General features: G+C 35.0%; 2 non-coding genes across 2 annotated transcripts; one reads left to right on the top strand and one right to left on the bottom strand.

The window, feature by feature from the left end:
• Positions 1-33,374: 33,374 nt before the first annotated feature.
• LOC121210615 (small nucleolar RNA R71) lies at positions 33,375-33,481 on the bottom strand. Its single transcript, XR_005905729.1, has one exon. It is a non-coding gene; the product is annotated as a small nucleolar RNA R71 (small nucleolar RNA).
• Positions 33,482-71,015: 37,534 nt separating this feature from the next.
• Positions 71,016-71,122, top strand: LOC121210224 (small nucleolar RNA R71). Its single transcript, XR_005905347.1, has one exon. It is a non-coding gene; the product is annotated as a small nucleolar RNA R71 (small nucleolar RNA).
• The last annotated feature ends 967 nt before the right edge of the window (positions 71,123-72,089 follow it).

Raw genomic sequence — 72,089 nt, 5'->3', positions numbered from 1 at the left:
ACTGGATTTTGTTCAGCTAACTCAGGGCATTCATGAACAAAATGATCCATCGATCTACATTTAAAACAGGCCCGATCATGCAACCTACAACTGCTGAGATATCGTTTACCATAATGTTTACACTCAGGTTGATTCGATCTAACATTACCAACACTAGCTACTAAGGTAGCTCTCGAACTCATAGGTGGTCTATCCTGATCCTATCTAGGATAACTCAAAGTAGCCTTAGTCATCTCTGAACTTCTTCGATGCTGACTAAAATGACTTGTAACACCCCAAAAAGATAGGTATTTATTTTTGTATGTTATGTTGTGTAAATGTATGCTTGTTTCAGTGGTTGAGTGTCATGAGGAGTGTTGAAGAGGTCTTGAGTTCAAGCCTTGGCTTATGCAAAAATATTAATTTTGGCTTGAATAAACCCTGCCTCCTGATAGTAAGATACTTAAATAAATATAGGAAGGATGTGTCATAAAAAAATTGGTTGGTTCAGGGGATAGAGGCGTGTTACTGCTGCTAGTAGGTCTTGGGTTCGAGCTCTGTGGCACACAAGGGTGTTCTTTTTGTTGCTATGTCGTGTAAGAGGTTGAGTGATAGTGGGATACTAATGCTTATGGGTGGTTGAGAGTGTTAAGGAAAGTCGGAAGTATGTAGCCGTATTCAAGGAGGGTTTTGGGGAAATTTTAAGAGAGAATAAGGGGGATGAGGTGTGAGGTAGTTGTCTGCTAAAAGTTGAACTCTCCTTGTGCCAAAATTGGTCATAGGCAATTAGTGTCACAACTTGTTTATTATTGTTCTCTTTTTTGGTTTCTGCCTATGAGTTTCTTTTGCTTCCTTAGACCTCCTGGTAGAGGCTGAATATTGCTTGTTCATTCGGGTATTTTTGCTTTGCTCTACAATTGTTGGTGCTCTCTTTTTTGACCATTTGTTTCTTCTTGCAACTGACTTATTCTTCTTTCTTTTGGGTTTTCCTTTCTTGACTGATTTCTCCTAACAGCTCTTTTCCCCCTCAACACTTTTCTTAGGCTGAATATCTTCTCTCTTCTCCCCTTCTGTTTCTTTTCCCTCTCTACCTTCCTATTTCACTTGGTGCATTGGCGAATAGTGCTTGGTAAGTCTCTGTTATGTTTCTTCGCCCTCGGGTTTTCTCTTCTGGCCCCTCATTCGTGGTACTCTTTTAGTTTTTTTTTGGAATTACTTGAAGAGTGAAGGGGTTTTCAAAGGATTGTTGAAGCATCCAAAACCTTCCGCTTATCACTCGATTAATGGTAACTTGACCCTTAGATATCACGTAGTGAACTTGGTGCATGATTGGTGTTATAAGGTGTTGGACGATTGTCTTATTTTCCTATATCTGATATTGTATTTTCTATAATCCTGTTTTTGATTCAAGCCGTGTGTGAGTAAGTAAACATCATTAATGGACTCCCATGGTATTGCAACTTCTCGACAAGGAGGGTGTGATCAACCTTTATGAACGGATTTAGGGGGCTAAATCACGCTCCTCAATCAAGGCAGGTATCGACTGTTGTTTTCGGGTTAAGAGTTAAAAAGAGGGAGATTAACTCTGTTGACTAATGGAAAGCCTTGTATGAATGTAGGTTTGGTGCTCGTGGTCTATTGGCACTTTCCGCAAGCAAGGTATGTAATCACACTATTATTTGCATATAATGGCAAAAGTAGGAAATGTATGATTGTTGACACTACACGAGCATACGCTCGTTCACGTAATGAGCTGAGTGCACAAAACATGGGCATTCGATCATTGAGGCCACCATGAACGATTTCATGACCTTAGGCCGATTTTGGCCATGATGGACCGAAATGGGTCATGTGGGCCCCACAAGCTCTTGGGCCCCGCACGGGTGCACTGCACAGATGTGTGAAGACTTCGGGATAGGCTGTGTAGTTCACACAGCAAGGCCACTATTTCGACTTATTGGGCACCCGAGCGTGTAGGCCCTCATGGGCCATGTTATGGGCTTTGGCCCATTTCCACTGTTTAATGATTAGGGTTGCACGAGTTGTCTGAGACGACTGTGGACCTACTATAGGGTCGATAATGACATTTAGACCTCGTGCTGATGAAATGACTATTATTCCACTAAGAGGTAAAATGAATGATATACTCTTCTGATATTTTTGGTTGTATTCGAGCATGACATTTTGCATACGCATATTATATGATGACATGACATGATACGTGAGGGGATGGAATTGATATATTTGGAGGAAGTGTACTGTACTGGCAGCTCTGTTGCAAATATTGTTTAGTGCCACACCGGTGCTATATTCTAGAGTGTAGGGATGGGTAGGTTGATTTTATCCCCACATGGAGTGTAGGGCTGGACGGAGTGGAGTATAGAGGATGAATGGGTAGGATCTCTTTTTGCATATCTGATACTGTACTGAATTGGGCTAAGGCCCATACTGATACTGTTACTGTAATGGGCTAAGGCTCACATTGATATTGCCTCTGATAAGGGCTTACGCCCAGACTGTTTTACGCTGCATGATTTACTGTTTGAAACATAGGGATTACGAACTGGGTTTTGGTAACTCACCCGTTTGCTTATTTGCACAGGTAATCCTTAGGTGGGTCGATGCTGCGAGGGACTCGGAGATGGCCACACCACTATTTACACTTCTGCATTTGACTTTTAAGTAAAAGTAGTTTATTTGGGTAATTTTATGTAATAAAGCCGCTTTAAGTTTTATTTTTATTTGGGGATTTATTAATGTTGGTTTATTTTCGTTAGCAGTAGGACTCAGGTTTTCAAAAGATAAATGTTTTCAACTACCATGCTACACAATTTGTTCTAAAAGCTTCAAAGGCAAAGACTATTTTTAAAGTATAATAACAATTTAATATGAAAGATGGTTTGCTAAACCAACTTACGATTTAATGATAAACAAGATAGGGTAACTACTCCTAAAGATTGCAACGGAGTTTTAATACAAAACGGACTTTACCATGAAACTATGCTTTTTCAGAACACTCTAATGTGTCATTGCAGATTCGATCATAACGTCTAGATCGGGTTTGGAGTGTTACGTTTAGTGGTATCAGAGTCAAGTTGCAAAACTCGGCTGTGGATTTGGGTTTTTCTAAAAACGTAAATTCTAAAAGAATTGTTTTAAATGGTGGAAAAAATATTTTGAAGTGTTGTTTCTAAATGTGTGGTCTACCGAGTCCCCGGTACCGATCTTGTAAGTTCTCTAAAACTACTATTTGATTTAATTGAAATGCTGGGATTACTGTAGATAATAGACTATACTGAGACTTTTGCTAGGGTAACCTAAAACTGTAGTAAGACTACGAACTGCGAAAACGAACAAACTTTGAATTATTGATGCTATTTCTCATAAATCATTCATTAATAGACAGTGGAACTGTAAAATTGATGCATAAAAATGTTAATACAGATAATATGTAAATCGATAATGAGCACTAGAGGTACTCGTGGAAGGGGTACTAGAGGCCGCGTTGGGGTCCGTGGAGGTGCTCGGGCTAGGTCGTCAGCATCGGGCCATATGCCTAAGAATAAAACTAAAGAGGCATGGGCTTCACATGTAACTGAAATTAGGTCTCATGATCTTGTAGCTGGGGATGATGCACTGTCGTAAGCTATGTTGCGAATTTTGGAAAGGGTCACTGGGCCTAATACTGGTACTGTGGGCTGTAGGTTAATGACGAAATGACTCAGGTCTAATGGGGCTGAGATTTTTAGGGTTATTGCTGGAGTTGCCCCTAATATGGCTGAATATTGGATTGAGGCTACTGAGAGGATCATGGACGACCTCGACTGCACCCCTGAGCAGAAACTAGAAGGTGCAGTGTCTTTGCTGCGAGATGAAGCCTATCAATGGTGGCTTATGGTGAAAGAGGGTACTTAGCCTGACGGGTTGACTTAGGAGTTTTTCAAGAATGCATTCCAAGGGAAATATGTGGACGCTAGTTATGTAGATGCCCGAAGGAGGGAGTTTTCGAATCTGACCCAGTGGGATAAGTCAGTAGTTGAATATGAGTCCGAGTTTTTACGACTTAGGCACTATGCATGTGGGATGGTGGCAACGGAATATGAGTGTTGTGTTCGTTTCGAGGATGGCCTCAGAGATAATCTGTGAGTTTTGATTGCTCCACAGAGGGAGCGAGATTTTGCTGTTTTGGTGGAAAAGGCAAAAATCACTGAAGATGTAAAGCGTGCTGAGTGCCAGAATCGTGAGTTAGACACCAGTAAGAACAAGAGGGTTTGGGAGCCTTCAGGTTCAGCTATGAGGCCTAAGAAAAAGGCAAGAGTTGATGGGATATACAGAGTTAGGCCCCCTATTCCTACTTTTGGGTCGCAGTCTTCTGCTAATTGTGGGAAATACCATCAATGAGCGTGCTGGGTGGAGATGGGGGAATGTTTGAGGTGCGGGTCTTTGGATCATCACATTAGAGATTGCCACGTAGGCCTGATCAGATGCAAGCTACTGGTATGGGTACTATTTAGCCACCGAGAGGGATTCAACAACCATTGAGGACTGTAGTCAGGCCAGAGGTGAAAATGGTATGGGCCGTGGTCATGGAGAACCAAGTAGAGGTGCTGGTCATGTTGAGGTGAGGCAGCTGGTACTGGTTTATGCTGTACATCACCGAGAGGACAGAAACGCCCTAGATGCTATTACGGGTACGTACTTTATTCATAATGTACCTTATATTGCATTGATTGATGTTGGGTCTGTGCACTCGTATGTAGCATGTACTATATCTGAGACTTTGGGTGTGATGGTTGAAAATGCTATGAGTGAGGTTACTGTGTTGAGTCCATTAGGACAGTCAGTGAGAGTGAATAAACTGGTTAAGGATGTACCTTTGGATGTTCAATGAATGATATTTTTAGCGGATTTAATGGAAGTTCCTTTTGGAGAATTCGACTTGATATTGGGCATGGACTAGTTGGTTAAGCATTAGGTGAATTTGGACTTCTTTTTCTTTCTTTTAGGATCTTCCTTTCTTGACTAATTTTTCCTAACACCTCTTTTGCCCCTCAATAGTTTTCTTAGGCCAAATATCTTGTCTTTTCTCCCTAATGTTTCTTTTCCCTCTATACTATCCTATTTCAGTTGGTGCATTGGTCGAATAGTGCCTAGTAAGTCTCTGTTATGTTTCTTCACCCTCGGCTTTTCTCTTTTGACCCTTCATTCGTGGTACTCTTTCGGTTTTTTTTTTAGAATTACTCAAGGAGTGAAGGGGATTTCAAAGGATTGCTGAAGTATTCAAAACCTTGAACTTATCGCTCGAATAAAGGTAACTTGACCCTTAGATATCACGTAGTGAACTTGGTGCATGATTGGTGTTATAAGGTGTTGGTCGATTGTCTCATTTTCCTATATCCGATATTGTATTTTCAATAATCCTATTTTTGATTCAAGCCGGGTGTGAGTATGCAAACATCATTAATGGACTCCTTTGGTATTGCAGCTTCTCGACAAGGAGGGTGTGGTCAACCTTTGTCAACAGATTTAGTGGGCTAAATCACGCTCGTCAATCAAGGCAAGTATCGACTGTTGTTTTTGGATTAAGAGTTAAAAAGACGGAGATTAACTCTATTGACTAATGGAAACCCTTATATGAATGTAGGTTTGGTGCTCGTGGTCTATTGGCACTTTTCGCAAGCAAGGTGTGTAATCACACTATTATTCGCATATATAGGCAAAAACCGGAAATGTACGACTGTTGACACTACACGAGCGTACGCTCGTTCCTGAGTGAGCCGAGTGCACAAAACATGGGCATTCTATTGTTAAGGCCACCTTGAACGATTACATGGGCTTAGGCCGATTTTGGCCATGATGGGCAGAAATGGATCGTGTGGGCCCCACAGGCTCGTAGGCCCCACACGAGTGAACTGTACTGATGTGTGAAGACATCCAGCCAAGTTGTGTAGTTTGCATGGCCAAGGGCACTATTTGGACTTATTGGGCCACACGAGCGTGCAGGCCTTATGGGCCGTGTTATGGGCTTTGGGCCCATTTCCACTTTTTAACCGTTAGGGTTGCACAATTCGTCCGAGAAAACTATGGACCTACTGTAGGGTCGATAAGGACATTTAGACCCCGTACTGATGAAATGACTAGTATACCCTTAAGAGTTAAAATAACCAATAAACCCCTATGATATTTTTTGTTGTATTCGAGCATGACATTTTGCATACACATATTAAATGATCACATGACATGATGCATGGGGGTGGAATTGATATATTTGGCGGAAGTGTACTGTACTGGCAGCTCTGCTGCAAATACTGTTTAGTGCCACAACCGGTGCTATATTCTAGAGTGTAGGGATGGATGGGTCGATTTTATCCCCACAGGGAGTGTAGGGCTAGACGGAGTGGAGTATAGAGGATGGATGGGTAGGATCTCTGTTTGCATCTCTGATACTATACTAAATTGGGCTAAGGCCCACACTGATACTGTTACTGTAATGTGCTAAGGCCTACATTGATATTGCTTCTAATAAGGGCTTAGGCCTAGACTGTTTTACGCTGCAAGATTTACTGTTTGAAACATAGTGATTACACACTGAGTTTTGGTAACTCACCCTTTTGCTTATCTGCACAGGTAATCCTTAGGCTGGTCGATACTGCGAGGGACTTAGAGATGGCCACACCACTGTTTATGCTTCTGTATTTGACTTTTAAGTAAAAGTGGTTTATTTCGGTAATTTTATGTAATAAGGCCGCTTTAAGTTTTATTTTTATCTGGGAATTTATTAATGTTGGTTTATTTCTGTTCGCAGTAGGACTCATGTTTTCAAAAGATAAATGTTTTCAACTACCATGCTGTACAATTTGTTTTAAAAGCTTCCACGTTAAACACTATTTTTAAAGTATAATAACAATTTAATATGACACATGTTTTGCTAAACTAAGCTACGATTTAACGATAAACAAGATAGTATAACTACTCTTAAAGATCGCAATGGAGTTTTAATACAAAATGGGCTTTACCATGAAACTACGCTTTTTCAAAACACTCTAATGTGACATCGCAGATTCGACCATAACGTCTAGCCCGGGTTTGGGGTGTTACATGACTTTTTCGACGATCTCTTACGTGAATCTCCAGCTTCAAAGTCAGCTTTTCTTTTTTCTTTCCCGAGCTTTCAGCTTTACAGGCTCACTCAACCAAGATTACAAACTCTTCTATTGCGAGTATGCCAACCAGTAGTTTAATGTCTTCATTCAAACGGTCTTCAAATGTTTTACACATTATGACTTCGGTCGAAACACACTCTCAGGCATACCGACTGAGTCTCACAAAATTTCGTCCATATTCTGTCACGGCCATCCGACCCTATTTTAACTCCAGAAATTATTTGCTCTTTTGATCAATAAATCCCTGGCTGATTTATTTCTTATGGAACTCAATCTGAAAGAAGTCCCAAGCCACCCGTTCCTTCGGAACCACTAATACTAGTGTATTCCACTAGTGATATGCGGTGTCTCATAACAAAGATATTGCACATTTTAAACACTCTTCAAGGGTACAAGATAGCTCTTCAAACATGCGGATAGTATTATCAAGCCAGAATTTAGCTCCCTTAGTATCATCATCATCAGTAGCTCTGAATTCTTCAGCCCCGTGTTTTCTTATTTTATCAACAAGAGTCTTATGTAATCTCAACGGATCATTCACCTATGGTATAGCAGGTTTCGAAAAAGGATTAATCGGGGGTGGAGGTTGTTGACAACCGGATTCGTCCGAATATACTGAGTAAACCAGTCATTCATCATTTGATAAAAGGCTTGCTTAGCCTTTCCCTCTTGATTACTCGAGATCGGTCGAGAATAACCGGCACTTTCCCTTGGGCGGGAGCAGGCGCTATACTGTCGACATCATCAACTACAGCTCTATCGGGATTCATTTACTATACAAAAACACATTTTCAAGTGTTAGAAGTCATCACACTATCACAGTATATAATATGGCATGTATAGCTAGACTCACACGCGCTACGTTTGTCCTAGAATCGACTAAATCGTAGCTCTGATACCAATCAAATGTAACACCCCCTAACCAGTATTCGTTACCCGAGTGGCGTTATGAGGCATTACCAAATCGTACACAACTTAAGTAAGTACTTGTACTATCTCATATCATAATCACTTACTTTCTCATCTCTGATATACTCAATGGATTACACTTTGAACTTCTTTTTGGACTACCCATTAAACACTCGGAATACTATCAGATACATCAAAACTTTGCACCTAAGTGCCTCATGTGTAGCCAATGCTACTTCATATCTTAGATCACATGTTGCTCATTTACGAGCTACTCACGGGTCTACTCATGCAGGCTGTCAGGTATCTGCAACACATGTCAGTCTACCTCGCCATTAATAGCATATATGAGACTAGTACCTAAATGGCAAAACATGAGACACATATATCACGAACTTAGACCACAACTCAATGAGTTTAGATGTCAAGTATATCATGAACTCAGACCACACTTCAATGAGTTCAGATCACATTGTTCCTAGTCACATGTCAGTTGTATCCTAAACTATTCCTAAGGTTCAAATGAGATTTCCTTAATTACACGTCTTTATTGAGCTTGTCTAGAAGACCAATCACAAAATTTATGATAATGATTAATCACATAATTCTTCATAATGATAATAATAGAGATAATCACATTTAAACATGAAATTATAGCTCATCACAATGTCATCAAATATCATAGACATATTTTAGATCATATCATTGCATTGCGTATCATAAAGTCTTATGGTTGTTTCCGTAATATCGTACTCCATAGCATTCGCATTTCATTTTAATAATAATGAATTTATCTCAATTATATCAATTAAACATTTATACATGTACAATTAAATGTTTTTTAAACAGATGAACTTACCTCGATACCAAAAATGGTGAAAAAGACCTAACCGTCAAATACACGTTTTTCCCCCGTTCTAGGTCCAAACGTCATTTTCCTTGATCTAAAATATCACATTTAGCTTATTTATTAGTCAAATTATTCATTGTGACCCAAAAATCTTACTATGAAAAAATTACATTTTTGGCCCTAAACTTGTCAAATTTACATTTTTGCCCCTAGGCTCGTAAAATGAAATTTATTAAATTTATTTAACATACAAGCCTATCCAAATCATTTTCATAACTATAGCAGCCCACAATTTCCACTAAATCACACTTTTATGACAAATTTTATAACTTTTACAAATTAGTCCTTTTAGGCATTTTTACCGAAAACTACTTAGTAAAGTCGTTTAACACACAAAAAACATTCATATTCCTCCCTTAAACATCAAAATACACACATGGGTAAATTTTTAAACATGAACCCTACTTCAAATCAAGGGTAGAAATAGGTAAATCTTGTTGGAGGATTTCAAAAACGTGAAAATCATTAAAAACGGGGCAAGAACGGACTTACTATGGAGCTTGGAAAGCTTGAACAAAACCCTAGCCATGGTGGTCTTCAAAATTTCGGCCAAGGGGTTGAAGAAGACAAAATTTTGGCTTTTATTTTGTTTATTTAATCATTTAATTACTAAATGATCAAAATGCCCCTAACTTAAAAATATTCCATTTCACCTATTTCATGTCCTTTTTTGCCCAAAAAATTAACCAATGGTCTAATTACCATTTAAGGACCTCCAATTTAAAATTTCATAACAAATGGACACCTCTAACATGTAAAAATCAACTTTTGCAATTTTTACAATTTAGTCCTTTTGACTAAATTGTATGCCCAAAAGTAAAAATTTTCAAACAAAATTTTCACGAAATCATTCCGTGAAATTTTAGAGCATAAAAATATAATAAAAATAAAATTTTCATCGTCAGATTTGTGGTCCCAAAACCATTTTTCCGACTAGGCAATTGGGCTGTTACAACTCTCCCTCCTTTAGGGATTTTCGTCTCTGAAAATCTTACTAGAAGAAATTGTTTTCAACAATCATGAATTACTTCCACTAATTTCTCAGAATCACAAATAAAATCAACCTCGTATATCTCTTTCTAATTACCTTTGAACTTTAACACATAGTGTCGGAGCATATCGTCAAAGTTTTGAATTACTCTCTCAGACTTACCAACAATTTACAGATGTATTACAGTGCCAAGATACAACTGTGTACTCATAGTTTCCTGTAGCTTTTTCTATAATTGGGATATAGCCCTCGAATCTCAGTTCGAAATAATGGAGACTGATACTTTGCATAATCAAATAATCCTAGAAACATCTTACTTGGATGGTTTGTTAAACAAGAAATCTATACACAAACGATCAATCACAATCCGATAACATCTTCCTTTTTGGAGAAAAAGATAATTAAGATACGAAATCTATAGTGTTTCCATCTCATTTTCATTCTAGAATCATCACTGACTATGATAGTCCTGAATACTTTTGAAATTCGGCTTTTACCTGTTGACAAATCGACATTGAACACAAGCTCAAAAACAGCATGTAACATACGCAATTGCCAGAACATCAACTTCATATGAATGCACATTTTATTACTCTCTGAATGAATAGACAAGCCACTACTGTGAATTTTGTATAAAAATTTTCTGCATAAGCTTTGGATTCTTCGATACACAAATTCCATCTTAGAATAATAATAACATGAATCAGGTCCAACTGAAGTTCAGAATCAAAAGTCGATCCTCACTGTACTCATTTAGCTCATCACTCACTAACACATTTCTGAGTTTTTCAAACTTGCAAAGAACCCATCACTTTAGCTTTTTATTTAGCTAAAATCAGACCATCATCAAATAAGATCAATCCAGTAACAAATACTCACAAAAATAATTAAGGATTTTCCATCCAAGCATCTGTAACTATAACTGCTTTCTCGGAGATTGATCGACAATTACTCGAAATCTTTTAGTATCTAAATCCATTAACAATGTCTTAAACTTCAGATCTTTTTCTGTAACATTAGATACTTTAAACCATTAGGATTATGAAGCATATGACATTTTCCATTGAACACATGATATCATCAAATTTACAACACAGACATAAAAGTGGTCGTCTCTAAATCACCAGTCGAACAGTTCTTTTTAATGTGATATTAACCGTCTAAAAACATGAGCCATCACTTTACATTCTAGCAATTAATCACATTCTAATCCGTTCACTAGTGCATCACTGAAAAAAATCATAAATTCATTACTCAATTCAAACTGAACTCAAAACCAGAGCTTCGGTTAATAATACCTTCAATTGCTTTCAACGTTGCTCACATGTACAAACCATCTGAATTTTCATAAATGTGATAACCAAATCATTTAGAACAACTTTAACTCATAATAACATCATCAGATTAGAACAAATCTAATAGGTATATCTCAGTATCATATCTAATAGGTATATCTCGGTATCATACTCTCTAGAATATCAATCCTTCATTCAAACTGTCCATCGAAATACACGTGAATGCACAAAATTGATTACCATAATTTTAACACCCCCTAACCTGTATCCATCGTCGGAGTGGGGTTATGAGGCATTACCAAACCGTACACAGCTTAAGTAAGTTAAACATTACTATTCATGCTTAAGATAATACAATTTCAATTATACAAATCAAATGTGTTTTTTCCTTTAACATCCAAATAATTAAAAAATTATAACATAGATTATTATATGATAGTTTCATGCGCATATCTTAAGACATTAGATACATATATCAAATACATGCTAACATACCACTTTAAATTAATAAATAACAAACATATTTTTAATACAATATATAATACACATTTTAGTATACCACTATGAAACATTAATTAAACAAAAAATACAACCCATAATACACCCTATTAACATGCTAATTTCATACATAATTAACACTCATATAACCAAATATACATTCTCATATCATTGATGAATATACTTAATTTTACTTATGGCCATTCGATTATAATATTAACTTTACATTTCTTTTTACTATTCAAGTGGTCAAAATTTAAATCACCAAATATATATATACAAGAATCATACCAATCCATCTCATAAAATATGCCATAAAAACACATCAAAATATTTTAATAACATAACCGAATATACATTATAACTAACATAACTTCTTTATCGAATTATATAACAAACATATCAAACACATATGTTCTTTGTATTGAGTTCAATAACTTGAACTATTTATAATGCAAATCATATCTTCCCAATACATCAATATAAAACCACAACTGAAATATTTTTGTCTTTATATAATCATCATTCAACTCACTACCAAAACACATGACCAATCACATCAATATATGTACTTTGAAATAATGTATATGTCAAATTAATGCATCATAAGCAAGAATGTAAATATATATACAAATGTTGAACTATTAATCAAATATATTCATTATCTCATTTCAACATTTATTCAAATATACTCATTAACTAATTTTAAACCATTACTAACACATATAAAACATAATCAAATCATATTAATCGAAGGTAGCATAACAAACATAATTCATACTATTATATATATATCTTAGCCGATTCACTAAAACCACATCCAAAATCATCGACCAATTTGAATGCACAAAACACATATCACAAATACCATTCATTCATGGCACATAGCATTATAACCAATATGAACTTAAAGCATAATTAAACATAACCGAATTCAAGCATAGAAGTTAAGCTATTTTCGCATGGCTTAAATTATACATAAACCAAAATCCAACATTTCAAAAGTATAATCCAACTTATACATGCCATAGTTTCGAAAGTTCACTTATAAAAATATCGAAGACAGTCGATAGTGTGTTGGACTTTGCTAATGATCCCTAAGCTCGTAACTTGACTCCAAAATCTATAAAACAAGGGAAAATATATACACACACAATAAGCTATCATAGCTTAGTAAGTCAGAAGCAAGTAATAATCAAATGAACATTTGTATTTAATCAACTAAACCAAAATAAATAATCTTTAGTCAAATACATATTTTACATACTTGAAACTCATACATCATCACATGAACAATATTTAATTATAGTAACTTGGCCAAATACACGAAAGCTCATAAACATATATAATTCTCAATTTCATAATGCATATTTCATTCGTTAATCTCAAATATATACTTACCTTAACTTTCAAATCAATTAACTTAGCACATACCAGACAATTTAGCTCGATATTACATTCGATCTTAACTTGATATTTCCTATTGAACCATTCGGAATCGAATAGATTACTCAGTTAATCACATATACCATACAATGCCAACGTGTAACATCCCAAAATTGGGGCTTAAACGGAACAGTGGTTGCGAAACCATAAATCTGAGGTAGAAAAATTTATTTTATTATCATTTTATAGTTTATGGCATGATTGCATGATTGTGTGAAAATTTCATTTAGAAATTTTATCGATAGAAGGTCTAATTTGATATTTAGGACTATATTGCAAAAGTTGTAAAATGTGTGTTCTAGTTCACAAAGGTATTAAGTACTTGTGAGTAATGGGTTTTTAAAGTGGAGGTCCTTGGGTAGTAATTAGACCATTATACTAGTTTGGACAAAAATACCTAAAGGAAAATAAAACACCATAGTTTTTAATTAAGGGCATTTTGGTCATTTAGTTAGTAAAATGAATTAAAAACAAAATTAAAAGCCAATTTTTGTCCATCTTCTTCATTAGGCCGAAATTTCAAGGTTTCTCCATAGCTAGGGTTTGTTCCAAGCTTCCAATCTCCATAGTAAGTGATTCCAAGCCCCGTTTTTAATGTTCTTTATGTTTTTAATGTTCTTTACGTTTTCGGAGTCCCGATAACTTGATTAAGCTTATTCTAGCAATAATTCAACCTAGGGTTTACATTTGGAAAAATACCCATAGGTGAAATTTGTGTATTTTGGTGTTTTATGATAGAATATGAGGTTTTAAATTATGTTAGCCAACTTGTGCTACTCTGTTTTAAGTGAAAACGAGTAAAAGGGCTTAATCGATAAAAATACCTAATAGTCATAAGTACATGTTAGAGTGAGAATTTGATGTTGTCATAGAAGGGAAAAATTATCAGCATGTCATAAAACATAAGAAAATAGGATGAAGTTTAATTTCCGAGCCTTGGGGAAAAAGTGTAAATATGTAAAAGTTTAGGGGCAAAAATGTAATTTTGTCAAAGTTTGGGTCAAGGAATGTTTTAATAAATGTGAGTATTAAATAAGCTAATTTTTTTTATTATAGATCAAGAAGAACAAAATTCGGAGTTAGATCACGGAAAGAAAAAGATAGTGGACTAAATCGATATAGTTGATTTTATTTTGTTTCGAGGTAAGTTTGCGGTAAATAAATGCAATATTCTATTATTTTATGTTAATTTTGTTAATTTCCAGCATGTGTATATTTATTTCATGAAATTATTCAAAGTAGACTCAAGCATGAATTGACAGAGAAGTAATTTCAGAAAGTCCCAGTTGAACCTTAAGAATGTGTAGGATACAAATGTCATGACATTAGGGTTTAAGGATACCATGTAAGACCATGCCAAGGCATGGAAATTGTAAGGTTTCTAAGGCAAGGAAATCATGTAAGACCATGTCAAGACATGGAATTGATAAGTTACTATAAGGCAAAGGTCCCATGTAAGACCATGCCAAGGCATGGCATTGGTGAGTTCATAAGGCAAGGATACCATGTAAGACCATGTCAAGACATGGCAATGGTAAGTTTTAAAAGGATACCACATAAGAGCATGACAAGTCATGGAAATGGTAGGGTACCCGCGTATCCTTAGTATTCCAAGTGGTTCAACGAGAAAATTTAAAGAGAATATCAAGGTAAGGTAAGGTAAGACGAGTTATACTAAAAAGGTAAGACAAGTTCATGCTAGAAGAGCAAAGGTAAGTACATAATGTTCATGTATGCTTGATAAGGAAAAAGTTAAGTAAAATGTATTAATAAATTTGATTAAGTAAGTATTTAAGTAAGTGAGTAAGTGAAGAAGTTTAAAATATGTCTATGACAATTAATGAAGTTGCATTAAGTAGTATCACGCCAAGTAGTAAGATAATTCTTATGAATGTTGTTATTTATTTGCATGCAAACTTACTAAGCTTAATGCTTACCCCCTTTATTTTCCTTCTTTTTATAGTTTTGTCAAGCTAACTCGGGGATCGTAAAGTACGTCGGAGGTCCGGGCACACTATCACGAGGATTATTTTGGTGAAGCTAGTCGTTTCATTTTGAGTATGGCATGTATAGCATCGTAGCCATTTTGTGTGTATGATCTTATGATATGGCTGATGAATGGTATGTAAATGCTTGATAATGATTGGCTGTTGGAATGGCTAATCAAGGACATGTTTGGTGTTATGTATGCCTAAATACTAGTTATTCCATGGAAATCATGAAAAAGGTGAAATTAGCTTTAAAACAGTATCGGACAGCAATAATGACGTGAATTTGGAAAATCACTAAAAATAGTAGAAATTGATTTAGATAGTGAATGAGATATAGAATTAAATCTTGATGAGTCTATTTTCATATGGATGGAACAAAACAGGTATATGGGTTATATTTTATGAGATATTTAAATTTTTGTGAAACAAGGCCAGGGCGATTTCTGGATCCCCTGTTCTGAATTTGGAAATTCACCAAAAAATTTACAAAGATAAATAGAAGTCATGATTTACATGTACATATTCCTTATTGAGTATAGTTTTATAAGAAACAAACGACATAATAATTGAAACTTTGTACAGGGAGATATTTAATTCATAATACACAGGGGTCAGAGTAGTCAAACCCTGAAAGAGGGGAGAATTTAACTAATAAAATGTACAAGTTGGCCTGACGAAAAATTCTAGAAACAATTTAGTTGATAGATATATGAGTCTAGTTTCAGGAAAAATTTATGGAATTGGATTTCAAGTTTCTTAACTCAAGATATGAATTTTTAAACAACTGTGATGCAGTTAGCCAGCTTATCTGGAAGTTCTAAAATAAATTGTTTGAGCTGTTTAATTAATGAATTAAGTCCGTTAACACCTCGTGCTCGACTTTGGAGACGGTCCCGGGTTCGGAGCGTTACAAAATGTCCCAGATGTGGTCTTACATGCTATCTCATGTCGATGCCACTGTCCCAGATAGGGTCTTACATGAATCAAATATGATGCCGATGTTCTAGACATGGTCTTACTTGTAACCGCATATCGATGCCAACATCCCAGACATGGTCTTACACGAAAACACATATATTGATGCCAACATCCTAGATGTGGTCTTACACGAAAACACATATATCGATGCCAATGTCCCAGACGTCGTCTTACAGAAAAACACATATCAGAATCCTATGGTTCAAACGGGGCTTTCAAATGTCATAACTCAATCGAATCGAACTCGTAGACTTATTTTCCAAGCATATTCACATTTGGCTTTCACATATATATTCTCATATAATTTAATTTCATTTTATAAACTCGTATATAATTAGAATTAACAATATCCATTTGCTTATAAACTTACCTTGGACAATGAAAAATGGAACATGACGACTAGTCGACAACTTTAGTTTTCCCCCGATCCAAATCTGATTTCTTTGGTTCTTGATCTAAACATATTCAAATTAAACTCATTCAAATATATTTTCACTTAATTTAGTTTAAAAAGACATAAATGGGAAAATTACCATTTTACCCCTGACATTTTACACTTTTTACAATTTAGTCCAAATTGCACAAATCACAAAACATGCAAAATTTGCACATACTATGCTTAGGTCGAATGTTCCATGTGTTCATACAAGTCCATACATTTCATTTATTTCACATTTTAGTCCCTCAATTTATTATTTTTTTAATTTTGTCCTAATTACTGAAAATTATCAAAAATTCCAATACAAAACATGTTAATACAAAACATGTTAATCTATTACATATCTTTTATTTTCCATCATCAAACAACAAAAATCACAGGCTTTAAATAATGGCATAGCTCAAAATATTTATAAAAAAAAATTCAAGCATGGGCTTTGTAGATAACATAGCAACGATCTCAAAAACGTAAAAATTATCAAAAATTGAGCTAGAACGCACCTTGAATCAAGCTTCAATAGTGCTGAACCGCAAGCTTTCTTTATTTCTTTTTCTTTTCTTTAGTTTTTGTCATGAGAAAATGAAGAACATGGCTTTTAATTATTTTATGTTTTATGATATATTAACATATTATGCATTTTACATAATTAACCTTTATAAATTAATTCAAAACCATTATAATCATGTCCTTAACCGTCCATGCTATATCCATTTGGTCTAATTTCATCTTAAAACCTCCCTATTAAAAGAACAATAACAATTTAGCCTATTTACAAATAACTATCAAATTTTCATTTTACGCGATTAAGCCCTTTTATTTAATCGAGCATTCAAATGACAAAATTAAAGCACGAAAATTTCACAGACATAAATTCACACATAATAAACACAAAAAATAATTTTAAAATATTTTTCTAACTCGGATTCATGGTCCTGAAACCACCGTTTCGAATAGGGTCTAAATCAGACTGTTACAATAACTGAGGACAATTTAACTACATGCAACTCAAATCACATTTCAACTGACCAGCTCACTCTGATAAAAACAACCAAGTCGATCTCAACTATCGAATAACACATCTCAAAATGCTTCTTTCTTCATGCTATTAAAACAACTCAAACAACAATCTTTCAAAATTCTCTTATCATGCTAATCAAGAACTTTACAATTGCATTAGCTCAAAGAAACAAAGACATCCCGATTGAATGCATTGACTTTCATTAACTTACCTGAGAAAAGAAATCCATCACACAAATTGAAGCTTGTGATTTCACCACTGATGCCCTTATCGACGTCAAGTCCTTACAAAAAATATTGAAAAATTTGAATACTAGAATCACCACGTTACTATGATCAAACCAGAAGCATAATTATAATTGATATAGTTATAACAAGTTGAAGAACACACCTTAGATATGAGCCATGATTAACAAATTATGGAATAAAGATGGCAATGAAACTGAGATAAAGAAATCCAAAATAGAGAAATCCAAGGTATGACACCATATTGAAAGACAGAGAACAGCTTTCATAAGAAAATAGTAAAGATTTTGATGATTCCTCAGAGGGAAGAAGTTGTTGGAACGCCGGTGCCTCCAAGGCGCAGCAGAAAAATAAAATAATTAAAGATATTCTGGCAATCCAAACCATGGATCCATGTGTAAAGAACGTATCGGGGTGAGAAAAGGTTTCGAAATTACCAAAACTTCAATCTAAGTAGACAACAACGCCTAGGCAATGGGAATCCTGAACCACTATTGAACCAAGCCGCAACCTTTCTGATGTCGGCCTCTACGTAGTCCACCCAGTTGACAATGAACGGTAGAAAAATCTCAAAAACTATTTCAGTGATTTTTATGCTTGACGGCTGCTAGACCCTTTAGCATAGTTTCGGGCTTATTTATATATTATTTCTTTAGGGTTTTTACCTTTTCCATATATAACACCCTTTTAATTGGTATATCTTTCTTTTCTTTAATGAATATTAATTCATTAAAATTAATCTGAACATAATAATCATCATTAAAATAAATATAATAATGTTTAACCGAAAATTATAATTACATTAATTATAATAAAGTTTTCGGTAAACTATATTTATTTAAACTTATATACGAACCAAATTCATATACTAATGAAATTATGTTCTGATTATGTGTACAACATCCTTGTACGTATAGTATGTTCAACAATTTGATTGCCCAATTAAATTAATTCTATAATTAATTTAGTTCATCTGACAATCAGAATACAATACCAACTATGTTTTACTCCGTTCATTTCAACCATAGGGTGTGACCCTATAGGTTCTTGTAACGTTAGCAGTAATATTAGAACGATTCTAATGTTACAAACAATGAGTGGTATCTAGCAATGCATCATTGCTACCAAAGTTACGAGAAGTCATGATTCGACATAACCTTTTGTGATTAACCTTTCATGCATTAATCCTTAAGTCCTATATCTTTGGAATGGACACAAGTCATGGAATAGTCACACTTGCATATTCCATCCCATGTTTATTGATATCTTAAGTGAAATATGATACACAAATAAGTATGACATCTCATATCAACTTATTTGAGCATGGCCATGCATTTCTAGTCTCACTCAATCAAGTGGCCTAAGATATTACTCCCATTATGTAAGAGGGACTTATCCTATATTGATCAACCATATCCCTCTACATAGATTGTGGTATATCCAACATCAGTCTTTATAGAACAACCAGTTACAATGCTCGTTTGACTATATCAAAATATACAACTCACGATGTTGGGATAATGATAATCTCAAGTATGAGGATCATGTACATATTAATCACTATGAGTAATGTTGTGACAATTACATAATAATCCAAGAAACATACTCATAGCAGGTCAGTCCAATATGTTGTTCTCTAACACACATATTCATGCATTGATTTTGACACTCCATATCAATGACAACTCTTTATCATCAATCAACTACAAGTTAGTCTTAATGCATTATTGTTGTCCTAGCCAACAATAATACTTGACTAAGGATCTTTTAAGAATAATCATATTATTCTCAGGACATTATTATAAAACAGTTTATTTATGTACACTGAAAAGAAACTGAAATAATAATGGCAACGCCTTATATCAATAAACATGATAAATCAAGTATGTTATTACAACCATCTCGTGATTGATCTTTAGGCATACTCTTACAGAAGTCCAGAAGAAAACATCATGCAAACCCATTGGAATTAAATGCAACGTAAACAATGCGCCTTTCATATATTTAAATATCGGATAGCGTAACAATCAAAAGAAACAAAGCCATAGCATCATACGCATTTTCTCATCAATTCCCAAAAGACGGAATGTAATAGAATGCTAGAGAGAGTAATAGAGCAATACAGATCATAACCAATCACACTAACAATGCCTTCGTCTATCATTATGAATAGAAAACATTCCCGGAAATTAAAATTTTAGTAGAGAATAGATAGCCACAAGAATACTTCTGAGAACAAATAATCACATAGAGTGCCCTAGAAGAGACTGTCGTAATCTGGTCAACTATAATCTGCCATACTCAGATATCTTACATTTCAAATATTATTCCTTCAACTATTTCTGCCATCACTAGTTCTGCATTATTTCTTTCACTAAAGAAAATTAGTTCAGAAGAAATTCCAATTAATACATTCTTTCAACATCGTGCCTGAATAAGCCAATTTACCAAAGTTAATCTCTTCCCTAACTGTGATATTACGTAAATCGAATAATCTTTAGATCAATCTGATAACTTTCAAGCCCTATGTTTTCTTGCTAACCCGTTCTCAATCTCTGATCATATTTATAATTGTTTTACCACCAAACTCTTTAGTTTCATACTTGGGAACTTATTCAATATAATTCTCATGAAATTTCGTTATAAAACACCTCATTGGTAAGAAGGGGGTGAGGTCGTAAGGCTTCTAACTCAACTCTCATATACACGCATATGACATAACTTTCATAATCATCATAATATCATCATAGTTGTAACAGCCTGATTTAGTCCCTATTCAGAATAGTGGTTTCGAGACCATGAATCCGAGTCAAAAAAATTTTAAAAATCATTTTTTGTGCTTATTATTTGTGAATTAATATGTGTGAAATTTTTGTGTTTTAATTTTGTCATTTGAGTGTCCAATTTAATAAAAGGGCTTAATCGCGTAAAATAAAAATTTGATGGTTAAATGTGAAAGGGCTGAATTGTTGTTGTGTTTTTAATTTGAGGTATTTATAATGAAATATAACCATTGTTAAAGTGATAGACGGTTATAACCATGAATTATATTGGTTTAAAATTTTATTATAAAAGTTATAATTGTAAAATGATTAATAAGTTATAATAATATAAAACATAAAATTAAAATCCATTTATTCATCTTTCTTCCTATGACCGAATAACAAAAAGAAAGAAAAGAAATAAAGCTTAGGGTATTTAACCATTGTTGAAGCTTGATTAAGGTATGTAACTAGCTCGATTTTTTATAATTTTTACGTTTTCGAGATCGTTGCAGTGTAATGTACAAAGCCCATGCTTGAATTTATGATTTTAATGAATATTTTGAGTTATGCCATTGATGAATAATTGAGCTTTGTGATGTTAGTTGATGAATTATGAAAGATATGTTTTGGATTAATATGTTTTATATTGGAATTTTTGATGAATTTGAGTAATTAGGGCTAAGTTGCAAAAATAATAAATTGAGGAACTAAAATGAGAAATAAATGAAATTTATGGACTTGTATGAGCATAAGGAAGATTTGGCCTACGCATAGTGTGTGCAAATTTTGCATGTTTTGTGCAAATTGGACTAAATTGTAAAAAGTGTAAAATGTCAGGGGTAAAATAGTAATTTGCCAATTTATGTGTTTTTGGACTAAATTGAATGGAATTATGTTTGAATGAGTTTATTTTGAATATATATAGATCAAGAATTAAAGAAATTAGATTTGGATCGGGGGAAAATCAAAGTTGTTGAATAGTCGTCTCGTTTCGGTTATCGTTGTCCGAGGTAAGTTTATAAGCAAATAGATGTTGTTAAATTTCAATATATGTGATCTATAAATAATTGTAATGATTATTAGTGAGTTAAGAATCGGCATTAAGTAATAAAAAAATGTGATTGTGGTGTGAATTATGAGTTATATGATCTTATAATTCAGTTTTATAATGGTACATTTGGTTATGTAATAAATTAGTTAGGTTGGTTTATAAGGATTTGATGATGTATATTACAAATGTTGTATTAAAGATTTATCAATTAGCCGAATGTTTATTTATAAGTTATTTGTATTAAATATGAAATATTTTTGGCCTAAATTATGGTAAATGAAATGGTATATTTTTGAATTGGCTAATATTCTAGTAAAAATGATTTATGTTTGATGATTAAGCAATGTATAAGTTGGCATTTAGAGAATCGGTTTTTAAGTTTCATTTCATATATTTATGCACATATCATGAAGTAAAAGAATGAGTAAGTTTGGTCTTTAAGTGGTATGATATGATTATTTGTTTGATATATGGATCAAGCATTTTGGTATTTACTTAAAGCATGGTTAAAACGATATGTGTATGCGAGTAAGACCACGTTTAATATGTTGTCATTGATATGTGATTCTGATATATGTGTGTGAGTAAGACCACGTCTGGGACGTTGGCATCGATATGTGTTTATGAGTAAGCCCTATCTGGGACAGTGGCATCGATATGTGATTACATGTAAGACCAAGTCTGGGACATTGGCATTGCACGATATGTGTGATTATCCGAGTAATCTATTCAATTCCAAATGGTTCAATGGGAAATGATAAGTTTTGATCAAATATGTAAATCGAGCTAAAGTGATCAGGTATGTGATAGTTGATTACCTATTTGAAAATAAGGTAAGTTGGTTATTTAATATGTGATGCAAATTATACATGATGTTAATGTAAATATATGTGTATTTGTGAAGTATATTCAGCTACATGTTATGCATAAGTATGTAATATTAAAGTTTGATTCATGAGTATATGTATATAAGTGTACATATATTCGGTTACATAATGATATTACGGATTTGAAATTGAATGATACTTTAATAATATGTATATGTATATTCGGCCAAGATAAAGTTTATATATGAAAGTATATGTTGTATATGAAACTGTAAGCTTGAAATTAAATGTGATTATAATAGCATGAATTAGCTTGGTTAATTTGAGTTGATTATGTCATTGAGTTATTTATTTTCTTATGACTTACTAAGCTATGATAGCTTACTGTGTGTGTATGTTTGCCTCTATTTTATAGATTTTGGAGTCAAGTTATGAGCTCGGGGATTGTCAGTGAAGTTTATCACACTATCGACTGTTTTTGGTACTTTATACGTTTGAACTTGAACCTATGGCATGTATAGGCTAGATTATATTTGGATATGTTTGATTTTGGTATGTGTCAATAAATAAGCCATGTGAAAATGGCTTGTTTATTTTGTTAAGTTCAATTTTAAGGTTTTATCAAATTGTGGTTATGTTTGGTTGTGGTTTTGGTGATTCGGCTATGGTTTATACATAGATAAATATATGTGAACTTTGTTGATAAGTTTTGTTAAGGTGTTATTATGTGTTTTGGTATTCGGTTATGGCTATAGGTGAAATTATGGTTGGATATATGGTTGAGTAATATGCTTAATGAATGGTTGTGGCTTGATTATGTACAAAGATAATGATACATGATATGCGTGAGATATGGTTGGTATCATGGATGAATGTATTTGGCAGTTGAGATTGAAAATGGATTATTATATGAAATGTGGTAATTGCTTATTAATTTGTCATAACTACGTGGTTAATTGAGTAGGTAAAAATACAAAATGAATTATTGATTATGGAATGGTCATTTAGGTTGGAAATACAAATATTTAAGTTGAATAAATGGTACATTATGAATTGAATATAAATTTTGGCTATATATATGTGTGTGTGTGTGCATAACCGAATTTGTGTTCAATGAATTGATCTTATGTATGATCTTTGATACATTGGAAGAAAGGTGATATTAACATGTTTAGATTCGGCTTTGATACTTTATAGCCTTAGATAAGTGTTTACTATGTTATATGTATATTTACATATTTGTGATGTGAAATGCAAATTATGATTGACATACTGGTTTAGTTATAAGAGATGTTACATGCGTGTAAAGTAATAGAGTAAAATGAAAGTAGACATTAAATAAAGCATATGTATTTAGTATGTTTTAATTTTCAGCTAAAGTTTTAGAAATTAACCATATGAATAGAGACTTATGTTTTATGGTTTGATTCAAGTTTAGTATGTGGCTTCGTTAATTGTGCTTTAATTATTAAGTATATGTTATATGACATTTTTGTGTGGGTATTAGTGGAATAGTAAATAAGTAAGCTTGGTTTAGTCAAAACTTATAAAAGGTTGCATGTATATTTGGTCTTAAATAATGAGTAATAAGTTATTTAATTCCTATGCTTATATTGGGCCAGCTGATATTGATTTATGGTTGTATGTTTGTTGATTTACGTGTAACCTGTAATGTTTCGATTTGGTTAGTATATGTTCATATATGGTGAATAAAATGATTAATTCCTATGTGTATCCATGAATGTCCGGAAGTTGTGTCTCGTTCTGTAATACCTCGTAATCCCATTCTGGCGATGGATACGGATTAGGGGTATTACAATAGTTATACAATTCATTTCAAGCGAATTCCCACACATATTTAGGTTTCACAAATTTTTTGATTATCTTATTTAAACAAGTGCACTCTTGTATATATTTCATGAATTTTGAGTGACTTTACACGTTACATTCACTTAATCAAATAAGTCGAGCGCATAACATCATACGAATATCAAGCAAACATTGATAAGCTTATCACAATATAAACTTCCATATCATACCTCATCACATACATATCATGAGCTCTTATTCATACCTTTCTGATTTTCAACTCATCATAATTGCACTTTACCCAAATACTTTAGTACCACTATCAACATGGCCGGGTGTAGCTCAGTTGGAGAGTACCTCTGTGTAAACAAGATAATTCTCATTCGCGTCAGGAGACATCACACTATTATAGATTTGTGGCATGTATAGCTAGACTCTTACACATGCTAGGTTAGTCGGATAACCTACTAAACCATAACTCTGATACCATTAAATGTGACACCCCTTACCTGTATCCAACGCAGAGACAAGCTCGAGGCATTACAGGACTGAAACGTAAACAAACATACAAAACTGAGCCATAAAATTTCATTCAATTCAAAATCATCAACATTCAATCATAGTGACCCTATTATAAGCCTACGCGGCCCAAAACATACGTTCGGGGTTAAATCGAGAACTTTGAGTAATTTTAGGAAAACTTAGAAAATTTTTCATGGAACAGGGTCACAAGCCCTTGTAGACACAGGGACACGCCCGTGTCCTCAGGCCGTGTAACTCTCTATTTATGACATAGAAAACAAAATGAACCACATGGCCAAGCCACACACCCGTGTACTAAGCCGTGTGATGAATTAAATTCTCATAAAAATGCTACAGAGTTCACATGCCCTGGACACACGCCTATGCCTCCAAGCCGTGTCCTTCACATGGCTGAGACACACGGCCATGTCTCTGCCCGTGTGGCCAATACATAGGCTATTTTCTAAGCCCTTTGTTACTCTTAAACCCAACCATACTTATACACATCAAAGGATATAACATAGCATCAATTTAATGATTAATCATCCTCATTTAAGGCACACTTATAACATTTACATGCCATCATCCATGTGTTCCACTTACTCATATTATACCACATCTAAACACACCAATTCTTATTCATTTAGACTTGTCATTTTGAAGACTATATTTACCTTTATACTATGATTATCAACTTACCAATTAATCTCAACTTCATCATCAAGCATTCTTATTCAAGGCATTATTATCTTATTACCATATCACACATTTATTCCATGGCTATGACCACTTCGATTGGTCATAATGCATTCATCAAGCACATATGTATATATGCCATGGCACTATCCATTCATAGCAAACAAGCGTGACCACAGCACATGAAATCATAGCACATGCATACACATAACCACATCTCAAGACATTAGCATATATAAATAGGCTTACAAACCCATGACCAATATAAGCCACATCTCATGGCTATATATAATGAATCAATATAAGCCAACATCTTTGGCCAAATCATAAGAACACATATCATAATAACTAAGCCTCTATACATGGCACTCACTCGAAAACATTTAAGACTTTCAATACCCCAAATTGATAATTTGATAGTGTGATGCTGCCTCCGACTATCTCCAACCTCGAGCCAACCTGACAACACTAAAGGAAATGGAAGGAGGGAGTAAGCTTTAAATCTTAGTAAGCTTGTATGAAAATAATAAGCATTTCATGCCATTTCTTTACTTAGACCAATAATGTAAACACAACATAACATAAATCACAATTATTTCAAGGTTATACCTACATACTTTCCATTTACAACTCTTACCACACATTTACCCTCCCATGTTGTAACTTATGAACACATAATTTATACATTACCCCATACTCATCACTCATTCAAATGTAATTCACCACAAGATGATCAAGTATCTTAATCATATTGTAATTCATATCATTAGCATAGTGTACAAGAAAGTCTTATAATCATGATTCATTCATTTACATCTCATCAAGATCTTATAATCATAACTTTCTCTTGTACAACTTTACCACATGTTCATCATATATTAAGCTCATTACTCATGAGTTTCAAGTACGTACCTATACTATCTCATATCATAATCACTTACTTTCTCATCTCTGATATACTCAACGGGTTACGATTTGAACTTCTTTTTTGGACTACCCGTTGAACACTTGGAATACTGTCGAATACATCGGAAGCTTGCACCTAAGTGCCTCTTGTGTAGCCAATGCTACTTCATATCTCAGATCATAAGTTGCTCATTTACGAGCTACTCATGGGTCTACTCATGCAGGCTGTTAGGTATTCGCAACACACGCCGGTCTACCTCGCCATTAATAGCATATACGAGACTAGTACCCGAACGCCAAAACATGTGTCACATATATCACGAACTCAGACCACAACTCAATGAGTTCGAATGTCACGTATATCATGAACTCAGACCACAAATCAATGAGTTCAGAGCACATAGTTCCTAGTGACATGTCACTTGTATCCTAAACTATTCCTAAGATTCAATAAGGATTTCCTTAATTACACGTCTTCGTTGAACTTGTCCAGAGGACCAATCACATAAATCATGGTAATGATTAATCACATAATTCTTCATAATGATAATAATAGAGATAATCACATTTAAACATGAAATTATAGCTCATCAAAATGTCATCATGTATCATAGACTTATTTTAGATCATATCATTGCATAGTGTATCACAAAATCTCATGGTCATTTCCATAATGCCGTACTCCATAGCATTCACATTTCATTTTAATAATAAGGCATTTATCGCAATTATATCAATTAAAAATTTATACATGTACAATTAAATGCTTATTAAACATACGAACTTACCTCAATACCAAAAATGGTGAAAAAGACTTAATCGTCAGATACGCGTTTTTCCCCCGTTCTAGGTCCAAAATTCAATTTCCTTGATCTAAAATATCACATTTAGCTTATTTATTAGTCACATTATTCATTGTGACCAAAAAAATCTTACTATGACAAAATTACATTTTTGCCCCTAAACTTTGTCATATTTACATTTTTCCCCTAGGCTCGTAAAATGAAATTTATTCAATTTATTTAACATACAAGCCTAGCTGAATCATATTCATAACTATAGCAGCCCACAATTTCCACTAAATCACCTTTTATGACAAATTTTATAGCTTTTACAAATTAGTCCTTTTAGGCATTTTTACCGAAAACTACTTAGTAAAAGTCGTTTAACACACAACAAACATTCGTATTCCTCCACTAAACATCAAAATACACACATGTCATACATGGGTAAATTTTTAAACATGAACCCTACTTCAAATCAAGGGTAGAAATAGGTAAATCTTGTTAAAAGGATTTAAAAAACATGAAAACCATTAAAAACAGGGCAAGAACGAACTTATTATGGAGCTTGGAAAGCTTGAAAAAAACCCTAGCCATGGTGGTCTTAAAAATTTAGGCCAAGGGGTTGAAGAAGACCAAAATTTGGATTTTATTTTGTTTATTTAACCATTTAATTACAAAATGACCAAAATGCCCCTAACTTAAAAATATTCTATTTCACGTATTTCATGTCTTTTTTTTCCAAAAAATTAACCAATGGTCTAATTACCATTTAAGGACATCCAATTTAAAATTTCAAAACAAATGGACACCTCTAACATGTAGAACTCAACTTTTGCAATTTTTATAATTTAGTCCTTTTGACTAAATTGAATGCCCAAACGTCAAAATTTTTGAACGAAATTTTCACGAAATCATTCAATGAAATTGAAAACAATAAAAATATAATAAAAATAAATTTTTCCTTGTCGGATTTGTGGTCCCGAAATCACTATTCCAACTAGGCCCAAAATCGGGCTGTTACAAAGCTATTTCATAAAGAGAAAATGTACTAGTGATAATATCTGGTGATGACGTATCCTCGCCAGCAGGAATAGTGTAAGCTCTAGTAGGTGCTCTAGTCTCTGATCTCACAACTTAATCTTTTGCCGTGCCTCTACTACTAGTCACATTTTCCGCATATCTCAGTGGCCTTCTTCTAGTAGTTGTGTTGCTTGGTCATTCTGGAATTTATCTTTATCGGCTAACTCCGGGCAATCTCAAATGAAATGATCTTGCGAGCCACATTTAAAACAACCTTCATTATTCATCCAGCACTCACCAATGTCGTTGACCACACTGTTGACACTCGGTTTTATTACTTCTTACACTGCCGACACTCGATACTGATGTAGCTTGTGTTTTAGACTTGAATATTGCTTTCCACGATCTCTGTTTGGATACCTGATTGAAGTATTTGAACGAGTGTATGAATGTCATGATTTCTTTGATAAAGATTGATATAGTTTATTCACTGATCTCTTTCTTGAATCTCTAGCCTCGAAATTAACTTTTCTCTTTTCTTTGCCCAATTCCTCGGCTTTGCAAGCTCATTAAACTAGTACAACAAATTCTTTCAACTCTAGAATCCCGACTAACAATCTGATATTTTCGTTCAGCCCATCTTCAAATCTTTTGCACATAATCGTCTTAGTTGAAACACATTCTTGAGTGTACTTACTGAGTCTCACAAACTCTCGCTCATATTCAGTCACAGACATACGGCCCTGTTTCAGCTCCAAAAACTCTTTGTGTTTCTGATCGATAAACTGCTAACTAATGTATTTCTTTCTAAACTCAGCTTGAGAGAATTCCCAGGTGACCCTTTCTCTCGGTACCACTAATACTAGAGTATCCCACCACTGATATGTTGTGTCCTTCAGAAGTGATACATCACATTTTAAGCACTCAGTCAGTGTGCAAAAAAGCTCATCAAATACATGAATCATATTTTCAAGCCAAAACTCGGCTATCTCAGGATCATCGTCAACGTTAGCTCTAAACTCTTTAGCTCTATGTTTTTGAATCTTATCAACTGATGGCTTATTCAATCTTAAGAATTCCATAACTTGAGGAGCTACGGGAACTAGTTGGGGATTAGGTGTGGGTGGAGGTTGCTGAGCACCTAGATTTGTTCGAGCAAACTCCGTAAACCACTCATTCATCTTCTGAAAGAAGGCTTCTTTATCCTCTTCTCCATGACTACCCATTACGGGTCTCGTCTCGAATTGTACTACTCCATGAATGAAGGCTGGTGCATTACTTTCAACATCATCAGCTACAGCTCGATTGGGATCCATTTACTATACAAAAACACGATTTAAACTGTCAGGAGACATCACACTATGACAGGTTATATATGGCATGTACAAGTAGACTCTCACATACGCTACGTTAGTTTGAGAATTGGTTAAACCGTAGCTTTGATACCAATAAATGTAACACCCCTCACTCGTATTCAATGCCGAAATTGGGTTACGGAGCATTACCAGACTTATAACATACATAAACATCCATTTCACATACATTTTCAATATCATGAAATCAACATTCAATATCATTCACATTGTCCCTATTACGAGCTTACGAGGCCTAAAACATGCATTCAGAGTGGTTATAGATTAAATCGATAACTTAAGAAATTTTAAGGAAACATAGAAAATATTATAAAATACAGGGGACACACGCCCATGTGGCCCGGCCGTGTGTCTCACACTGCCAAAGACACGACCGTGTCATTGGCAGTGTGGACATTCGAAATGGGAGCACATGGCCATGTCCCAGCCCGTGTCCAACCCCATGTAACTCTCTGACTTGGGTCACACAGCCAACTCACACCCCTGTGTGGCTAGCCCATATGCCCTAGAAATGGACACACACACCCGAGTGCCAGGCTGTGTGCTAGGCCATGCCAAACCTATAGGGTATACTAACTTATGCCACACGGCCAAGTCACACGCCGATGTGCTAGGCTGTGTCGAGCATACTGACTTGATTTTTAATTCAACAGCGAGAGACATACAAGCGTGCAACCTGACTGTGTGTCACACACAACTGAGACACACGCCCATGTCTTTGCCCATGTGGACAAAAATAGGATATTTACCAAGCCATTTTCCCACCCAAATTTCTATACATCTACACTAAACAAAATGACACCAAAACAAGACATAAATAGGCATTCAATCAACCTCATTCAAACATAACTTATATCATTTCAATACCAACAAAGACAAAACACATCAATACTACAATGTGTCCTTCAATTTAATACCCAAACTCATAATTTCAATTCATCAATATGAGCACTACCAATTTTGCATCATTTTGCCTAATCTCACAAACATACCCAAATCAATTCTCAACTGTTTAGTATCCCTAATTACCAATTATCATCAAGAATCATATATCCATCAATAAAGACATAACTAAAGATATATGCACATATGAATACACAACCAAATCAACCAAATTAATCCAACTCTCATGGCTATATACAAAACCAAAACATTAAAATTTACAAGCTATTTCAAATGACTAAATTCATTATGAAACTATATATCAAAATGACCATAATCCTATACATGCCATATACTCAAAATACTTAAGTTCAATAGTACCAAGTTGGTAACTGGATAGTGTGATGAAGTCTTCGACAATCTCGAACCCGAGCTAGCCCTAATTTCACTATTTGAACGACGAAACTGACAATCCTATGCATTTCTGACAGATTGGAACGATGAAAATGTGCAAGTGTACACAATCGCAACAAGTAATAAAGTGACAAGTAAATGTCGAGTTATTGTACCCGCAGGGAATATGGAAAGAACTATTTATGAATGCAATTTAAAACACTTTGGTGAAGAAAAATATATTTTGATTTGAAAGGTGATTAAAAGCTAGTAAACAAAGTAAATAAATAAAATAAAGTTTTAATGCGCAATTTCAAAAGCTGATTTAATCAAGATAAAATAAATGTGTTAGATTAATTACATTTCTTAACTTAGAATTACTAAATTCATGTTTATGTTGTTACGAATAAATTCACAGCAACTAGGTAATTTGCTAACTTATGAACATACTCACCTACAAAAATCCATTCATCTCTTGACTCTAGCTCTATGTCAATTCAACCCATTAAATAAACTTTAATAGGAAAATGTGTTAATGCACATACATATTTATGAAATTAAAATAATCTCTTCTACATATCTCTATGTCAATTCAAACAATTAATTTAATCACATAAGCACATAAAAGATTACGTGAGGTAACAATGTATTTCTATCTTGAAACAGTTTAATCACAATGATCTTGCAAGTTCTGCAAGGCAATTGTAGAAACCAACTCAGAATTACACACGGCTTGAGCACTTGCACACAGGCGTGGCGCACAGCCGTGTCCCTATCGAGCCCAAGTCTAGTTCTACTTGGGAAAGGCCACTTTTGAGGGTTTGGAAGAATTCTAAAGCCTATATAAACACCCTAGAAGAGGATTATGGGGGACAGAAAGTACAAGGCAAAAAATACATAAGGAAAGCCATTGGAATCACCTCGGAGGTAGGATTTACATCAAGACTGAAGACTTCCACTCAATCTCCTAGGAGTTCTTTGGGTCTCTTTACGTTTTGTTGTTTTCCAAACTTTGATATGTTTTCCATTATTATTATAAACTAAACTCCCTAAATACCTAAGGGAGATGAAACTTAAGACGAATCTTATTACTCTTTGATTTATATGATAAATATTTGTTCTTATTCTTAATTGTGAATTTTAATACTTGCTTTAATATTCTAGGATACTAATTCAGGTTTTTGATGTGCTTATTCAGTGGAGGAAAAGTCTCTGTTTAAGAGTAGATCATTCATAATTAAGTGGAGTTGATGCAATCCTAGAGATAAGACGACATAAATCTACCAGATTAGAGTTAAATCTAAAAAGGGAATCCATAGATCGAGTTAATGCAAAAATTGGGGTTTTAATTAGAAAGAGATTTCAATTAATCAACCTAGATTCAGTTATTTTTAGTCTCGAAAGGGATATTAACATAAATCAGGGATTTCTACGGAATAAGTCAAGCGAATAAATTGTTTAAGTCAAAGGTAATAAGTGAAGCCTAGGTGGATTCTTTCTTACGTATTGTCTTCTCCATTGGTTTTTCTAAAGTATTTTCCAACTTTCATCTTTGTCATAATCTTCGAAAATTAGTTTTGTTTAAAAACACCCTTTAATTCTAAAGCTAGATAATAAAAAGATAGTAATTACTAGTACTTTTAGTCCTTATGGATACGATATTTCTTGTCTCACCATAACTATACTACTGTTCGATAGGTGCGCTTGCCTTAAGTCGAATTTTTAGTTAGTTTCTTGACCATCACATTTTTGGCACCGTTGCTGGGGACTAAGATATTAGGAACATTTGTTTTTTATTACTTTAGCCATTTTTACTTTTATTGCAATTTACTTCTTGTTTTTAGTTTAATTTTTCTTTTCTAAATTTCCTCTCATTTGCTTCTGGCAGGTGTCTCTAGTTTATTACTAGGAGGAACCCGTGAAGACCTTTGCTTTTTGACAGTGAGATTGAAAGCACAGCTCATTCAAACTGAAGAGAAATAAGGCGAAACCTACGATACATAGAGGAAGGGCAAGAGGACGAGATTCAAACCACAATCGAGGAGATGGCTGATAATCAAAATAATTTGTTACCTTCTGTAGTTGCCGCAAACCCAGTAAATTAGGATCCTGCTCCTTGTACTATGTATGATTATACTAAACCTACTTTAATAGGAACTAAATCGAGTATAGTTAGGCTTGTTGTTGCTGCAAATAATTTTGAATTGAAACCTAACACAATTCAAATGATACAATAATTTGTTCAGTTTGATGGTTTGCAGGACGAAGATCCAAACACTCATTTAGCAAATTTTCTAGGATTCTGCGACACTTTTAAGATCAATGGCATTTCTGACAATGCCATTCGCCTTCGGCTGTTCCCATTCTCATTGAGGAACAAAGCTAAACAGTGGTTAAACTTGTTACCATGAGGGTCAATCACTACTTGGGAATAAATGACCGAAAAATTTTTACTTAAATATTTTCTGTCTGCTAAAATGGCTAAATTAAGGAATGATATCTCTTCTTTTGTGCAGATGGATTTAGAAACTCTTTATGATGCCTAAGAGAGATACAATGTCCTATTGAGAAGGTGCCCTCACCATGGGTTACCTCTACGGTTGCAGATTTAGACTTTTTACAACAGTGTGAACCTCTCAACAAGGCAACTTATCGACGCAGTCACCGGTGGAACGTTAAACAATAAAACACCTGAAGAAACTTACAAATTTAATGAAGAGATGTCACTGAATAAATATCAGTCGCAAGTCATGAGAATAAAGCCGACGAAAGCTGCTGATGTTTTCAACCTCGACACAGTTACCATGCTATCTAACCAGGTAGAACTTTTAAATAAAAATATTGATAGTTTGTATGGTTCTACTCAGGTACATCTAGTGATGAAGTGTGATTCAAGTGTAGGAGGAGTACACAACACAGATTATCCATCATTCAAGACTGAGGAGGAACAAGTCCACTATATGGGTAATAATAATTCTAGACCTCAAAATAACCCGTATAGTAACACTTACAATGCAGGTTGGAGGAACCATCCCAATTTCTCTTAGGGTGGTCCAGGAAATCAAAGACCACAAAATCCTCCAGGTTTTCAACAACCACCTTACCAGCAGGAAAAGAAGTTGAACCTTGAGGAGATGCTAATGAAATTCATCACGGTATCCGAAACACATTTCCAAAACATCGAGATAGCTCTTAAAAATCAGCAAGCATCAATTCAAGGGCTCGAGAATCAAATAGGCCAGTTGGCAATGATGATTTCCGAATGACCACAAGGTAGCTTGCTGAGTAATACTGAAACTAACCTAATGAAGCAGCTTAATGCGATTACTATTCGAGATGAAGAAGGGTTAGTTGAACCTGAACCAGAACCGAGGCAAGGATTTGTGGTAAATAAAGGGAAAGATGAGGTGGACCACAGTAAGCGAAAATCGGTAGGTAGAGAATATAAACCTCGTGTGCCATACCCCAATGCGACAAGGAAAGACCACTCAGACGAACAATTTGGTAAATTCCTTAAATTATTAAAGAAATTACATACTAACTTACCGTTTATTGAAACTTTTTCCCAGATGCCAAACGCAGTTAAATTTTTAAAAGAGCTTTTAGCAAATAAGGGGAAGTTGGATAATGCATCGTATGTGGAGTTAAACGCAATTTGCTCAGCCATTCTACAGAATAGACTACCTAACAAGTTGAAGGATCCAGGGAGTTTTACGATTCCTTGCTTAATTGGTAATTTAAACGTTAACAATGCTTTGGCTAACTTAGGGGCAAACATTAATGCCATTCCCTATAAAATGTTTAAACAACTCAGTCTTGGGAAACCTGAACAAACTAGGATGAGCATTCCATTAACAGATAAAACAATTAGATTTCCTAAAGGTTTTATTGAAGACGTACTTGTTAAAATTGAAAAATTCATATTCCCAATTGATTTTGTTGTTCTAGACATGGAAGAGGATAGTGACGTGCCTTTAATTTTAGGACGACCCTTTTTAGCAACTGATAGGACTATTATTGATGTTGGCACAGGTGAATTGATACTTCGTGTAGGGGATGACACGATTACTCTCCAAGCTCGTGATTCTGCTAAAATATCTAGCAATCGAGATGATTCGGTTAACTTAAACAATGTTACAACTCAAACTTCTTTGCAGGAGTCCCCTAGGAAGAACATGATGGAGCCTCATTCTGATCCATGCCGCAAAAATAGAGTGTCTCACGAAGAACGAAGGCTTCAGATCAATGAACTAGATGAATGGCGAACACATGTCAAGGAGAAACCAAAAGCACATAATGAATCCAGCGACACCATGATAAGCGTAGGGATGAAACAACGCAATTTAAGGGCGGGGAAAAAGTTTTGTTAGATAAAAAAGGACCCCCGATTTGATACTTTAGAGCACAATACAGACGGAGCGACTCCCTTCACGGTAAAGAACATTTTCCCACGTGGTACAATCGAGGTAACACATACTAAATTCGGAACTTTTAAGGTAAATAATACTCGACTCAGACCATATTTTGATAAAATTGATAGCAGAACTGAGGAGTTTCAACTCCTCAATCCACCGTAATCATGCGAATGAGAGGTAAGTCGAGCTTAGTCTCTAAATAAACACTTTTCGGGAGGCAACCCGAGTACTAACACCACTAACTAGTTTATTTTAGCTATTTTTAATGTTTTTGTGCAGGTATAGTGGCCCACACGGCCTGGACAAACAGGCTTGTCCTTGGCCGTATGGAAACAGGGTTAAAAATTCCCCAAGTATCAAACCACACGGCCATGAATTCGATCCACACGGCCGTGCAACATGGCCTAGACACATGGGAGTGTCCTAGGCTATGTGAAAACTGGCGCTAATTTTTCAAATTTTAATTCAGTCAGGGAACCACACGGGCAAGGCACACGGCCGTGTGTTGGGACACATGGGCACAGGAAAAGTGAAGGACATGGAACACAGCCATGCGACATAGATATGTGAACCACACGGAATCGCCACACGGGCGTGTCCCTAGGCCGTGTGATGAATAGTTATAAAATTTTTGCGATAAACAGAAGCTCAAATCGATCCATACGGGCGTGTGAAATGGTCGTGTGGCCTAACACGGGTCTCACACGGGCGTGCCCCTTTTTAAACCTCCCAAACCCTAATTTTTATTTTCTTCTTGTTCATCCCCAAAATTCCCCAACCCTAGCTGCCTAAACTCCACCAGCCCTCTTCTTCGGCCACTTTCAGTCGTCGACCACACCAGTAGCACCCTCCCCCATCTCTTCCCTCCATTTTTTTCTGTTCAAAACCCATGTCCCCATCGCGCACCACACGGCTTCACCACCCTCCCCACGCCCGTGTCCACCTCCGAACATTAGCCCCCGTTCCCATCTAATTGAACCAAGCCCGTACAACCTAGCACCCATGCCCGTGCCATCCACTCCCGTTTCTACTTCAACCCACCATCAACCACCATCGGTTCTCCCTTTTTCCCCTTTTTCACCTTCATTTTTCTCTATTTCTTTATTATATTTTTACTTAAATTTTTTCTTATTATTGCTATTTATTACTATTACAATTATTATTTTTAATTATCTTTTTCTCATTGGTGTGCTGATTTTAGTTACTGTTCATCTCCATTAACTATTCCTCAACTACTAACTCTTATCTTTCTTCTTGAAAATTTTGATTTAATTTTTTTTTCTAGTTAATTTACCAGGAAATATTATGCATTTGGGTTGCACTTAGGAAATATAATGCATTTAAGTTTTTGTTAGGCAGTTGGCACTGTAATTATTGCTATTGATATGATGGTGTTAAACTTGAATGGTTTTTTTAGCTAATACTTAGTATTTTGATTCATCCAAATTAAATTCTTCGCTTGCTTTATTGCAGACCCATCATGACAAACACAAGAGGCAAGAAGATTGTTGTCCCCACTTCGAAAAAGCGGAAGGGTCTTGGCGCAACCTCCTCGAGCACCTCGACTGAAGCTCGCCACCCTCTACTTCGGTTCTTGTCAAGTCCATAAGACAACCTTTTTCAGCTTCTGCAAGTACGACCATTAGGAGTGGGACGATGTATTGATTGGGCCGCTTTGGAGCAGGTATAACTTACTCACCTCATTCGATTCCATCTCGATACCGCGCCATGGGATCAGTTCTTTGCAATCATCGAGCCCACATATTCAGAGCTGACCTTGGAATTTTGCTCTACGTTCCACCTACAGCACGTGATGAATACACATGATAAGGCTGGTACTATCGTTTTCAGACTTGGTGGACTTGTCAGGCATATGAGTGTACCTAAATTTGGAGCTGCTTTGGGCCTCTACACAAAGGAGTTCATGGCTTCAGAGAATTTTCTACAGCTTCACCGTCACATACACTATTCGCCATCATGCTATTGGACTGACCTTACAGTGAGCACGATTCCCTATGATGCAAGTCGCTCGAAGGCAACTTCTCTCCCTCCAGCATTACACTATATCCATGCCATCTTGGCTCATACTTTGACTGGGAAGAGAGAGAGCACCAGAGTAGTTAGCACCATCGATGCATACTTCCTATGGAGCATGGCGACTAGCCATGTATTTGACTTAGCATATTTTATCGCCCTCACCTTTCGCCACCAAACGAATAGCCATAAGAGGGGCCCCATCTGTCTTGGCCCTTACGTGACTCGCCTTGCTCGACACTTCGGCCTCTTCGACACTCCAGAGATGTCATCGACACTTACATTAGTCAGCTAGATGTCTCCTTAGGGAATTTCCAGCATGATCAACATGAGGATGATAAAGCGATGCCGTGGAGTCAGCCCCCTTTAGTACAGACTCGTCCACCCTGCTAACCAGGATGAGCTAGAGGACATTACTGACGATGTCCCTCCCCCTCACGAGGGACACACCCTACCACCACCACCGCGTCACCAACCTCCTGCTGCCACTTTGATAGATTTATCCGAGCGATTCACTCACTTTGAGCAGCAATGTTTCGAGCGATTCGACAGCATCGATGCCACTCTCCAACAGATTTGCCACTACCTCCATATCTCCCCTCCAGCGCCACCGGCTCAGGACTTTGATGATGAGGACCTTTGAGTCCCTTTTATTTTTATTTTTAATTTAATTTAATTTAATTTATTTTTGAAGACTTATGTTTTATGTTTTAAAATCTGCTTATCTTTATGATTATTATCAAATTATCCCTTAATTCTCTTCCACAGTTGTGTTTATTTTCTTATTAGTACCCCAAAATCATGCCTTTTATTCGGCTTTATCTACAATTCTTGCTCTCGATACTCCAAGGATCTCATCTAAATATTTCAGGGCAATTTCGCTTCTTTCCCTCTCTTATGATATTATACTTATATTCTTATTATTTATCTTTGTACATTGAGGACAATGTACATCTTAAGTCTGGGGAGATTATTTATGTGATTATCAGAAATCCCTTAATTTTTATCTTGTTCTCAAATAATTTTGATTGATTTATGATTTTTATTGATATGTTTTTAAATTAAATCATAGGTAACTGTGCTTTGATTGTTTAAACTTTAAGACATTAGAGAATCAAGTATGATAAGTTGAAACTTTTGAGAAGTAAAATTTCTAGGTTGTTTCCCTGAATTAAGGTATTATCTTGAAGTTTTGAATTTACAGGATTGACATCAAATACCCATAATTTTCGTGAGATTTTGAGCCTTTTAGAGCATATATCTTTCTTGCTCACTGATTTTATTGATTATGAGTGTGTCAACATTGATTTGTCATTCTAGAACTTGCATTGATTATACATGTCAAGACCACACCTTTGATTTGATATACGAAAATGATAAAGGCAATTAGGTTTTAACCCATTTTTCCCATAAAAAGCCTACCCACACAATTGACCCTTAGTGAGCCCCTTTTCAGCTTAACAAACTATTTGTTTTATTTACCCTAAATTTTAACCCTTATATCATACTTTTTGATTCACTAAGAATTTTTCCCATTTTATTGATTCCCTTTTTGTCGAGATTTGATTGGTTAATTGCCTAACTATGTTCTTTCATTCGAATCATATAATTCTCTTTTATACTTGTACTTGTTCTTATTCTAAAAAAAACATACATATATACATACATATTGGTAGTAATTCTTTATTTTTAAGCTTAAATAATTAATTTCATACGTTGATGTTAGTTATTTTTCCAGTTAGGTAGTTTATCAATTTAATCTTGATTTTAACTATCTTTTTCAGCCTGTATCCACACCTTTAACCCAAAGCCCCGTTACAACCCTTCAAAGACCTTTTGATTTGTGTGTCATCTCATTTATAGTGGTGGAGATTTGATTTTCATGCAAGCCTATGGTAATAACCTTTCATGTTTGACTAATGAGTGCTTAATCATTGAACCTTAAACACATTGAGTGATTTGAGTGGACCTTTAGTGAGGATGTCAACCATTGTCAATTTGGAATTAAAGATAATTACTTAAATAAAGGGGGATGCCTATAATTTTATGATTAAAATGCTCAACTTTGACTATTTGAAACTTTAATGTTCTTTTAGTTAAATTTTTAATGTATGATTTCTTGTGAATTATTTAGAACATTATTGATGAGAATTATAAGTTGTGAACAATTTATCTTAATTGTGAGTTGAGGATTTTTCTTGAGGACAAGCAATTGCTTAAGTGTGGGGATATTTGATAAACCGTAATTTATACATATTTTTACCCCATGCTTGGCATATTTATGAATGATTTTTCCTTGGTTTTAGTGAATTTGATGCTCTTAATCCTTTAATTTCATGTTTTACACTCGGGAGAGCTTAGAATAACAAAAAGAGTAAGAAACGGGCTAAAACATAGACAAATTGGGCTTAAAATAGTGTTTCATACGACCTAGGCACTTCCACACGGGTAAACCACATGCCCGTGTGAGGCACATGGGCAGACCACACGCCCGTGTGTCATGGCCGTGTCAACTAGAAACCAACTCAGAATTACACACGGCTTGAGCAGTTGCACACGGGCTTCACGAAGCCAAAACTCACTTTTACTAAACTTAGCAAACAATTTCTTTTCTCTCAAGATTTGCAATATGGTTCTCAATTGTTCGGCGTGCTCAGACTCATCCCGAGAATAAATTAAAATGTCATCTATAAACACTACTACAAACTTATCAAAATATGGCCGAAAGATTCGGTTCATCAAGTCCGTAAATATAGCTGGAGCATTTGTTAGGCCGAAAGGCATCACATGGAACTCATAATGTCCATACCTTGTCCTAAAGGCGGTTTTCGGCAATCCGACTCCTTAACTCTCAACTAGTAGTAACCGGACCTCAAATCGATCTTTGAAAACACTGTGGCCCCTTTTAACTGATCGAATAAATCATAAATCCTTAGCAACGGGTACTTGTTCTTCATAGTCACCTTGTTGAGCTGACGGTAATCAATGCAAAGCCTCATTGAGCCATCTTTCTTCTTTACGAACAATACGGGAGCACCCCAGGGAGAGAAACTCGGTCCCACAAATCCTTGTCTGTTAACTCTTGCAACTGAGCCTTCAATTCTTTTAATTCAGTTGGAGCCATTCTATATGGAGCAATTGAGATCGGTGCAGTACCCGGCAACAAATCAATGGCAAACTCTATCTCCCTGTTCGAAGGCAATCCAGACAATTCCTCTAGAAATAGATCTGGAAATTCACAGACTATTGGTACTGATTCAATCTTCAATTCAGACAGCTCAGTATTCATTACATAGGCTAGATAAGCTTCACATCTTTTCCTCATGTATTTCTGTGCAGACATGTCCGAAATCGCCATAGGCAATTTATTTGATTCATCTATTTCAACCCACAGAGTTTCACCATTTTCACATTTCAACTCTAGTATTTTCTGTTTACAATCTACCTTGGCATCATACAATGTCAACCAGTCCATTCCCAAAATAAAGTCAAACTCATCAAATGGTAACAACATCAGATTAGCCGGAAAACAGTGACCTTGAATCATTAATGGGCAATTCTTGCAAACCTTATCAACTAGCACATATTGGCCTAAGGGGTTCAACACTTTAATCGTAAATTCAGTAAACTTAACAGGAAACTTTTTATTAGATACTAAATTCATACAAACATAGGAATGAGTAGACCCGGGATCAATCAATGCAATAACAATAGCATCATAGAGAGAAAATGTACCAGTAATCACATCGGGAGACGATGTATCCTCTCGGGCACGTATGGCATAAGCTCTAGCAGGCGCTCTAGCTTCTAATCTCGTCACTGAATCTTTCATTACAGTTTTATTGCTAGCTCCACCTCCAGTATTTCTTAGTGGTCTACTTCTGCTAGTAGTAGTACTCTGTCTAGCACTCTGAAATTTTTCTTCTTTAACTTTCTCCGGACAGTCTTTGATAAAATGCTCGCGAGAACCACACTTGAAACAAGCTCGCTCGTTTCCCCAACACTCAACAAAATGTTGCCTGCCACATTGCTAACATTCGAGCTTTCTAGATCGCACATTACCCACACTTGCCACTGAATTAGCTTGAGCTTTAGACCCAGAATATGCCCTACCACGATCTCTGTGTGAATCCCCAACTGAAACAGTCATTCGAGGGTTTTTCTCTTTGGACCTCTTTGATTGAGATTGAAATGACTTGTTTATTGGCCTCTTTCTGACATCTCGAGCATCAATAGCAACTTTTCTTCTTTCTTTGTTCAATTCTTCGGCTTTAAGAGCTCGGTCAACCAATACTACAAATTCTTTCAGTTCCAAAATTCCCACAAGCACTTTAATGTCCTCATTTAGCCCATCCTCAAACCTTTTACACATAATGGCGTCGATGGACACACATTCCTAGGCATACTTGCTGAGCCTTACAAATTTGCGTTCATTCTCTGCCACAGACATCTTGCCTTGCTTCAATTAAATGAACTCCTTCCGTTTTTTATCAATAAATCGCTGACTTATGTATTTCTTTCTGAATTCTTCCTGGAAGAAATCCCAAGTAACCCTTTCTTTTTGCACCACTGCTACCAAAGTCTTTGTAACACCCCGAACCCGAAACCGACACTGGGGTCGAACACGAGGTGTTAACTGACTTTAACCCCTTATAAAATTTATTTTCCAGACACTGCCCAATCTGTGTACTAGTCGTTTTAAAAATCATATCTTGAGTTTCGTAACTCAAAAATCAGTTTCGTGATTTTTCCCAGAAACTAGACTCATGTTCCCATCTATGTATTTTTTTATAGAATTTTTGGTCAGGCCAATTAGTACAGTTTATTAGTCAAAGTCTCCCATGTTGCAGGGGTCGACTACACTGACCTTTGCCCATTACGACCTGGATATCTCCCTGCACGGGGCTTCAATAATGATGCCGTTTGTTTCTATGAAAACTAGACTCAGAGAGGAATCTGTACATATATGGTACGACCCCTAATTATCTCTGGTTAATTTATAATGAATTTCCAAAGTCGGAGCAGGGAATCCAGAAACCGTTCTGGCCCTGTCCCACAAAAATCTGATTATCTCTTAATATACTGCCCATATGATCTTTTCGTTACTTCCTCATGAAAACAGACTCATCGAGCTTCGATTACATAATTTATTCATCAATTAATTCCAGTCCTACTATTTTTAGTGATTTTTCAATCTCATGACACTGCTGCTGCCAGCATCTGTTACGAAAGTAACTAGGTCCATTTCATGCCTACCCTTGATCCAACTCAATCGAACATTCGTGCCATTTTTGCATGGCTTAAAGTTTACATGCCAAAGTTCAAACACAACGTAATAGCTTATACATGCCAAAATGTTCTTCTAAGCCAACTAAGAAGAAAGTACCAAAACTTGCTATCCGGTGTGATGACTTCGATGACGGCCTGACCCCGCAAAAATAGATGAGTCCAAGCAACCTATAATGGGTGACAAGGAAACACCGAGTGAGTTTATAACTCAGTAAGTCATAAGCAATGCACTACCATCCATCAATAACATTATCACAAGAGGAAACAAAATGGAACGAGACAATTTACTCCATCCATACCGAACCATACAATAGTTCCTCCAACCTATCGATTCAGTTTCGTATCAATTCATGCATTCACATTCCATATACTCATCAATAGGACATTGAGGCATTTTCATAAATCAATTTATTTTCGTTACAGTCAAACGACTAAACGGCCTTTCACCCATCCTACGATAAATTTTATGTACGTGACTTCAAGTATATTTGTCACATAGGTTCAAACTTACCGAGCTCAACACCAAGTATACGCATAGCACCTATTAGCCATGTACTCAAGACACTTACCCGATCCGCTGTCCGCGATCGACTCAATAGTGTCGCACACATAGTGTCCATAATGATTCACGAATGTATATTGAGTCCGCACACTCAGTGCTATATAATCAACTCGCACACTTAGTGCTACGTAATCAAATCGCACACTTAGTGCTACATAGTCAAACTCGCACACTTAGTGCCGCATGGTCAATTCGCACACTTAGTGCATCATATTCATTTCGCACACTTAGTGCAACATAGTCAAATCGCACACTTAGTGCTGTACAATTTAATCCCGCGCACTTAGCGCCAATCTCATGGTCATAAATGGTTATACCTGCACGTTTAGTGCCGAGATCAACAACTCAGTACATCTTACCTCTTTTCTTTTCATTCAACAATTTCATCATCACATACGTACATGCATATATATATATGTATATTTATTCATTCCATTCAGCATCAATACATAAACATTATGACCATTTGAAACAATACCAACTACATGCTTAATGACTTACCTTGTGTTGGGTAAGACGGTTCCAACTCGGCTACTCAGTGATCTTTTCTTTGCCTTTGCTTGATTCTCCTCCTTTAGCTCCTTGAGCTTAATCAATAATTCACTAGTTTAACCATCTTGTTAAACATTCATAATTCAATTACACATGCTTATGTATGTTTGTATATTCGGCAACCATCCTCACTAATTACTCATGTTGATGGCCGAATGGATGTATGTGTGTACAATGTCAACTATAACATCATGTGATTCCACATATGACTACATTTCTTAAGTTCCACATCTTAATGCCCATTATACATAATCACATACATTACTCAATATTATCCAAATTCACATTCGGCATTTTCACAAACACACATCCCGATATCATTCACTCATCTCTAATGTTAATTAAGAAATGCCGAATGTCACCAACTAAATGGCATACACACACACCCACATGCATAAAAGTCATCCACACCTCCTATAGCTCATTCGGCCTTCACCTTTGCTAGTTTTCCCCATTTTTTTGTCGGTTATATATACATAGTCCTAAGGTAATATCACGAATGGGCTTACATATATATGTATATATATATATAGCCGAATATGCAAAGCTTAAACTCAACATCACATAAGCTCCCAAGTGATGGCCGAATATGTATATCTATATATATTCATCAACTATACTATTACCTTTAATTTATCTAATCACACAATTTCATCTCATGAACACTTGACCCATTTCTCACAAAAATGAAACAACAACGAAAATGAACATCCCATTTTTACCCCATATGGCCGATTACTTCATTAGTTACCAAGCTAACAATTCAACAATTTCAACCTCATTACAACCTCTACCTATCCAATATAACATGAACACAATCCTCCACCCCTAAATTAGATTCGGCAATCACTTAACCCATTTTAACCTCCACTTTCAAGTTAAAAGCAATTAACCACTCACCATATCCTACATTACTATCCATTTTAATGACATTAACACATCTACTAAGAGTTTCAAGCTTCTTGGCCGAATTTCAACCTCAAAATCCTAAGTCTAATCTTTAGGATGAGTAGAATTTGAACTAACCATCTCAAACATGCATAGATTTTCAAGAATCATTCAATACATACCTCATTCTAGCCATCTTCCAAGCCAAAATCCAATAACCAAATCTCCCTTCCTTCTCCTCACTCACGGCAATAGCCAAAGAAAAAAAGATGAACACTCCCTCTTCCCTCCTTATTTTATTCATCTCTTCCTTTTTAATTCCTTTCTTTAATTTATTTTAATTATCATGCTTATATTTTATTTTCCTTACCATACATCACTAACACAACATGTTGGTGACATGTTTCCACCCATAGCATGGCCGGCCACTACATATTAGGGAGGGGAATTTGACATGCAAGTCCCCTTTTTCTTCCACATGCACTAATAGGTCCTCATGCATTGACCTATCACATTTTAAAATTTTCTCATATAAGTCCTATTGACTAAATTCACATGCAATCGACTAAATCGAAGCTTGAAATTTTCACACATTCATGATTACATATTCTAGACAATAAACATCACATTCAAACCTTTAGGTGACTCGGTTTAGCGGTCCCGAAACCACTTCCCGACTAGGGTCAATTTTGGGCTGTCACAGTCTTCCACCAGTGGTAGGCTGAATCTCTCAAAAGTGATACAGCACACTTTAAGCACTCCTCGGGTGTACATGAGAGCTGATCAAATTCACGGGTAGAATTTTCAAACCAGAACTTCGCTTTCTCGGGATCATCATCGATCTTTGCTCTAAACTCTTTGGCCCCTTATTTTTGAATCTTGTTAACCGGAGGCTTGTTCATTCTTACCAAATCTATGCCTTGAGCAGCTACAGGAACCGTCTGAGGTATGGGAGGGGGTGGAAGAGGTTGAGCATTTGGGTTTGCTCGAATAAACTCACTATACCAATTGTTCATCATTTGGAGAAAGGCATCCCGAGCCTCATCTCCCTGTCTCAATGTCTCAGGTCTACTTTCTACAGGCACGGTCCCATATGTGGGAGCCGACGCATTACTAGCAGCATCATCAGCCGTAGTTCCATCAGGATCCATTACTATATTAAAACAAAACACAGTTTAGAATAATCAGGAGTCACCACACTATCACAGTATATTTATGGCATATATATCTAGACTTTTACACACACTATATTAGTCCGAGAATCGACTAAACCATAGCTCTGATACCACTAAATGTAATGCCCCTTACCCGTGTTCCACATCGAAATAGGGTACGAGGTATTACCAGCTCATAATATATCATTAAACGAAACCGAAATAGAAATATGTCATCCAAATAGATAATGTATCATTATAACATATGTCTTGAACAATATTAGCCAACTTCAATGGCTTATACAAAATAATTTTGTTAAACAATGTAACCAATATTTTAAACCTAGGCAATTATGACACGTAACAAAATAACGAAGCCTACTATACATGCACAATTCAAGAGAAATGTTTAGTTCAAATACCCAAAAGTATTGATAGTGTGGCAGATCTTCAACGATCCTTAACTCCCGAGCAATGCCAGACGACACTATAAGACAAAAGAGAGAAAAAAAGTAAGCTTATATAGCTTAGTAAGTAAGTATATAAATAATAATTAAAGAATCTAATATGTTTACACATTAACTCAAGTGTATCTACTTTTAATTTCAATATTTACTCCACTTTGATTGAGCTGTCTCTCCTGCGTCATGTTCACTAAATAAATCATAACTCGAGTTACAAAAATCAAAAGTCAAATCTGTAAAATTTTCCTGAAACTAGACTCATGTAAATTATTACAAATTGTTTTCTAGAATTTTTGGTCCAGCCAATTAGTACAGTTTACTAGTTAAAGTTTCCCCTGTTATACAGCTCGACTGATCTGACCTCTGTTCACTACGAGTTGAATTTCTCCCAGTAAAAAATTCAAATAGCCATGAAACATGTTTCATTTAAAACTAGACTCAATAAGGAATCTAGAAATATAAACTATATGTCTTAATTATTTTTGTACAATTTGTAGTGATTTATCAAAGTCGGAACAGGGGATCACACAGTCAATCTGAACAAGTCACACACAAATATAAATAGCTCAAAATATAGAGTTTATTTTATATGAAAATAGACTCATTGAGCTTTAATTTCATATCTCATTCAACCTTTAATTAAATTTATACTATTTTTGGTGATTTTTCAAAGTCACATCACTGCTACTGTCCAAAATAGTATTATTGCAAATTCACTCTTTCACACTTTCTTTGTATTAACCTCACTTAGTATACATATCACAATTCATTTTCACCACATTTCATACATCACAAGTATAAGTCCATGATTACAATGCCACCGTAAAATTATCCCGTTGAACAATTCGAATCAATCCTCGATACTTGATGGTTTCAGCACATTGCCCCACTATCATATTTCATATAATTCGGCTCTCTTGTACACATGGTGAACACTTAGTACCACACATGTGACCTAGCCAATTTATCTCGTAGCTCTCTTGTCTACATGGTGTCCTTCACTTGGAATCACACATGCGACCTAGCTACATTTATCTCTCCCGTAGCTCTCTTGTCTACATGGGATACATCCCGTATCACACATGTGACCTAGCTACTACATAGTATCTCGTAGCTCTCTTGTACACATGATGTGCACTCAGCACCATACATGTGACCTAGCTACGCTCCATCAATATTATTCAATCTTTCCGAATGTTCAACCGGGATTTCTCTCTATTACTTATTTCCATTCCTCCAACAGTCGATTTATGTTTCAAAATTAGCTAAAATACATATAATAGGCTGAAATATAAAAATGTAAATGAATTTAATGTATTATTTACATACAAACTTACCCCAGTGCAAAATACAGAAATTTTGCAATTTAGACCAAAACCTTTTCCTTCCCCCGTTCGAGATCGATTCCATGCCTTTCTTGATCTATAACAACACATTTAGCTCATTTAACACTCATACTATTTATTTCAATCCAAAAATCACATTATGGAAAAATTACATTCTTGCCCCCTAACTTTTACAAAATTATGATTTTGCCCCTAGGCTCGGGAATTTAATTTCAGCCCTTATTATTACGTTTTATGACATGCTGATCATTTTTCCCTTCTATGACAACATCAAATTCTCACTCTAACACACAGTTATGAACAATAGGTATTTTTACTGATTATGCCGTTTTGCTCGTTTTCGCTAAAAATCGCTTAGAAAAGATCGTTATCCTAACTTCAAACATTCATATTATACCATTAAACATCAAAATACATGCATACCATTCATGGGTAAAATTTTAAACATAAACCCTAGCTCGAAATAATGGTAGAAATAGGTAGACCGAGCTACGAGGATTTCAAAAATGTAAAAAACATTAAAAACGGGGATTGAATGCACTTACTATTGAGCTTGAAAGCTTTCGAAAAACCCTAGCTATGGAGAACATGTAAGTTTCGGCCAAGCTTGAATGAAGATGAACACATTTTTGTGTTACTTTTCCCATTTTATTTCATTTAATATACAAATGACCAAAATGCCCTTATTACTAAACTTTCTTAAAATTTCATCCATGTCCTAATTTTTGTCCATATAAAGTATAATGGTCTAACTGCCATTTAAGGACCTCAAAAACCCCCATTTCAATCAAGTACTTTATGAACTAGAACACACATTTTTTTACCTATTTTAATTTATTCCTAAATATCAAATTAAACACCCAATCGATAAAATTTCGCAACGAAATTTTCACACAATTATGAAATCATAATATAAACTCTAAAACTTAATCAAAATAATTTCTTTCAACCTTGGATTCATGGTTTCGAACCCACTATTCCATTTTGGCCCTAAATCAGGCTGTTACAAGAATGGTAGGAATGTTTTGGCCAGAGAAGAAAAGAAGAAGAAAAAGAAAATAGAAGAAGAGAGGAGAAGAGAAGGAAGAATTCGGCACTCAAGAGATCTAACTTTGCGTTTTTCGACTTTTTACGATACTGAGAATAGAATAGAATGAAAGTGAAGGCTCTAGGTGGCTAACCCTAATTCGGCAAAACAAAAAGAAAATAAAGCTTGCCCTAATGGCCATTTAGACCCACGACCCAACCTTCCTAAAGCCCTAGCCGAATTTCCACTTAAGCTCTATCACATGCCCGGCATATGCACACAAATATAAAAGTAACAACATGCTTACCTTGTGACTTGAACCCTAGCTCCCCCTAATCATCCACACGTCACTCCCCAAACACCTAGGTGGTGCCACATGCCAATTTACCATAGATCTTTTTGTGTCCTATTTTACCACCTCAATTTTAAAAGCCCATATCGCCAGAAGCCTCTCTCGCCAAAACTAAAATTCAGGAATTGCCTCGAATTAAATTTACTCTTGGGCCTTTTAAGGGCCCACCAACATACTCAGACCCACACCAGACAGTCGAAACACAGTATTTCTAAAATTCATTGAAAATTGCAAAAATCTCGAAAATTGGGGCGTTACAGTGGACTTGGAGCCGTGAGGGATTCGGAGTGGCCACATGTTCTGGAAATTCGCTTTTCTTCATGTGTTTTGATCAGCACTTACTTACTTTAATTGTTTTGGGTTATTAAGTTGTAACAAGGCTGCTTTAATTATTTTTAATTGCTTTTAGTATGTTTTGTTAGCTTAAATATGATATTGTTTTAATTGTTTGAAATTGAATAGTTCTAGGGCGCGTTTTAAAAGGTTACTTGATTTCAAAGTATCGCGTTAACAAAGCAAAGCTTCCGCAACGAAAACATTTTCAAAATTAATAACATTTTTAAATGGTTTTAAATGAATTGGTTTTCCCTAAACAATCACTCAGTTAAAGTGTGGCAATGGTTGTGTGCATGTCTAGGATGGGATCCATGGAGGGTTGGGTACTTAAGCAGTCTAATTGACTCACCTCCTCTTCTCTGGCATCCTGCCTGGTGCATAGCTTCCATTCACTATAATCTATAAAGAGGATATTCTTTAAACACTAAGAAATACTTTAGATAAAACATGACTTTTCTAGTAACACTATAATGTGACACGCCAGATTCAGTCGTAACGTCTGGGCTGGGTTTGGGGTGTTACAAATCTTATTACTCTTTGATTTATATGATAAATATTTGTTCTTATTCTTAATTGTGAATTTTAATCCTTGCTTTAATATTCCAGGATATTAATTCAGGTTTTTGATGTACTTATTCAGTGGTGTAAAAGTCCCTGTTTAAGAGTAGATCATTCATAATTAAGCGGAGTTGCATGCGATCTTAGAGATAGGACGACATAAATCTATCGGATTAGAGTCAAATCTAATAAGGGAATCCATAGATTGAGTTAATGTTACAATAGGGGTTTTAATTAGATAGAGATTTCAATTAATCAACCTAGAGTCAGTTGTTTTTTGTCTCGAAAGGGATATAAACATAAATCAGGGATTTCTACGGAATAAGTCAAGTGAATAAATTGTCTAAGTCAAAGGTAATAAGTGAAGACTAGGTGGATTCTTTCTTTGGTATTGTCTTCTCCACTGGTTTTTCTAAAGTATTTTCCAACTTTCATCTCTGTCACAATCTTAGAAAATTAGTTTAGTTTACAAACACCCTTTAATTGTTAGGCTAGATAATAAAAAGATAGTAATTACTAATACTTTTAGCCCTCCGGTCTCACAATAACTATACTACTGTTCGATAAGTGCGCTTGCCTTAAGTCGAATTTTTAGTTAGTTTCACGACCACATGTATAAATGTTTTATAATTTGCATTTTCTAAACACATCATTAATCCATTTTCAAACATATAACATTTATCACATAGACCATTCATGTATAATATATATAACATCATAACCAAAAGTGAGCTCAAACCATAACGAAAGTATGACCGAAATTATCATGGAGATTAAGCCATTTTTGCATGGCTTAAGTTATACATATTCAAGGTCGAACAAAATACATACTAGCCTATACATGCCATAAGTTCGAAAATAGACTTTTAAAAGTACCGAAGGTTAACGATAGTGTGGATGACTTTGATAACGATCCCCGAGTTCATAACTTTCAACCAAAATCTATAAAAAAAGAGTAACAAAAACACACAAAGTAAGCTAACTTAGCTTAGTAAGCCTTAAGAAAATTAAACAACTCAAATGAATAATCAAAACATTTCAAATAAGTCGAATTGTACCATTAATGTTATACTTTAACACAAATAAGTTACCTTGGCCGAATGTTAATATTTCTCATTTAGCATAATATTATTCAACTTTCCATTCCCAAAATAACACTATCTCAATTATGCTTACATTCAAACGTATATACTCATGAATTAAACTCAACTTTATAAACCAACATCATTCATTTGGCCGATTATAGAAAATCAAATATAATATCACATATAGACACACCTATTTGGTTGAATAATCAAGCTCCAATATATCATCTCATAATTACTTACTTGTATGGTCAAATACACATGGTTCATTATATCATCACATATGGCCGAATATACAAGTACAATATATCATCATATATGACCAAATATACAAGTTCAATAAAACATCACATGTAGTCGAATATTCAAGTTTAATATAACATCACATGTGGCCAAATATACAAGTTCAATACATCATCACATATGTACATACCTATGTGGCCGAATATACAAGGTCATTTAGATCAACTTACTTGCTCAATTTCCACATCAATGTGAAGTCTTATAGACATAGACTTGAAAATAAATCACCGGTATAAAACCTGCTAGGCATAAGCCTAATCACACACCAGCACAAGGCCTGCTAGACCCAAGGTCTAATATTTATTCACCAGCAATAAGCCTGCTAGGCACAAAGCCCGATCAAATTCACCAGCACAAGGCTTGCTAGGCTCAAAACTCGAATATCGCTATTATAAAGTCATTCCATAAACAGTTCATACAAACTTTCAGAGGTTTTAACTCAGTCGAATAAAACTCAACCACATTAATTCAATGTTAAACCACATTCGGCTACCCTACTATACAACTATAATATTCGAATCATCATAGTAAACCATTTTATATTCAAAATAAATGATGTTTAATTGCTTAAAGACATACCTCGGATATCGACGAACATTATAAATCGGCTATTCGACTTTTTTTGTTTTTCCCCGATCCAAGTTCGATTTTTTTCTTGATCTATATAATTCCAAATTAACCTCATTTAAACACAATTTCATTCAATTTAATCCAACAACACATAAATGGGAAAATTACCATTTTACCCCTAATATTTCATACTTTTACAAAATTAGTCCTAATTGCACAAAACACAAAATACACAAAATCTCACCACATCATAGTTAGGCCGAATCTTCCTTATGCTCATACTAATCCATATATTTCATTTATTTTTGCATTTTAGCCCTTCAATTTATTATTTTTTCAATTTAGTCTTAATAATTCAAAATCATCAAAAACTCCAATACCAAACATATTAATCCAAAACATATATTTCATAATTTATCATCAAACATCACAAAACACAAATATTCATCAATGGCATAACTCAAAATACTGACCAAAATAAAAAATTCCAGCATGGGTCAGGTAGTACTCGAAGCAACGATCTAGAAAAAGTAAAAATTATCAAAAATCGAAACCAAACTGACCTGGAATCAAGCTTGAAATTAGCCGAAAATCAAAAAACTCGTTTCTTTTTCTTTTATCAAGTTTCGGTGATGATATATATAATGAATATAATTTTAAGTTAAGTTTTAATATAATATATGTTAACATACAACATATTTTACTTATTTATCCTTTAATAATAAAATAAAAAACAATTATAAGCATGGGCACAACCGTCCATCACAAACCTTATGGTTTATTTTCAACATAAACACTCCAATTAAAAAAGCCACTAACAATTCAGCACTTATGCTTTAAACTATCAAGTTTTCAATTTATGCGATTAAGTCCTTTTATTAAATTAAGCACATAAACAATCAAATTTTTATACGAAACTATCACACATGCAAATTCACATATAATAAACACGAAAAATAATATTTAAATATTTTTTGACTCAGATTCGTTGTCCCGAAATCACCGTTTCGATTAGGGTCTAAATCGGGCTATTGCAACTCTCCCCTTTAGGGATTTTCGTCCCCGAAAATCTTACCGATAAATAGTTTCAGATAAGTTCTTTCATTGCATCTTCTAGCTCCCACGTTGCTTCCTCAACTCTGTGCTTATGCCACAGTACTTTAACCAACGAAATTTTCTTATTTTGTAATTCTTTAATCTCGCGTGTTAGAATACAAATCGGTTCTTCCTCATATGACATATCGTACTGAATCTCAATCTCTGATGGATTAATCACATGCGAGGGGTCAGATCTATATCACTGAAGCATCGAAACATGAAATACATTATGGATACTTTCCAAATCAGGTGGTAACAACATTCTATACGCAACCAGTCCAACTCTCTCTATAATCTTGTACGGTCCAATAAATCTCGTACTCAATTTGCCTTTACGACTGAATTTGAGTATTTTCTTCCATGGTGAGACTTTCAAAAATACTTTATCCCCGATCTGAAACTCTATGTCTTTACGTTTCAAGTCTACATATGATTTCTGACGATCTGATGCTACTTTAAAACTTTCACGAATCACTTTTACTTTCTGTTCGGTTTCTTTAATCAAATCGACCCCATGTATCTTATTTTCACTGAGCTTAGTCCAGTACAAAGGTGTACAACATTTACGACTGTACAAATCTTTGTAAGGTGCCATTTTGATACTCGATTAAAAGCTATTATTGTACACAAATTCAATCAAAGGTAGATATCATTCCCACGTACCTTCGAACTCGAGAATACAACATCTCAACGTCTCCTCAAGTATCTGAATGATTCGTTCGAACTAACCATCTGTCTACGGATGAAAAGTAGTGCTAAAATGCAGTTTAGTACCAAATGCATCTTGTAGTTTCTTCCAAAAATGCGATGTAAACCTCGGATCTCTATCTAAAACAATAGATATAGGCACACCATGTAACCTCACGAGCTGAAAAACATACAATTCGGCCAATTTATGAAGCGAGTAATCTGTACGAGCCAGAACAAAATGAGCAGATTTAGTCAATCTATCTAAAATAACCCAGATTGTATCTTTCTTGCTCGGTGTCAACAGTAAACCGGATACAAAATCCATCGTGACTCTGTCCCATTTCCATTCAGGTATCATGATTGGCTGAAGAAATCCAGAAGGTACCTGATGCTCGGCTTTTACTTGCTGACAGACTAAACATATTGATACAAAGTCAGAAATGTCTCGTTTCATACTTTGCCACCAATAGTGTTGTTTCAGATCATTATACATCTTCGTACTACCCGGATAAATAGATAGTCGACTGTTGTGAGCTTCATTCAAGATCATCTGAATCAACTCTGTATTTCTTGAAATGCATATTTAGTTTTTGAATCTCAGACAGTCATCAACATCAACTCGAAACTCTGAATCCGTATTTGAATCACATTGAACCAGTTTCACTATCAACTCATTCTCGATTTTCTGAGCTTCACAAATCTGCTAAATAAATAACGGTCTTGCTTTTAACTTAGCTATTATCGTACCATCATCTGACATAGCGATATGCACATTCATTGCACATAAAGCAAATAGTGATTTTCAGCTTAAAGCATCAGCAACAACATTAGCCTTTCCCGGGTGATAGTCAATTACTAACTCGTAATCTTTTAACAACTTTAACCATCGGCACTGTCTCAAATTCAGATCATTCTGAGTCATCAAGTACTTCAAACTTTTATGATCAGGATAAACATAATATTTTTCACCGAACAAATAGTGGCGCCAAATTTTTAATGCAAACACAATAGCTACCAATTCTAGATCGTGCGTCGGATAGTTCTTTTCATGCGACTTTAACTGTCTCGAGGCATAAGCTATAACTTTGCCTTCTTGCATCAAAACACAGCCCAAACCATTTAAATATGCATCACTATATATAACAAATTCTTTGCTCAATTCTGGCTGAACTAACACTGGAGCTTCGGTCAAAAGGGCTTTCAAATGATCAAAGCTTTTCTGGCACTTTTCTGACCACTCAAACTTAATATCTTTCTGCAGCAGCTTCGTCATCGAGGTTGCAATCATAGAGAAACCTTTCAAAAACCGTCTATAGTAACCAGCAAGTCCCAGAAAACTTTTGACTTCAAAAACATTTCTCGGAGGTTTCCAGTCAAGTATTGCTAAAATTTTGCTCGGATCAACCCGAATACCTGATGCTGAAAGAACATGTCCCAGAAAGCTAACTTCATGTAACCAGAACTCACATTTACTAAACTTCGCATATAGTTGTTTTTCTCACAAAGTCTGTAACACAAGTCTCAAATGCTCAGCATGTTCGGTTTCATTACAGGAGTAGATCAGTATATCATCAATGAACACAACCACAAACCAATCTAAATACTGCTTGAAGATCCGATTCATCAAATCCATAAAAATAGTAGGTGCATTAGTAAGTTCGAATGGCATAACTAGAAACTCATAATGTCTGTATCTCGTTAGAAAAGCAGTTTTTGGCACATCAGAGTCTCTGACTCGCAACTGATAATAACTTGATTTCAAATCTATCTTCGAAAACACTAAAGCCCCTTTTAACTGATCGGACAAGTCGTCAATCCCTGGCAATGGGTATTTATTCTTTTTAGTCCCCTTATTTAGCTAGCGATAATCAATACACATTCTCATAGTTCCGTCTTTCTTTTTCACAAATAGTACTGGCGCACCCCAGGAAGAGAAACTCAGTCGTGCAAAACCTCTATCTGCTAACTCTTGCAACTATGCTTTCAACTCTTTTAATTCTGTAGGTGTCATCCGATATGGAGCTATTGAAATCGGAGTCATCCCCGGTACTAAATCAATACCAAACTCTACCTCTCGGATAGGTGGAAAACCCGGTAGTTCTTCAGGAAACACATTCAGATACTCGCACAGAACTGGTACAAATTCAATTTTCTTTTCAGTCACTTTACTATCAAGCACATAAGCAATGTAAGCTTCATAACCTTTTCTTATATACTTCCAAGCTAACATCAAAGATATTATTGCTGGTAAACCATTCAGATCATTAGATTCAATCCGAATAATCTCGCTGTTCTGACATCTCAAATCAATGGTCTTTCTTTTTCAATTAACAATGGCATTTTGCAAAGCCAAGCAGTCCATACCCAAAATTATATCAAACTCTCGAAAGATAACAACATCAAATCGGCTGGAAAACATGAATCTCAAATCATCAATGGGCAATTTTTACACACTTTTTCAAACAGAACACACTGGCCCAGAGGGTTTGACACTCGAATCACAAACTCAGTAGACTCAAAAGGCAAAGTCTTACTGGATACTAATGTTTCACACACATATGAATGAGTCGAACTAGGGTCAATCAATGCAATAACAGTAGTATCATAAAGAGTGAAAGTACTGGTAATAACATCTGAGGAAGAAGCATCCTCACGAGCACGTATAGAATATGCTCTAGCAAGTGCACGAGCCTCAGATCGAACCGCTGTATCTTTCGTACCTCTCTGACTGCCACCTACATTACTCGAATGTCTGGGTGGTCTACCTCGCACTGACATGTTACTCGGTCTCGCGTTCTGAGCAGTGTTTTGCTTGGCTAACATTGGACAATCTCGGATAAAATGATCCATCAATCCACATTTAAAACAAGACCGATCATGCAATCTACAATTTTTAGAATTTTATTTACCACAATACTTACACTCGAGTCTGTTTTGCCAATCATTGCCAACACTAGCAATCAAAGTGGCTCGTGAACTCACAGGAGGTCGGTTTTGATCTCGTCTAGAAAAGACTAAAGTAGCTTTAGATCAACCTGAATCATCTCTGAACTTCTTCAATCCTAAGTGAAAAGTCTTACTCGATGATCTTTTACGGGAATCTCTAGCTTCAAAATCAGCTTTTCTTTTATCTTTCTCAAGCTATTCGGCTTTGCAGGCTTGCTAAAAAAGTACCACGAACTCTTTAATTTCAAGTATACCAACCAGCAATTTAATGTCTTCGTTCAAACTGTCTTCGAATCTTTTACACATGATAGCTTCGGTTGAAACACATTCACGAGCATATCAACTAAGTCTCACAAATTTTCGCTCGTACTCGGTTATGATCATACTACCCTATTTCAATTCCAAAAATTCTTTGCATTTCTGGTTGATAAATCTCTGGCTAATATTGAAAGAATTCCTAGGTCACTATCTGTTTTGGGACCACCGATACTAGTGTATTCCACCAGTAATATGCGATGTCTCGTAATAAAGATATGGCACACTTTAAACATTCATCTGGAGTACAAGATAACTCGTTGAACACACGGATAGTATTATCAAGCCACAGCTCGGCTCGTTCAGGATCAACATTATCATTAGCTTTAAACTCTTCGGCCCCCTATTTTTTGATTTTATCTACAAGAGGCCTGCTAAATCTCATCGGATCAATCATCGGAGGTACCACAGGTATCAGATATGGATTATTCAGGATTGGAGGCTGTTGTACAGTCGGATTAGTTCGAATATACTGAGTAAACCATTCGTTCATCATTTGATAGAAGGATTGCCTAGCCTCCCGCTCATGTCTACTTGAGATAGGTCGAGATTCAACTACCACTGTCCCATGCGCAGGAGCAGGCGCTATGCTCTCGACATCATCAGCTACAGCTCTATAGGATCCATTTACTATATGAAAGCACATTTTCAAATGTTAGAAGTCATCACACTTTTTTTTATAAAATATGGCATGTATAGCTAGACTGTAATATTACGAATTAGGGCCTAATCAGAATAGTGGTTTTGTGACGACAAATTTGAGATAGAAATAATTATTTTATAATTATTTTGATGTTTATGATATGATTGCATGATTGTGTGGAAATTTCGTGATGAAATCCTATGCTTAAAGTGCTTAAATTGAAATTAGGGACTAAATCGAATAATTTGCAAAATTTGCATTCTAGGAGTTTTTAGTATGAAATTGCTTTGGAATATTAATGAGGAGTTTTAAATATAAATTTGATCAATTTCTAAGTCTATGGACAAAAATTGGACATGGATGGAATTTTTGGAAAGTTTAGTAGTAAGGGCATTTTGGTCATTTAGTTATTAAAATGAATTAAAAACAAAATTAAGAGCCAATTTTTGTCCATCTTCTTCATTAGGCCTAAATTTCAGGGGTTCCCCATAGCTAGGGTTTGTTTCAAGCTTTCAAGCTCCATAGTAAGTGATTCCAAGCCCCGTTTTTAATGTTCTTTACGTTTTTAGAATTCTGGTAGCTCAATTTAGCTTATGCTATCAACAATTCGACCTAGGGTTCATATTTGGAAAAATACCCATAGGTGAAATTTGCGTATTTTGGTGTTTCATGATAGAATATGAGGTTTTAAATTATGTTAGACAACTTGTGCTACTCGGTTTTAAGCGAAAACAAGTAAAAGGGCTTAATCGGTAAATATACCTAATAATTATAAGTACATGTTAGAGTGTGAATTTGATGTTGTCATAGAAGGGAAAAATGATCAGCATGTCATAAAACATAATAATAAGGGATGAAGTTTAATTCCCGAGCCTAGGGGTAAAAGTGTAATTATGCACAAGTTTAGGGGCAAATATGTAATTTTTCCAAAGTTTGTATTAAATGCTATTTTGATGAATGTATGTATTAAATAATATTAATTTGGCATTATAGATCAAGAGAAACGAGATTCAAGTCGCGATCAAGGGAAAAACAAAGTTTACGAAGAATAGGCTCAATTGCTAATATTTTGTATCGAGGTAAGTTAATGTGTAAATGTAGTAACATAATTGTCATTTTGAGAAATTTAATTTTGTTTATATGATATGCTTATTATTATCATGAAATGTTATGTTTTGTGGTTATTGTTGAATAATATGTAATTATGTGAATTACTTGATGAGTTTGAACTATCACCGAGTATCGGTTCTGATATTCCATGGAAGACAGCAAAGATGTGAGATCGAGGAAAAAGCCCATTTGAACCTTAGGAATAGATTAGAATACAAGTGACATGTCACTAGGATACTTGAGTTCCGAACTCGTTGAGTTAAGTCCGAGTTCGTGAGATGTAACTAGGCATCCGAACTCGTTGAGTTGAGTCTGAGTTCACTTATGGATGCGAACGCCCAAGCTCATTGAGTTGAGTCTGAGTTCATTTATGGGCGGGTTACATGGTAGCTTGGCTACATAAGTTCCGCAGGCCATTGAGTTTGTCTAGCTGCGGGTATGGCACTTACATTCATGAAATCCGCTTATTCAAATTATATTCTGATGTGTTCAACGGGTGAATCTTAAGTGAATGGAAGAATGCCTAAAACGAATGTGATATATTGGTAAGTGTGGTGAATGAGAAAATTTGCCAGGTATGTGCTTAAATCCTTGGGTTGAGAACTTGGTATGATGAAATCGTAGAAATATATTAAATGCAAACAAAACACGAATGTCTTGATGTTGTTTATGCAAATGATGTTTTATGTGGAATTGCATGATTATGTTACTTGCTATTTGCATGTGAACTTACTAAGCATTTGTGCTTACTCCCTCCTTTTTATTCATTGTAGTTGTTGACAAGCCAGCTTGAGAATCGGGACAGGTCGAAGATTCGTCCACACTATTCGAAGGCCTAAATTGGTAAAATGGCTTGTGTATTTTGAGTGTGGCATGTATGGCAAAATACTTACTTTGTGTAAATGATCCTATGATATGGCTATGGTTTGGCAAGGAAAGGGTTTGTAAATTATTATCCATTGGAATGGCCAATCTAAGTCATATTTGATGTTATGTATGTTTAAAATGTTATTTAGTACATGAAAATCTATAGTAAAGTAAAATTTGCCAGAAAACAGAATCTGACAGCAGCAGTGATGTAAATTTTAAAAATCACTAAAAATAGTAGAAATGGAATTAAATGATGAGTAAGTTATGAAATTGAATCTTGATGAGTGTATTTTCATATGGAAGGAACAAAACAGGTGTATGAGTTATATTTTGTTGAGATATTTAAGTTTTGGTGGAATAGCATCAGAGTGATCTCTGTATCCCCTGTTCTGACTTTAAAAATTCACTATAAATTGTAAAAAAACAATTATGAGTTTTATCTTACATTTATGAAATCCTTATTGAGTCTAGTTTTATAAGAAATAAACGAAATAGTTATTGAAGCTTTTTACAAGGATATATCTGATTCGTAATACACAAGGGTCAGAGTAGTCGAACACTGAAACATAGGATACTTTAACTAATAAATTGTACTAATTGGCTCCACCAAAAATTATAGAAACAAATTAGTAAATATATATATGAGTCTAGTTTCAGGAAAAAATTACAAAATTGGATTTCAAGTTTTGAAACTTGAGAAATGAATTTTTAAGCGACTGTGACGCAGATTGTCAACTTGACTGGAAATTTTAAAAATAAATTGTTTGAGCTGTTTAAGTAATGAATTAAGCCTGTTAACACCTCGTATTCGACTCCAGCGATGGTCTCGGGTACGGGGCATTACATTTGGTGGTATCAGAGTAGGTTTAGTCGGTTCTCAAACTAATGTGTTGTATGTACGGGTTTTGCTATACATGCCATATATATTGTGATAGTGTGACGACTTCTGACATTTTAAATGATTTTTTTATAGTAAATGGATCCCGATCCAGTTGCGGCTGATGATGTAGAGAGTAATGCACCAGCTCCGGCTGAAGGGACGGTGCCAACTGAAAATCCACCTCCGACTGTTGGTCAAGGAGGAGGAGAAAGGGCTCGGGAAGCCTTTCTCCAGATGATGAATGTCTGGTATACTAAGTTTGTTCGTACGAACCCGAATGCACAACCTCTCCCACCTCTCCTGATTCCTTAACCTGTACCCTCGATGCCTCAAGGTGTAGATCTGATAAAATTTCACAGAACTCCAGTTGACAGAATTCGTAAGCAAGGGGCCGAAGAATTCAGGGCAAATATTGATGATGATGCCGAGAAAGCAGAGTTTTGGCTTGAGAATTCTATTCGGGTATTTGATGAATTGTCTTGTACACCTGAGGAATGCTTAAAATGTGCTATATCATTGTTGAGGGATTCAGCTTATCATTGGTAGAAGACATTGACTTCAGTAGTACTGAAAAAGAAAATAACTTGGGAGTTCTTTCAAGAAGAATTTCAGAAGAAATACATCAGTGAAAGATTTATTGATCAGAAGCGTAAAGAGTTTCTTGAATTAAAGCAGGGGAACATGACAATTACTGAATACGAAAGGGAGTTCGTCAGAGTAAGTATGCTAGAGAATATATTCCTACAAAAGCTAAAATGTGCAGACGATTTGAAGATGGACTCACTGAAGACATCAAAGTATTTGTTGGGATTCTTGAATTAAAAGAAATGGAAGTACTGGTTGATCGAGCTTGCAAGGCTGAAGAACTACTTAAAGAGAAGAAAAAAAGTATAAGCTGAGACTAGAAATTGGAAGAAAAGACCGACGAGCAGTTCATTCTCACAGGAATCCAGAAAATCTAGAAATATGAATCCTCGTTCACAGGTTTCGGCTGGACAATCATATGGAAATTTTAAGAAGCAAAATGTGGGTCTTAAATCTCAGACTACTTCTGCGGCTAGTGTGGGAAATACGAGATTCGTTACGCCTGAGTGCCAGCGGTGTGGTAGAAATCATTTTGGCCTATGTAGAGCGAATGAATGTTTTCGGTGTGGTTCTCCGGATCATTTTATTAGAGACTACCCAGAGAGAGCTGAAAAAGAAAAAATTCAGAGTGTAAAAGCTAGTGGTGCAGACTAGAGGGGAAGATATTCAAGAGAAGCTAGAAATGAAGCAAGGAGCAAAAATGTAGTCAGAGATTCAACAGCTAAATTTGAAGCAAGGGCTCCAGCTAGAACTTATGCTATAAAGGCATGTGAAGATGCTTCATCACCCGATGTGATTACTGGTATATTTTCTTTTTATGATGTTAATGTTATTGCTTTGATTGATCCCGGTTCTACTCATTCATATGTATGCATGAAATTGGTGTCTAGTACGAATATACCTATTGAGAACACAGAATTTATGATTAGAGTGTTGAATCCGTTAGGCAAATGTGTGATAGTTGATAAAGTATGCAAGAAATACCCTTTAATGATTCGGGGTCATTACTTTCCGGCCAACTTGATGTTGTTGCCGTTTAATGAATTTGATGTTATTTTGGGTATGGATTGGTTGACATTACATGATGCTATAGTAAATTGCAAAGAAAAGGCTATAGAATTAAAGTGTGAAAGTGGTGAAATTCTGCGGGTTGAACCAGACAAATCAGAGGCATTATCTAGTGTGATTTCTTCGATGTCAACTCAGAGATATTTGAGAAAGGGTTATGAAGCTGATTTGGCGTATGTAATTAATACAAAAGAAATTGAAAAGAAAGTTGAATTAGTGCCGGTTGTGTGTGAATTCATGGATGTATTTCTAGAAGAGTTGTCGGGTTTGCCTCCAGTCAGGGAAGGAGAATTTAGTATTGATTTGATATCGGGAACAGCTCCGATCTTGATTGCTCCGTATAGAATGGCACCAGCAGAGTTGAAAGAATTAAAGTCACAATTGCAAGAGTTTACTATGAGACTGAGCTTTTCACCTTGGGGTGCTCCCGTGTTATTTGTGAAAAAAAGGATGGCTCTATGAGATTGTGTGTTGACTATCGATAATTAAACAAGTGACAATCAAAAACAAATATCCGTTGCCAAGAATTGATGATTTGTTTGATCAGCTAAAATGAGCGACATGGTTTTCAAAGATTGACTTGAGATCTGGGTACTACCAGCTGTGAGTAAAAGAGTCGGATGTGCCTAAAACTTCTTTTAGAACAAGGTACGGTCATTATGAATTTTTAGTTATGCCATTTGAGTTAACAAATGCTCCTGCTGTGTTTATGGATTTAATGAATTGCATATTTCGGCCATACTTGGACAAATTTGTTGTGGTGTTTATAGATGACATCTTAATTTGTTCAAAAGATGAGACAGAACATGCTGAGCACTTGAGGATAGTTTTGCAAACTTTGAGAGGTAAGCAGCTGTATGCTAAGTTCAGTAAAAGTGAATTTTGGCTTCGGGAAGTTGGATTTTTAGGTCATATTGTTTCAGATGATGGTATACGGGTTGATCCTAGTAAAATTTTAGCCATTGTTGATTGGAAACCACCAAAAAATGTAACCGAGGTTAGAAGTTTCATGGGGCTAGCTGGGTATTATCGGCAGTTTGTAAATGGATTTTCTATAATTGCTGCTCCTATGACTAGACTACTCTGAAAGGATGTTAAATTTGAATGGACGGAAGAATGTCAACAGAGTTTTGAAGAATTGAAAAAGTTATTAACTAAAGCACCAGTGTTGGTACAACCCGAATCAGGTAAAGAATTTGTGGTGTATAGTGATGCTTCTCAAAATGGCTAAGGATGTGTACTTATGCAAGAAAGAAAAGTGGTGGCTTATGCTTCGAGACAGTTAAAATCTCACGAAAGGAATTATCTGACTCATGATTTGGAATTGGCTGCTATAGTGTTTGCTTTGAAGATTTGGCGACATTATTTGTATGGTGAAAGGTGTTGAGTATATACCGACCACAAAAGTCTTAAGTACTTGATGTCACAAAAAGACTTGAATTTGAGACAACGAAGATGGTTGGAGTTATTGAAAGATTACGAGCTTGTTAGTGATTACCATCGGGGAAAAGCGAATGTGGTTGCTGATGCTTTGAGCAGAAAGTTGTTATTTACTTTGAAAGCTATGAACACTCAGTTAAAGGAATCAGAAGATGGTTCGATTCTAGCAGAGTTAAGAGCAAGACCAATGTTTTTACAAGAGATTTGTGAAGCTCAGAAAAATGATCAAGATTTGCAAGCCAAGAGAAAGCAGATGAAGCTGATACGGGATCAGATTTCAAAATCGGTTCTGATGGTTGCTTGATGTTTAAAAACCAGATTTCTGTACCAAAAAATGATGAGTTGATTTAAAAGATTTTGCATGAAGCACATAATGGTTGTTTGGCGGTTCATCCAGGCAGTACGAAAATGTATAATGACTTGAAGAAAATCTACTGGTGGAGTGGAATGAAAAGAGATATTTCTGAGTTTGTATCAAAGTGCTTAGTTTGTCAACAAGTGAAAGCTGAAGACCAAGTCCCTTCGGGATTCCTCCAGCCTATCATGGTTCCTGAATGGAAATGGGATTGGATTACTGTGGATTTTGTATCAAGGTTGCCATTAACTACAGGGAAGAAAAATGCCATCTGGGTAATAGTTGACAGACTGACTAAATCGGCTTATTTTATTCCGGTACATATAGATTATTCTCTTAATAAGTTGGTTGAATTGTATATCCGTGAGATTGTTAGACTTCATGGAATACCTTTGTCAATCATTTCGGATAGAGATCTAAGATTTACTTCACGGTTTTGGCAAAAGTTGCAAGAGGCATTAGGTACGAAGTTAAATTTCAGCACTGCCTTTCATCCACAAACTGATGGACAATCAGAGAGAGTAATTCAGATTCTTGAAGACATGTTCAGATGTTGCGTATTGGAATTTCAAGGTAGTTGGGAAAGATACCTACCGTTGGTAGAATTTGTTTATAATAATAGTTATCAGATGAGTTTGAAGATGGCACCTTATGAAGCATTGTATGGTCGTAAATGTCAGACGCCATTGTATTGGACTGAACTCAAGGAAAATCAGATTTATGGAGTTGATCTAATAAAAGAAACCGAAGAAAAGGTGAAAGTGATTAGAGATTGTTTGAAAGCTGCTTCAGATAGACAAAAATCTTATGCGAATTTGAAACGAAAGGAAATCAAGTTTCATGTTGGTGATAAGGTATTTTTGAAACTGTCTCCATGGAAGAAAGTCCTTAGATTTGGACGGAAAGGCAAGTTAAGTCCGCGTTTTATTGGACCGTATGAAGTAATTGAAAGAATTGGACCAGTAGCTTATCGGCTAGCATTACCACCTGAATTACAGAAGATGCATGATGTGTTCCACGTATCTATGCTACGTCGGTATCGTTTGGATCCCTCACATATAATTTCACTGACAGAAATTGAACTACGACTGGATATGACTTACGAAGAAGAACTGATTAAGATTTTAGCTCGAGAGGTCAAGCAACTAAGAAATAAAAGTGTCACTCTCGTGAAAGTATTGTGGCAAACGAATGGGGTAGAAGAGACTACATGGGAACCTAAGGAAACTATGAGAAACCAATACCCACACCTGCTTATCGGTAAGATTTTCGAGGACGAAAATCCTTAAAGGAGGGAGAGTTGTAATATCCCGAATTAGGGCCTAATCGGATAGTGGTTTTGTGACCACAAATCCAATATAGAATTAATTATTTTATAATTATTTTGATGTTTATGATATGATTGTATGATTGTGTGAAAATTTCATGATGAAATCCTATGCCTAAAGTGCTTAAATTGAAATTAGGGACTAAATCGAATAATTTGCAAAATTTGCATTCTAGGAGTTTTTAGTATGAAATTGCTTTAGAATATTAATGAGGAGGCCTTAAATAGAAATTTGACCAATTTCTAAGTCTATGGACAAAAATTGGACATGGATGGAATTTATGGAAAGTTTAGTAGTAAGGGCATTTTGGTCATTTAGTTATTAAAATGAATTAAAAACATAATTAAGAGCCAATTTTGTCCATCTTCTTCATTAGGCCGAATTTTCAAGGGTTCTCCATAGCTAGGGTTTGTTTCAAGCTTTCAAGCTCCATAGTGAGTGATTCCAAGCCCTGTTTTTAACGTTCTTTACGTTTTTGGAATTCCGGTAGCTCGATTTAGCTTATGCTAGCAATAATTTGACCTAGGGTTCATATTTGGAAAAATACCCATAGGTTAAATTTGTGTATTTTGGTGTTTTATGATAGAATATGAGCCTTTAAATTATGTTAGACAACTTGTGCTACTCGGTTTTAAGCAAAAACGACTAAAAGGGCTTAATCGGTAAAAATACCTAATAGTCATAAGTACATGTTAGAGTGTTAATTTGATGTTTCCATAGAAGGGAAAAATGATCAGCATGTCGTAAAACATAAGAATAAGGGATGAAGTTTAATTCCCGAGCCTAGGGGAAAAAGTGTAATTATGCAAAAGTTTAGGGGCAAATATGTAATTTTTCCAAAGTTCGTATTAAATGCTATTTTGATGAATGTATGTATTAAATAAGATTAATTTGGCATTACAGATCAAGAGAAACGAGATTCAAGTTGCGATCGAGGGAAAAATAAAGTTTACGAAGAATAGATTCGATTACTAATATTTTGTATCGAGGTAAGTTCATGTGTAAATGTAGTAACATAATTGTCATTTTGAGCAATTTAATATTGTTTATATGATATGATGCTTATTATTATCATGAAATATTATGTTTTGTGGTTATTGTTGAATAATATGTAATTATGTGAATTACTTGATGAGTATGAACTATCACCGAGTATCGGTTTTGATATTTCGTGGAATACGACAAAGATGTGAGATTGAGGAAAAAGCCCGCTTGAACCTTAGGAATAGATTAGAATACAAGTGACATGTCACTAGGATACTTGAGTTCCAAACTCGTTGAGTTGAGTTTGAGTTCGTGAGATGTAACTAGGCATCCGAACACGTTGAGTTGAGTCCGAGTTCACTTTTGGATGTGAACGCCCGAGCTCGTTGAGTTGAGTCCGAGTTCACTTATGGGCGGGTTACATGGTAGCTGGGCTACATAAGTTTCGCAGGCTATTGAGTTTGTCTAGCTGCGGGTATGGTACTTACGTTCATGAAATCTGTGTATTCGAATTATATTCCGATGTGTTCAACGGGTGAATCTTAAGTGAATGAGAAGAATTCCTAAAACGAAGGTGATATATTGGTAAGTGTGGTGAATGAGAAAATTTGATAGGTATGTGCTTAAATCTTCGGGTTGAGAACTTGGTATGATGAAATCGTAGAAAGATATTAAATGCAAATGATGTTTTATGTGGAATTGCATGATTATGTTACTTGCTATTTGCATGTGAACTTACTAAGCATTTGTGCTTACTCCCTCCTTTTTATTCATTGTAGTTGTTGACAAGCCGGCTTGAGAATCGAGATAGGTCGAAGATTCATCCACACTATCCGAAGGCCTAAATTGGTAAAATGGCTTGTGTATTTTGAATGTGGCATGTATGGAAAAATACTTACTTTGAGTAAATGATCTTATGATATGGCTATGGTTTGGCAAGAAAAGGGTTTGTAAGTGATTAGCCATTGGAATGGCCAATCTAAGTCATATTTGATGTTATGTATGTTTAAAATGTTGTTTAGTCCATGAAAATCTATAGTAAAGTAAAATTTGCCATAAAATAGAATCTGATAGCAGCAGTGATGTAAATTTTAAAAATCACTAAAAATAGTAGAAATGGAATTAAATGATGAGTAAGTTATGAAATTGAATATTGATGAGTATATTTTCATATCGATGGAACAAAATAGGTATATGAGTTATATTTTTTGAGATATTTAAGTTTTGATGGAACAGGGTTAGAGTGATATCTGTATCTCCTATTTTGACTTTAAAAATTCACTATAAATTGTACAAAAATAATTAGGAGTTTTATCTTACATGTATGAAATCCTTATTTCGTCTTGTTTTATAAGAAATAAACGGCATAGTTATTGAAACTCTGTCCAAGGAGATATTTTATTCGTAAAACACAGGGGTCAGAGTAGTTGAACACTGAAATAAGGGAGACTTTAACTAATAAACTGTACTAATTGGCTCCACCAAATATTCTAGAAACAAATTAGTAAATAGATATATGAGCCTAGTTTCTAGAAAAAATTATATAATTTGATTTCGAGTTTCGAAACTCGAGATATGAATTTTTAAGCGACTGACCCTGATTGCCAGCTTGACTGGAAATTTTAAAAGTAAATTGTTTGAGCTGTTTAAGTAATGAATTAAGCCTGTTAACACCTCGTATTCGAGTTCGGCGACAGTCTTGGGTATGGGGTATTACATAGACTCACACATGCTACATTAGTCCTAGGACCGACTAAATCATAGCTCTGATACCAATAAAATGTAACAACCCTAACCCGTCTCCGTCACCGAATTAGGGTTACGAGGTATTACCAGTCAAAAACACAAATTAAAACGATCACATACATGTACTTGAATTTTAATAGTCAATTTAATCTCTACTACCACATAACTGATTATACTTTTAATTTAAACTCATAATACATATAGATAAATAGACTTCATTACACTTTAGTCGCATACTATAACCAAACACAAATGGATTACACGAAATGTACTACTTATAATCATTTGATAAAGATCATATCATTTTCGGTATTCATTTAATATTAAGTTAAACATTTATACATCATATAAAACACATATAATTTTCATAATAGTAATTGAAAAAAGTTACTATTCATTTGGTTAATTTTCATCTTATTAACGAATATGCACATACTTATCATCATTTTTCCTTCCAACTTTATTTCATCACAAACAAATATATAACCGCACATGGAAACATGTATAAATGTTTTATAATTTGCATTTTCTAAACACATCATTAAGCCATTTTCAAACATATAACATTTATCACATAGACCATTCATGTATAATATATATAACATCATAACCAAAAGTGAGCTCAAACCATAACCAAAGTATGACTGAAATTATCATGGAGATTAAGCAATTTTCGCATGGCTTAAGTTATACATATTCAAAGTCGAACAAAATACATATTAGGCTATACATGCCATAAGTTCGAAAATAGACTTTTAAAAGTACTGAAGGTTGACGATATGTGGATGACTTCGATGACGATCCCCGAGCTCATAACTTACAACCAAAATCTAAAAAACAGAGTAACAAAAACACCCAGAGTAAGCTAACTTAGCTTAGTAAGCCTTAAGAAAATTCAACAACTCAAATGAATAATCAAAAACATTTCAAATAAGTCGAGTTGTACCATTAATATTATACTTTAACACAAATAAGTTACCTTGGCGAATGTTAATATTTCTCATTTAGCATAGTATTATTCAACTATTCATTCCCAAAATAACACTATCTCAATTATGCTTACATTCAAACATATATACTCATGAATTAAACTCAACTTTATAAACCAACATCATTCATTTGGCCGATTATAGAAAATCAAATATAATATCACATATATACACACCTATTTGGTCGAATAATCAAGATCCAATATATCATCTCATAATTACTTACTTGTATGGCCAAATACACATGGTTCATTATATCATCACATATGGCCGAATATACAAGTACAATATACCATCATATATGACCGAATATACAAGTACAATAAAACATCACACGTAGTCAAATATTCAAGTTTAATATAACATCACATGTGGCCAAATATACAAGTTCAATACATCATCACATATGTACATACCTATGTGGCCGAATATACAAGGTCATTTAGATCAACCTACTTGTTAAATTTCCACATCAATGTGAAGTCTTATAGACATAGACTTGAAAATAAATCACTGGTATAAAACCTGCTAGGCATAAGCCTGAATCACACACCAGCACAAGGCCTGCTAGACCCAAGGTCTAATATTTATTCACCAGCAATAAGCCTGCTAGGCACAAAGCCCGATCAAATTCACCAGCACAAGGCTTGCTAGGCTCAAAACTCGAATATCACTATTATAAAGTCATTCCATAAATAGTTCATACAAACTTTCAGAGGTTTTAACTCAGTCGAATAAAACTCAACCATGTTAATTTAATGTTAAACCACATTTGGCTACCCTACTATACAACTATAAAATTCAAATCATCATAGTAAACCATTTTATATTTGAAATAAATGATGTTTAATTGCTTAAAGACTTACCTTGGATATCGATGAACGTTATAAATCAACTATTCGATTATTTTTGCTTTTCCCTGATCCAAGTTCGATTTCTTTTGTTCTTGATCTATATAATTCCAAATTAACCTCATTTAAACACAATTTCATTCAATTTAATCCAACAACACATAAATGGGAAAATTACCATTTTACATCTGATATTTCATACTTTTACAAATTAGTCCTAATTGCACAAAACACAAAATACAAAAAATCTAACCGCATCATAGTTTGGTTGAATCTTTCTTATGCTCATACTAATCTATATATTTCATTTATTTTTCATTTTAGCACTTCATTTTATTATTTTTGCAATTTAGTCCTAATAATTCAAAATCATTAAAAACTCCAATACAAAACATATTAATCCAAATCATATCTTTCATAATTTATCATCAAACATCACAAAACATAAATATTTATCAATGGCATAACTCAAAATATTCACCAAAATCAAAAATTCAAGCATGGTTCTGGTAGTACTCGAAGCAACGATCTGAAAAAAGTAAAAATTATCAAAAATCGAAACCAAACTGACCTTGAATCAAGCTTGAAATTAGCCGAAAATCAAAAAACTCTTGTTTCTTTTTCTTTTATCAATTTTCGGTGATGATATATATAATGAATATAATTTTAATTTATGTTTTAATATAATATATGTTAACATACAAAATATTTTACTTATTTATCCTTTAATAATAAAATAGAAAACAATTATAAACATGGGCACCACCTTCCATCACAAAGGCTTACGGTTTATTTTCAACATAAACACTCCAATTAAAAAAGCCACTAACAATTCAGCCCTTATGCTTTAAACTATCAAGTTTTCAATTTATGCGATTAAGTCCTTTTATTAAATTAAGCATACAAACAATCATATTTTTATACGAAACTTTCACACATGCAAATTCACATATAATGAACACGAAAAATAATATTTAAATATTTTTGACTCAAATTCGTGGTCTCGAAACTATCGTTTCGATTAGGGTCTAAATCGGACTGTTACAAAATAAACGATACGTGAGCTGATAACAAAGTGAGGGCGTCAACTTCATAAACTCCAGCTACACGTTTTCCTAAAGCTATTTGATTTGTTGGCCATTGATACTTATTACTCGTGACCCACTTGATGATCTCTTAAGCCTCATTATAAGACTGAGAAAAAATTGTACCTTTCGTAGAAGCATCTACCATCAATCTTGTATGTGCATTGAGACCATTATAGAATGTCTCCAAATGGATACAATGAGAAATCCCATGATTAAGAAACTTACGAAGTAACTCTTTGAATCACTCCCAAGCCTCATACGAAGACTCATCGTCCAATTGTTGGAAAGTTGGGATCTCGTTCCTTAACTTAACGTTTTTGCTAGGCGGGAAATACTTAACTAAAAATCTCTATGCTAATTCTTGCCATGTAGATATGGAACTTGATGGCAATGAATTGAGCCATGCTTGTGCTCAATCTCACAACGAATACGGAAACAACTTCAACCTCAATGCGTCTTCAGTCACACCTACTATCTTGAATGAATCACTCACCTCCATAAACAATCGAAGGTGGAGATGTGGATCTTCTGTGGGCATACCACTGAATAGGCCTACCATTTGGAGCATTTGAAGCATCACTGGTTTCAATTCAAATTGGGTTGCCTCAATATCTGGCCTTCTAATTCCTGTATTTAACTCACTAAAAAGTGGAACAGCATATTGTCTGATGTATCGATCCCCATCATCGGCAATGAGGATGGGATTTCGTACATGATCGGCTTCATTACCTAGGTCTTGATTCTGATTTCCAAAGTCCATCTCAACTTGTCTTTGAGCTGTTCGTTCACTTCTTATTTGTTTGAAAGTTTTCTCAATTTCAGGGTCTACAGGGAGTAAATCAATAATCCGATCTATGCTCATAAACACCTAAAAATAAATCACAAAATTAAAAAGAATAAGTTATTAATGCTGGAAATAAACCAAATTGGAAGTAAATAATTTCACAAAAAAATGACTATGGAAACAGTTTACAATCCCTTGTAACAGTGCCAAAAACTTGTAAAGCGTAGGTTTGTGCAAGTGTACACACTCGTTATCAAGTAATAAGTAAGTATTGAGTTATCGTCTCCACAGGGATTGTATTTATGTTAAATCACTTAATTGTAAAATTATATTAACAACTTGGTAAATAAAAACACAATATGATTGAGAAGTGATGATTAAAATTAAATATATTAAACTAAGTGCAATTATTCCCAATGAAAATTATCCTAAATATGCAAACTATATGAATGAAATAGATTCTAGCAAAATTAAACACAATTTGCAACAATTA

This window comes from Gossypium hirsutum, chromosome A11 (genome assembly GCF_007990345.1).
Source record: "Gossypium hirsutum isolate 1008001.06 chromosome A11, Gossypium_hirsutum_v2.1, whole genome shotgun sequence".
NCBI lineage: Eukaryota > Viridiplantae > Streptophyta > Magnoliopsida > Malvales > Malvaceae > Gossypium > Gossypium hirsutum.
The sequence above is the reverse complement of the archived record's forward strand: the minus strand, read 5'-3'. Positions and strand labels throughout refer to the sequence as shown.